Genomic DNA, 72,089 nt, shown 5'->3' with positions numbered 1-72,089 from the left:
GATACCAGTACCCCCTTTATCACATGGGGACTTGTCAGTATCGGACTTATGGAAATATGTTATGAGGTGTGACTCATTTAAATATACTTTGCATATCTCATTAGCATATATCCCAGGTGTGTTCTATAATATATATATATATATATATATATATTATATATATACAATAATACACATACACATAACTTGAGACTCTACTACATTTCCCTTGCAATTAATATTTTCCCCCATCTTCAAAAAGATAACTTCAGGAGGTCAGACATTATTATTTTTTTTTGTTTCCATCTTTGTTATTGTTTTTTTCTTGTATAACATAACACATTGCATGTACACTTTTATCGTAGGTGCCGTCGCTATACACCTGTGTGTTCATTGCCTGGCTTTTGGTGAATTACATTACATCAGACTCTTTACTTATATGCTTATGTTCCACAGTCAGATTCATTTACTTTTCACAGTTTAGCTCTTCTTGGAACCGTACTAGGCTTTCCTTTGTAGCAAAGAATAGATAGAGATTAGGGATAGAAAAGGGGGGACCCAGAGTGGGGGAGAATGGGAGGGTAGAGGGTACGGCTGGGGGGAGGAGGGAAGGGAGGAGGGGATGATGGCGGGGGCCGGAACGAGAGTGGGATGGGGGGGAGGGGGATGGGAAAGCCCGCTTCCGACCAGAGCCAAGACCTGGGCCGGATGATATTGCTAATCTGTAGGGTTGTTCTCCTTTTCTCTTTTTAAGCATTTCTTTTCTTTTATTTGTTTGGGCAGAGTAAGTTGGACTCGTGCAACCTTTCTTCCTAAGGACCATTTAACCTAAGTTCATTATATTTGGTACATCATTTGTTACAATATAGCTATTGCTACAGAGATGAATACAAAACAAATATAGAATATGTTTCCAGAGATCAGAGGACTTGGTGGTGCTTTCTGGGTATTATGGACGACAAGTGCTTGAGTTTCTGTAGAATACAGATAAATCAATGATTTGCAGGAACATTGAACATCAAAGAGAACATGAAAAACTACTTACAGTCACCTCTTCCCTGCAAGGAGAGAATAAAAAACATGATTAATATTCACTGTGCCGCACGCAATGAAAACATTACATTTATATTTGGTTCGTGTTTTTCAATTGCGTGTGTGTGCTGTTAACTCTTTCCTAGCCAAAGAGAACAACACCAGACCACTGAGGAGCACATTACGACCAGGTTCAAATATTTGATGTAACAATTACTGGTAACACCATCACACACACACACATTGGTACTTTGTTGGGGTGGCAGGTTACGTATGACATGTTCCTTAGTAATGATTATACGGTTATAAAGGTTAGAGTAGTTTGTAGGTTGGGATGATACCTTGTAAAGGGCAGAAATAAGAGCCCGTGATATATGTAGTCTGTACATACTGTAAATCGAGATCTCTCGCGTCTCCTCTTCAGCTGCACTAATGGTTTGTGAGCGATCAAAAAAATCAGGTTGCATCTATTAAGAACCCTTATGTTAATCCCCTAATCTCTTAACACAAAAGAATCTATGTACATGTAATAGATGTACGTAATGTAACTATGTAAATCTAGTTTTATCCAGGACTGTAATGGCTTTTACAAAGCTAATTATGAAATTAATAGTGAAATGAGTGGAAGCCCAAGCATAAATGCTCATGGTTAAAGTCTTACATATCTAACCTAACTAGTGTGCTGATTTTTACGGAGGTTGTGCAGTATTTAAAGCTACTATATGCATTACATATCCGTGTCTTTGCCCGGTGTATAGATGGTTACTTTCTAACGTCTTCCAGCTTTAAAACCAGAGCAGAATAATTGCACCAAATTTATTCAAAACAAAAATACTATTGGTTTCAATGGCATCGCTTTTTTTAAAATAAATAAATATAGTGGTCTTTTGGCACTGGGTTTGTCCCAATTTTGCAGTTTGGGGGGCCGTAGTAAATAGAGACCATTGTCTCTCCATCTCTGTGCCTGTTACATGGCAGAGGCAGTTAGTGACAGTTGCCAGCCTCAGGGCACAGTTCAGTACAGTAAGCAGCATATGACTTAGATAAGATAACACTTGACATATCTTACTACACACAAGAAAAAATTACATTGCAGCAAATACTCACTCGTCGGCCATTTTGTCTAACGAAGCTGAGGAAACAAATAAAAACAAAATGGATTATTTACTGGTTCACTGGGCTTCCACTTTTATTGAGGCTTTTAAATTAGTATCCCATTAAAATGAAAGTAGTACTTGACGCAGATCACCCCGTTATCACTTATTTGGGCCTTTGGACCTTGACAGTTGTAGGGTACCATATAATGAATTTACTGTCATTATTGACAATATGGTATATGGAAAAATGAGCGATGTGGCAGGAATAGTGAACGTCTCGCAAAGTATTCCTGTTTGGGGCTCTCAAAAACTAGAACCACACAAGGATTTTAACAAAACCCTTGTGACTTTCCTCTGGTACTTTGATCACATATATGATTATAATTATATAATGTCTGTATGTCTACAACAGGGGTTGAAGTGTCTGAAAAAAGTAGGTGATTTTTACACCAATTTGCAAAAATGATCTACTCCATTAATTAAATATTAAGAAAAAAATACTCCATTAATTAAATATTAAGGCTAATTTGTAGCTGTGACCCCTGATTCACCCCGAGAAATGAGAGGTTGCGCTTGCAAGGAGTAGTTGCAAAAGCCCGCGAATGAGGAGGATACATATTGGCGGGAAAGGAGCAGTCCCTTGACCCAGCAGCCCCCACGGGGAGGGTCAGGTGAGCGCGTTTAGCCTATGGGCGGAGGAGTTGCCAGGGATATAGGCATTGGTTGCGCGCACGTGAAGGTTAGATTGTGCGGAGAGATGAGGAGACGGAGATACTGCGCTGGGAGGTTGTACCCCCAGGCGCAGGCAAGGTGCCCCCGGCCCAGTTAGCCCTGTGTCACCGTAGAGAGAAGCTGAGCTAGGGACACTCTTAGTAAGGGCTTTTACCCCCTAAACTATTGCTGTGTTCGGGACTACCCTATCGAGGAGAAGCGCACCATATCGTAGCGTGGGACCCTCAGAGACTCTTTTTGAAGAAACCGTAGCAGTTCCGAGCACCGGAGTGCTCGGCAGGTATTTCATCAAGTGCACCAACTTTACCCTTTCAATCACCTAAGACATAGTTGCTGCGCAGCCACCCCTACACATACACACGGCCGTTGGGAGCGGGAGAACTGATAAACGTATTTGGACACGGGGTGGGAACACCCGGTGGCGGGGTTGGGGAGAAAGTACTGTTGGCGTCCGCCGAGGCGCAAGTTATTGTTGGCGTCCGCCGAGGCGCATAGATGTGGACGTCCTCCGTGGCGTGTTAAATGTTGTGTACCAGCGTACTGGAATGTCATGGCATGTAATGTATCGTAAGGTTGATTTATCAGTAAACGAGATTGGTTTTATAACATGGTCGTGTGAGAGAAATTCTTGTATAGAGGTCCTGCGAAGACTAACTCCCCCTTTGGCGGGGTCTGTCACAGGTGGAGGCGCTGCACCGAACATATATATATATATATATATATATATATATATATATATTGTGACAAACGCCCCTCTTTTGTAGTGCTGACGTCTGTCTGGGTTCTTCCCGACACAGTCTTCTAGGGTTAATTATACAACAAACAGGATCATGCAAAGTATTATGCTGCTTAACTCAGGCTTCTGCCTGCTTTATTTTCATCCAAGTAAGGTACTGCAGCTTTAACATGTGTAGGTTAGAGGTACTCAGATACTTTCATTCAGCAGTTCACACATTTCAGTGTTACAATATTTCCCACACTGTTATTTCAAGAAATAAAACCAAAATCATATAAGCAAATCCTATCCCTTTCAGGGATCTAACTACACATCAGAATCAGTCTCTCTAACAGCTGCTGGCCAACTAAACTGGTTCCCCAGCTTAAAACAATGCTCTCTCATTTAGGGACACAAGATACAGCACAGTCTTTTAGCAACAGCAGTAATCATTTGTTTTGTCTTATCTGTTCGTGGAGTCCAGGCAAATCCTCTGGTACTGTGATACGTGGAGGGGCCGTCAACCCCGATACTGGATGCAGGGGAGCAGCGATACCCCCAGCCTCCAGGCTCCAAGGAGAGAGAGTGAAATGCAAAACCTCTCTGCTCTAAGTACCTGTGCATGTGATTAGAAGAGCAGGTGAGGGAGAACTAGAGCCATTGTAATCTGTGGTCTGGATTTTCCATCCAACTGCCTGAGGTAATGGGAAGCTGTGGAACGGATCATTAACTATTCCTGCACTTTCTGCTCTAAAACGGGGCAGAAAGCTGCCTAACATCTTTGGACTATGTCACATATCCCCCTCCCCAGCTCACACCTACTGGGGTGAGCGGCCATGGACCTCACTGGGGTGAGCGTCCTACCTGAAATACTTGAGCTAACTCCTCAGTACAATATTAAACATTCACATGACACGAATATGAACTTTTTCCACGGCAATTATGGACAATAGGTTTCGTCATAAGAGACTATACTTGGCAAACATATTTTTTTTTGCTCTCTATTAGGGAACTATTTTGAAAAATAAATGTCTAGCACACATTCTTACAACCCAGGATCTGCTAAATATATTCACAAAACCAGACAATTTCTATTACCTCCCTGGGTTTTTCTACTCTAGAATATGAACCTCATTATAAATTTACCAACCGAAAAGGGCATTTTTTTTTTTTTTTCATATTGTAAGCAACCAATATTTTTTTTCCTTATACTACAGCCTTGTAATCTTAAGGGCCATCAACCCTGTATATTAATTTGTAGTTTAGCTACATTTTCAACACAGAGAACCAATATAACATTGTAATATTGACAAAATGCTTATTTGCATAGTTAAGTGTCCGTGACATAGTCCACACGTGTAATAAAAAAAATAAAATCGGTCAGTTCCCCCAAACATATTTTTTTTTTTTTTTTTTTTTTTTTTTGACTTCCAGTCCTTTGACTTTATTTCATAGCCCGCTGCAACCTGCAAATGACTGGACTGTTTCTTTAGCTTCTGATGAGACCCTTGGACCGGATTCTCCTTGGCTCCACAGTGTGGTCCAGATTGGTGAGATATGGAACTATTCAGGCGCCGTGTTAACCTTCGTTGTTTTTTCTTTTCAATCTTTGATTTCCCTTTTGTGGCCATTACCAGGCCTTTGGGTTTTGGAGACCTAGTTGCCTCTGTACAAACGTAGTCCATATTAACCACGTCATCAGGATCTGTCAACAAGTTTGTGTTTTCAGGAACTGCCACCCACTTGGCTAAAACATCTTCTGTGGTGTCCTGGGTGTGTCCACTAGTTTGATAATCTTCTGGACAACGTAAATGAAATTGAGGATCTGGATTTTTGAATCCCAGATCAGGGAGAATATTCTCAGGAGGGTGCCTATCTGTTTCTGGAATAACAGCAGCACAATCAAAGTCAATTCTTTCTCCTTCCTCTTTGTCATCAGTGAGGGCATTGAGTTTACGTTCCCTGGTCTCCTTTTGTGACCGTGTCTCTTTTAGCCTTGGAATCTCTTTCTCCAACTTCATCTTTATAGCAAATCGTAATATTGCAACAGCATTGAAGATACACGTATAGGAACGTACAGCTTGCTTGGTTAGGAGGTAGGATTGATAGCCCGACTGAACCACTTTAGCCGCTTCTCCCATGTCCGTCATCTGTTTCAGAGCGAGGTTTAACTCTGTTTCATTTTCTCTATTCTTGACCTGCAGCTGCAGGTGCTCCTTCTGGGTCTTGTCCAGCTCCAGCTGCAGCCGGGCCCCCTCATTTGCCGTGTGGTCCAGCTGCTTGTAGATATCGGCCATCTCGCTTTCATAGCGCAATGTCAGGCAAACCACCTGACGGACGGAGATCTCCTCTCTCTTGGCGCACTGTATCTCGCGCTCAGCCATCTGCTTCTGCAGCTCTTCAACCTGATCGTGCCAGACCTCCCTCAGGGTCTTCACCTCTATCTGGTGCTTGCTCTGGGTTTGCATCAGCGCCTCCATTTTTTTGGAGCTCTGCAGTTTGTGTCGCCTGGATCGCCGCTGATTCTGTATTCTGCAGTGCTTCCTGCATTTCTAACTTTTCCTGGATCAATTGCTTCTCCACTTTTTCTGCTTGGTGAAGCTTCTCATCATCTTCACTGATCTGGTCAGTCAAGTCTGAATTTTTCTGTGTCAGACTTACATTCTCTCTTTTTACAGTCTCTAAATTACTCAGGGTATTCTCATAGGTTTCCTTCAATGTACACAGCTCTGTGCTGCGAGCGTAGACCTCATGGCGTGAGAGTTCCAGCTCTGCTTTAAGCGCGCTAGCCTCTTGCCGAGAAACCCCCAACTCTGTGATGAAGTTTTGCACATCTTTCTGGGACATCTCATAGCATAGTTTCCAGTCAGTTCTTGTTTTCTTTGATTCGCTTGGCTCTCTGCCTATGATGGTAGCAGTAGCCTTTGTCATCTCTAGGCGTGTCGTCATTCCTGGGACGATTGCGCCAGGCCCTATGGGCTGTTGCTCATCTCGGCGCCTTTCTGACGCATGTCCTGACAGTGCAGGTTCAAGTGGCTCGGTCACTTCCCCTGTGACTTGAGGAACAGTTTTCTTTCTTTTTGCTTTATTAGCTCCAGAGATATCAGTGGTACTGGGCACACACTCACTGTTATCTGCTTCCACATCTTGCTTGCACTCACAGGGCGTTGCTTGCTTTTGCAGCTGTTTGTCTTTGAAAATTTTGGGGCACACATCTTCCATGTGACCTACTTCACGACAGGCCCCGCATACTAAATTCATCTGCGGGTACGGCTCTCCTCCAGGGTCGTGATCATAGTATGGCCTGAAGGGACACTGTTTTGTATGGTTACGTACATTACACAACAAACATTTCACGTCGGCCATTTTAGAAACCCGGCAGGGACAATTTGCTAGCTGCAAATTCACTCACTTCAGCAAAAGGCATTAGCTTTACAAACAGCACTTGCATTAGCTTTACAAACAGCACTTGCTAGATGCAAATTTTTTTTTTTTCAGCAAAACATTTTGGTTTTCTGTTTGGGTTCAGGGTGCTATTGCATCCACACTTCGCACATTCTCTGTGTATGCTAGAAGCACAACTGATATACACAGTGGGACAGACTTCACTCATAGCATCTGTACTTTAGTTCAGCTCGGCGGCCATTTTAAACCCCCGCATTTATTTGCAAACCCACAGACTTTTTAGTGTCTGCCCGCATTCTCCACCATATGTGACAAACGCCCCTCTTTTGTAGTGCTGACGTCTGTCTGGGTTCTTCCCGACACAGTCTTCTAGGGTTAATTATACAACAAACAGGATCATGCAAAGTATTATGCTGCTTAACTCAGGCTTCTGCCTGCTTTATTTTCATCCAAGTAAGGTACTGCAGCTTTAACATGTGTAGGTTAGAGGTACTCAGATACTTTCATTCAGCAGTTCACACATTTCAGTGTTACAATATTTCCCACACTGTTATTTCAAGAAATAAAACCAAAATCATATAAGCAAATCCTATCCCTTTCAGGGATCTAACTACACATCAGAATCAGTCTCTCTAACAGCTGCTGGCCAACTAAACTGGTTCCCCAGCTTAAAACAATGCTCTCTCATTTAGGGACACAAGATACAGCACAGTCTTTTAGCAACAGCAGTAATCATTTGTTTTGTCTTATCTGTTCGTGGAGTCCAGGCAAATCCTCTGGTACTGTGATACGTGGAGGGGCCGTCAACCCCGATACTGGATGCAGGGGAGCAGCGATACCCCCAGCCTCCAGGCTCCAAGGAGAGAGAGTGAAATGCAAAACCTCTCTGCTCTAAGTACCTGTGCATGTGATTAGAAGAGCAGGTGAGGGAGAACTAGAGCCATTGTAATCTGTGGTCTGGATTTTCCATCCAGCTGCCTGAGGTAATGGGAAGCTGTGGAACGGATCATTAACTATTCCTGCACTTTCTGCTCTAAAACAGGGCAGAAAGCTGCCTAACATCTTTGGACTATGTCACAATATATATACAAATTGTATGCACCCCAGGCTCTCCGTGGCAGAGGCTCAGGCCCTGTGAGTCAGCAGGTAACACAGCACAGAGTAATAGCTTGCCAAGTGATAGGAAGCAGGGTTACACCTTTATAACTGTGAGCTACAGTCATCTATGCCAGGGGTGTGCAAACCGGTGGGGGCAGGGGGGCGCGGCACTTACAAAAGCCCCGCGCTCTTCCCCACAACATTGAAATAAAATGCCAGGGGAGCGCGCGAGGCCTCTGTATGTCTCTTACCTGCTCTCCGGCAGTTACTGGCGACGCGTCGTCATGACAACGCGGAGTCAAATGGCAATATAATTAAAAATTATAAGGTGCACAGGAAAAATAAAATAAAAAGTATTTTATTTTTATTTTTCCTGGGCACTATATATTTTAAATTATATTAGCGTTTGATATATTATTATATATACATATATAGGAGATTTAAAGAATAATCCAATGGTCTGTTCTCCTTATATACCTATCTGATCTTTCATAATTTCACATTCAATTTTTGATTAATATTTTCAAATGATTATCTATGTATTTAAATCTAATTTCCAAAATGTATTGACATTATTTATTATTGATATATGTGGATTTTGACTTTTGGATCAGTTATATTGCTCATTTGCTATATTCTATAGTATTTCTCATTACTCAGTACTCATTATTTAGTATTCATCATATATTATATTTACATTGAATATATTTAGTACTAGCTGAGAGACCCGGGATGTAAATGCGTAATAGGTAGTATTATTTATAAATGGTGGAACAATAGGTGAGTATTTGTTGTAAAGGTTGGATAATAATGTTGAAAAGAAAGATGGAAGAAAATGTAATACGATGTTGTATAAAAATGGTTTATTGTAAACACACCACAGTACAATGTATATTTTGGTGACATAAGTGATGTGAAAATGTGAGGCGTGTGTCCTGCTAGGGTGTGAGCGTGTGTGAGGCGGCGGGTGGGTGTTCAGTACGGGTGGCGCGTGGGTAGTGAGTGCTGGCTGTGGGTCGGGGTCCTGCTAGGGTGTGAGGCGGCGGGTGTGTGGCGAGTGCAGGTGACAGCTGGTCAGTGATATTGTTGCGTAGGGGCAGGAGGCGGCAGGTGTGTGTCGAGTGTGTGGGGTGGGTGAGAGGCGGCGGGTGTGTGTCGAGTGTGGCAGGTCTGTTTAGTGCGTGCGGCGGCTGTGTGGCGCGGGGATGTGAGCGGTGGGCGGGTGAAAGGCAGAAGTGCGGGTGGGCGAAAGGCAGAGGCGGGAGGGCGGACGAAAGGCGTTGAAGGAGGGGAGGTGAGGTCGGAGGGGTGGTGGGGGGTGGTGAGGGGAGGTGAAGGGGGGCGGAGGGGAGGTGAGGATGGGTGGTGAGGGGGGGGTGGTGGGGGATGGTGAGGGGAGGTGAAGGGGGGGCGGAGGGGAGGTGAAGGGGGGGCGGAGGGGAGGTGAAGGGGGGGCGGAGGGGAGGTGAAGGGGGGGTGAAGGAGGGGTGAGGAGAGGTGAAGGGGGAGAGGTGAAGGGGGGGTGACCGGATTTGGAGGGGGTTGCCGGGAGGTGAAGGGAGGGGGGGGGGTGACAGGAGGTGAAGGGAGGGGGGGGTGACAGGAGGGGGGTGACAGGAGGCAAAGGGGGGGGGTGGTGACAGGAGGTGAAGGGGGGGTGAAGGGAGGAAGGGAAGGGGGAGGTGGAGGAGAGGAAGGGGGAAGAGGGAGGTGGGGGAGGAGGGGAAGGGGGGGAGGAGGGGAAGGGGGGAGGGGGGGAGGTGGGGGGAAGGGTAAACGGGGGAGGTAAGGGTGAAGGGGGGAAAGGGGGAAAGGTGGGGGAGGGGGAAAGGGGGGAAAGAGGGGGGAAGGGGGGAAAGAGGGGTGGAGGGGGGAAGGGGGTGGAGGGGGGAAAGAGGGGTGGAGGGGGGAAAGGGGGTGGAGGGGGGGAAGAGGGGAGATGGGGAAAGGGGGAGGTGGAGGAGGGGAAGTGGGGAGGTGAGGAGGGTAAGGGGGGAGGTGAGGAGGGTAAGGGGGGAGGTGAGGAGGGGAAGGGGGAGGTGGAGGAGGGGAAGGGGGGAGGTGGAGGAAGGGAAGGGGGGAGGTGGAGGAGGGGAAGGGGGCAGGTGGAGGAGGGGGGAGGTGGAGGAGGGGAACGGGGGAGATGGAGGAGGGGAAGGGGGGAGATGGAGGAGGGGAAGGGGGGAGGTGGTGGGAAGAGGGGGGAGGTGGTGGGAAGGGGGGAAGATGGGGGAGGTGGTGGGAAGGGGGGGAGGAGGGAGGAGGTGGTGGGAAGGGGGGAGGAGGGGGGAGGTGGGAAGGGGGGGGAGGTGGTGGGAAGGGGGGGAGGTGGTGGGAAGGGGGGGGGGGAGGTGGTGGGAAGGGGGGGGAGGTGGTGGGAAGGGGGGGGGAGGGTGGTGGGAAGGGGGGGGGAGGTGGTGGGAAGGGGGGGGAGGTGGTGGGAAGGGGGGGAGGTGGTGGGAAGGGGGTGGGAAGGTGGGAAGGTGGTGGGGAGGTGGAGGGGATGTGGAAGGGAGGGGAAGTGTAGTGAGGGGTGGGTGAGGGGAGGGGGAGGTGGAGGGAGGGGGGAGGTGGAGGGGAGGTGGAGGGGATGTGGAAGGGAGGGGAAGTGTAGTGAGGGGTGGGTGAGGGGAGGGGGAGGGGGAGGTGGAGGGGATGTGGAAGGGAGGGGAAGTGTAGTGAGGGGTGGGTGAGGGAAGGTGAAGGCCGCTCACTCACCCGTCCGGCAGCTCCCACGTGGATCTGAGGCGGGAGGCAGCGTGTTGTGGCCGCTCCCCCGCTGACTGTAGCGGCGCCGGGGGGGGGTGGAGGGGAAGTGAGTGAGGGGAGGTGATCACTCCGCTCCCCCGCTGAGTGTAGCGGCGCCGGGGGGGGGGTGGATGGGAAGTGAGTGAGGGGAGGTGATCACTCCGCTCCCCCGCTGACCGTAGCGGCGCCGGGGGGGGGGGGGGGGTGGAGGGGAAGTGAGTGAGGGGAGGTGATCACTCCGCTTCCCCGCTGACCGTTAGCGGCGCCGGGGGGGGGTGGAGGGGAAGTGAGTGAGGGGAGGTGATCACTCCGCTCCCCCGCTGAGTGTAGCGGCGCCGGGGGGGGGTGGAGGGGAAGTGAGTGAGGGGAGGTGATCACTCCGCTCCCCCGCTGAGTGTAGCGGCGCGGTGGGGGGGTGGAGGGGAAGTGAGTGAGGGGAGGTGATCACGCCGCTCCCCCGCTGACTGTAGCGGCGCCGGGGGGTGGGGGGTGGAGGGGAAGTGAGTGAGGGGAGGTGAAGGGGGGTGAGGGGACGTGAAGACCGCTCACTCACATGTCCGGCCGCTCACTCACATGTCCGGCCGCTCTCTCACCCGTCCGGCAGCTCCCACGTGGAGGGGGGGGGGGTGAAAGCGCGGGAAACAGGGAGAGGCGGAGCTTCGGGACCGGTGGGGAAGAGAGCGGGAGATGTGCTGCTAACACTGTGAGCCCCGCTAATGTATGTAACACTGTGTGTGTGTGTGTGTGTGTGTGTGTGTGTGTGTGTGTGTGTGTGTGTGTGTGTGTGTGTGTGTGTGTGTGTGTGACAGTGTATGTGTGTGTGTGTGTGTGTGTGTGTGTGACAGTGTGTGTGTCAGTGTGTGTGTGTGTTTTTTTTTGTGGACCTTTGGCCCGTCGCTCCGCCTCAGGCCAATGCGAGGTGTGGGGGGCGGGCCAAGGGGGTGGTGTGAGTGTGTGAGGCCAATGAGAGGTGTGCGGGGGCGGGCGGCCCAAGGGACCAATGAGATTGCCGCTAGGGACACCGGACATCCAGGCAGGCAGGCAAACATACAGTGCTTTCACTAATATAGTATAAGATAGTGGTTAGTGCTCGATACACATTGTCTAGTTCATTTGTTATTAATGACTGTGTGTTCACTATGTTGCTATTTAGGGATTAGTGGTCACATTATTTATATTATGTTTATACATGTATTGTTTTAGTTACCCTTTTATTTTTATGTCTGTTAGCTTTTCTATCCACCACAGATCTCCATTTGCCCTCCTCCAGTGTTTATATTAGATTCAGCTTACACCTTTACCCACAGGTGTGTTTATTGCAACCTATTGGCTGCTTCATTGTCCTATTGGGGAACAGAGGAGGGTACTTAAAAGATCATTAGGTGTATGGCTGATTTACTCTTTGACAAAGTACCCCGTCGGGTACGAAACGCGTCAGAGTTGCCATAGACATGTGTCTATCTGTTTTTGATCAATACAGTTCGTTTTTCATTGATGGCGGTTTGGTTCCTTTACCGGTGAGCTGTGCATCACCTTCCTTCACCTGACTACTACATTTTGGCTGGAGCACGCCCTCTGTACAGACCGGGATCCTGGCTGTTCTCCTTTAACCTCGGTGTCTGAGCAGCTAAGTATTTTGCTGATGTGTGTTAGCGGGGGTTGTGGCGCTTACAGGCTGAATGCTTCCCGGTCTGTCACTACATTTGTGGGGGTTACGATTAGTCATTTCTCCCTTCCTCAGCTATATTCACCCCAAACCTGTGTTAATTTTCCACACCTTTCAAGTAATGGCTTTGAAGGGATTATAGTACAGCCTACTGTATTTTTTATTATGGACTTTATTACTAATCTTTATCCTATACTCAGGAGTGCCAGTCATGGGGGGATAACCCCTTCATGCACCTTTTGCCTGCTTCAGCACAGGTGTCTCAACTAGTGGCTCGCTCATTATGACTTATCTTGACATGCTTGTAAATTGCACTTTCTGAGCACTGACAAATATTTACAGCTAAGAAAGAGCTTACAGTAGTTTTGTTTTTATTATCAATGTGTCAATAGTTTTGTCGCTCACTCTGACAGAGCCACTGATTGACTCACCTGTGCTGAAGCAGGGATATCCTAAACACCTGACCTGTTGGTGGCCAGTGAGGGCTGGATTGGCCATTCCTGCACTAAGGGTTGCAGATTAAATAAGGCAAGACACTTGCATAAAGACAAAACTACTGTGAGTTCTTTCTTAGCGCTACATATTTCTCAGAACTCAGAAAGTGCTCCTTACAAGCATGGCAAGATACCCGTGATAAATACGGAATGTTCCTGTTTGTTCAATGATATAAAATACATAGATATAGTACCACTCTGCCTAATAATACTTCCTCACAGTCATCACTACCTCCCAGGCCTCTCTCTTGATATCCCCATATTTGGTGTGGCTGCAAGGTTCCACGAACCAAGAGATAAGATGCATCAAGTAGCTGCTGTGTTTCCATCTGCTAAATATACAGGCTTGTGTCACTCGCTGACTTGTAGAGCCTGTGGGGCGCTGATGCCCTTCAAATGACAGATAACGTAGCCGACTGCTGCCCGCAGACATCCACTTCATTTACGCTCATGACTTTTCAAAGAGTTTGTCCTGTGAAAACCTGTCTGCATACAAACCCTTTGGGTTTTTTTTTTTTTTGTAATTTGCCTATTTCATGGGGTACTGATTATTTGAGCATTCCAGTGTTTTTAGGACAACAGCGACAAGTGTTATAAAAGGACAAGTTCATCGGGAACAGTCAGATTTAAATCATGTTGCATCTTTTAGGAATGCTTGATAGGTCGTTGATGTTGAGCAGGGTCACTGTAACAGGGGGAGGAAGACTGTCACCAATAGTTAGGGCTGTTGGATGTCAACCAGCAAGAGGTTAATCCCTGCCTGGAGGAGGCAGGAGGATTGACGAACCTAGCAGAATTAGAAGAGCTTTAAAAGGTAGGAGGCGTACAGCCCAGGGGGAGTTGTCCCGGACTGCAGAGGGACGCCGGGTATGACGTATGTTATGCTATGTATATGTGGACCTTTACATTCTGGTGCTGAGAAAAAAGCTGTACTTTGCGTTGCTGAACTTTAGCCGAATAAAAGCCTACGTTGACTTTTCCAAATGCAAGTCTCCTGTCGGTACCTCAGCGTGCATCAACTACAGTCACTTTAAGCCTGTGCTTTTATCTGAAATAATGGGGCAATATATTCTCAGCATGTTTGTAGCCACACTCATTTTCCTTCATTGTTTTGATAAGAAAATTCTACAACTGGATTCCAGTCAGATATGAAACACAATTGACACTTTGATTTGAGAACCTAAGCAACTGCAAATAGGAGAAGGATACACAGTAAAGGTCAGTTATTCTGAACCTTGGTATAGCCGCACCATGTTCAGGAGGATAATTATTAATTAAACCTTGTCTGCTTGGAGTACCCAGGAGATAGAGATGAGAAACGGTGTCATAGGCTGTGGCAATATGCTCAGATCTCCAATCTCTCCAAGACGAAGCGCTGTTCTATAGCGTGAAACGCGTTGAGGGGGAGATCGTGGTGTAGCCTTGTGTGTGTGTGATGTCCCAATAAAGTTTTTTCAATCAACCCGGAAGTAGTCTGGATACTTGTCACTCGCAGTGGCGCCGGATCTTTTTTCTTTCCATTCGACTTTTCTGAAGGCTGCACGCTGGACAACGGAGGACAGAGGTGAGCAGGACCCAGATCGGAAGCATCTCTAGAGATAAGGGATTTCCCACCCAGCCCTGATCAATTTAGAGGTCTACATCTGCACCCTCAATTCCGTTCCCAAGTGACCACATTGACACCCACGGGTGCTGGGACTATTTACCGGAACGCAGGACAGCTCCCCTGTTTATCAGATCTCCAATCTCACTGATTTCAGAAAAACAAATGCTGCTTCCAAAAATCTAATGTTCTGGAAAAATTCACCATGACTTTACTTTGTTAAAGTTGCTTATCATGGTTCCCATGCTGCAAACGGAGCAAAGAGCAATGGTAACATTTAGTCTATGGCCCTTCATCTATAAACTGCGACAGCGCCAGTTGAAGACAATAGGGCTTTCCGTGGGATCGGCACTATCGCAGTTTCTAGACTAAGGACCAATGTCTTAAATTTTGATCAATGATTACATGTGCTTAATAGACAAAATATTGGGGTTATTTAAAGATCGCTCTACAGTTGCAGCATAAAATAAGCCTCGTTTTGTGTACATGTGCGCAGCATGCACAAGAGACACACAGAAATGATACAGTAAATGTGCATCTACCGGTAGAAGCATAAACCATTCAAGAATGATGATCTTTACTAAAATAATTTCATGGTTTGTCCTTAACAGATGCCAGGGCCGGCTTGATGGCGATTCCATTAGTGCGAATACACCTGGCCCCGCACTTACAGAGGCCCCACGCTCTCCCCCGGCCCAACATTATCACAAATTAATCAATCACCACAACCTTTAAACTGTGATGACTGGAGTTGGGCCAGGGAAAGAGAGCGGGGCCGGGAAAAGAGAGCGGGGCCGGGAAAAGAGAGCGGGGCCGGGGAAAGAGAGCGGGGCCGGGGAAAGAGAGCGGGGCCGGGAAAAGAGAGCGGGGCCGGGGAAAGAGAGCGGGGCCGGGGAAAGAGAGCGGGGCCGGGGAAAGAGAGCGGGGAAAGAGAGCGGGGAAAGAGAGCGGGGCCGGGGAAAGAGAGCGGGGCCGGGGAAAGAGAGCGGGGCCGGGGAAAGAGAGCGGGGCCGGGGAAAGAGAGCGGGGCCGGGGAAAGAGAGCGGGGCCGGGGAAAGAGAGCGGGGCCGGGGAAAGAGAGCGGGGCCGGGGAAAGAGAGCGAGGCCGGGGAAAGAGAGCGAGGCCTCTGTAAGTGCTGGCATCTCCTCCCGTTACTCCAGAAGTGTCGCCTTGACGACACATCACGTGATATCGTCACGTGATGCGAGGACGGGCAAGAGGTCCCATGCATCACGTGATGTCATCGCTGGCACACACACAGTGCACCAGATGCCGGAATACTCCCATCCGGCCCCGATCTACTCCATAATGTAGTATTTAATAAATACATGAAAGAGCAAGCTGAAGAGCTGCACAGAGAGATTACGGGGGAGAGATAGTTATGGAGTCATGGTTATGAAGTTTGTTACATCAAGATAATGAAGGAAAATAAAAGTAACTGAACAGATGTTACACTCTTCCTTGCATTTTGGGCCCCTCTGGTAGCAAAAGGGTTAATAAAAAAAAAAATCATTTTGGATTTAAATTCTGACATAGAGCTGGAATGTGCTGCTTTGTTAGCTTTACCCATTCAGAAAAAATCAGATAAAAAATAAGAAAAGGGAAGTACTGTAAGTGTTCCTTTTGAAGGAGCAATCCAAGCGGCCCTTTTTTTTTTTTTTTTTACTTAGGTTTGAAGCACTGGACCCCAATCATTTCAGCTCCGGGACCCCCTGCTTCCGGAGATACCTCCAAAGGAGATGCTGGTATCTCTCTGCAGTCTAAAGCTCTTGCGTGACGCAGGCAAGTAGGAAGCTGAACCAGATGACATCACGGCTTCCTATTGGCCCGCAGGGCGCGTGAGCTTTGAAACCCCACCATTACATGAACTCCAGCTAGCGAGCCAACACCCCCTATGGAGGTAATTTTCTCCGGAAGCAGGAGGTCCCGGGCGGAAAATAATCGAGTTCAGCTCCAGAGACCCCCTGCTTCAAACCAATGTACAAAGAGAAAATAAAATGGCTGCTTAGATTGCTGCTTTAAATTCCTACTCAAGTACTAGTAAAACCCTAAGTCAAGTAGTTATAGGAAGATGCTCCAAAAGTAAAAAACTAAATAACTTACCCAATAAAACGATATACTTGCCGAACAGTAATGTTGGCTGATTACTGTAAAATATCAGCCAAAATGATTACAATTTTGCTTAACAATGAAGAGTTTCTGGTGAAAGAATCCCTATTTTTCAGGGACACAAAGTGTTACAGTAAAACTAATTCATGGGCGATTACATGTATCAGAAGATAGATCTGATATTTCCAATGCACAATATGCTACCAACATGAAACTTACATGCAGCAGGAAAGCCCGCGTGTACATGTTCATACTCACAAGGGGTGACCTTAAATTAACTAGAGGTGCTAGTGCCAACCTAAACTGTTTGTAATGCCTCCCCAGATCTGATTCCACCTACTCAGGCTGTTAACCTTTACACAGCCGCCGGTAAAGAGCCATATTTGGCAAGAGTCGCAACCGAACCATTGCGCCTACATCCTAAACTGATGCAATTTGCAGCATGTTTACAATGCATCACTGTGCAACAATGTACTTGTTTCACTTTGCATCACTGTATCCAGGCGCCCTTCCTCTGGTTGCGCCAATGAGTGATTTAGGAAGCGGTTATTATAATAAGTAGGGAACCAGATAGTCAAGGCAGTAATGACGTCTATCAATAAGTGCTCCTATAAGTAGCTGTTTTCCTTTTCTATGCACATCGACTGTAAGAAACACGATTAACACGTTTAATACATACGCTGCCGACACATATTACCGTAAATCAAAAATGTTGCTGCAAATTGCATCGTTGTGATACCGTACATACAGTATGCCCCAGTTACATGGCACTGCATCATTAAGACACTAGGTGGAGTGTCAAGACCATAGGATTTCTTGCAAGTTGTTTTTTCCCCATCTCTTTATGTTACGGTTTAATGGTTTCAATATAATAATAATAACTTTATTTCAGATAGCATTTTTCTCCCAATGGGACTAAAAACGCTTCACACTTACAGTATTAGTGCATGGCAAGCAGCACATAGGAATCTTTACAGACAGAGACCCTGCCAAGGTGAACTTACAATCTATGATTTTGATGCCTGAGGCACAGGGCGATAAAGTGACTTGCCCAAGGTCACAAGGAGCAGACACTGGGATTTTAACCACGTTCCCCTGCTTCAAACTCAGTGTCCATACTGACTGAGCCTCTCCTTCTCTCTTCCTAACATAAACATTATTTGATGATGTTCTAAATACCTGTTTTGAGCATGTGTTTTCAGGACTACATAGCTCTGAAAAAGTACCCTGTAAGGTTATTGAAATCTCATGTACAATATCTGCACAATGTCCATGTTGGTTCAATAAAAGGGTTTCACAACTGGCTAGGAATACAATCTTTGGAACTAATGTAGCTGCCAGAACTCTACTACTGGAAGATTGAGTGAGAGATGAAAAGTTATAGAGAAAAAGATCAGAATAACCAGAAGAAAAATGAATGACAAAGGGCTTCACAGAGAGGGGACACTTGTGAGCATGCAGTGCAGTTCTGTAGGGCATGCAATGTTTAATAAATGTTACAAGGACCACCTGTGTTTTATATGTTACTGGCCACTTAAACAGCAAAAGGGTTAAAACATTGCAGCGTAATAGAGAATATGTTAATTATTACAACCATCACAAATTACCTTTGTTCTAGATTATTTTTCTGTTTTATCATATAATAGCGTTAAAATAAAAAAGGTATTTTTACCATTTACATGCTAAATAGAAATAGCATGAAAGGCACTATTCTTACTTTCGATGCCCACAGTATTTAGCAGAAATAGCATGTTTGCTAACATTTATTTGTCCCACATACATCTATGATATCTACATGTATGTCATAGAAAGAAGTGGAAATGTCACCTTCATATTGTCATTACTTTGGCAAGCACATGCTATGTATGTAAAAATTTAATTTAGTGCATAAGTCACACAATCACTGGAAACAGCATGAGCAATGGTTTACCTTTTGCGTATGTAACTGGTGCCAAATTAATGCCGCCTAATGAATATAATCCTGAATAAGTTAGCCCTATTCACCTCTGCATTGTCAATTGGCTATATCGCATTACACTACAATACAATACACTGCAAATCTGGAGTACAGAGACATTTGAGGCAAGACAATACAGTGTAAAATGTGGACATATAGTATTGATAGCAAAGGTAGAAGCTGATAAAGTGCTTTATACAGGACACATATTCACAGCAAAAGTTAAAGAGACCGGTTGAAAATAAATAAATACAAAAACACATAATTTAACTCTACAAAGATGACGATCTAAAGAAACAGAAATGAAAGGAGAACCAAAGTCTACGGTTCCTCTTTATAGATATTTCCTCTTTGGAATGATCCTTGATTAATTAAGTAGTTACAATACCTGGAGTAGGTGCCTAAGCCTGAAGATGGCAATAGGTTTATCTTTAGTTGTAGTCACCTAAAGAAATAGAGTTCAGGCGGAGACACAGCAGTTCTATCAAGACTTGGAAGTAATGGCACCTCAATTTAACACATCACTGAATATCATGAAGGGGCTGATAAAATAACCTATCCTTGTAAGGTATAGCAGAGAGGGAGGGAGTTGCCATTCTCCAACTTGCTATCTCCCTGTCACTTTAATCATCATGGATGTTCATGGTGCCAGACATTCCTCTTCCCATCTTAGTATTCACTGCCTAATTCTTGCAAATAGCATGCATGGTTTGCAAGCCTGTTTTTTTTGCATGAGATGTACAGAATCATAAATGGCATTCCTCCAGCTGCCCAGTATGTACATCCCCTATGGTGACGTGTGCACGCGTCTAAAGAATAAAAAAATGGAACATATCACCCATCAGTGCAATGGACACAGCACAGCACACAGGAAACAGTAGGTTGTAGCAAATATGTGGGAAAAGCAAGAAGAGCGCACAACCACTCATAGTGAAATCTGTATTACAAAAAAAATGTTGCATACAAAAGGTGAGTGCTGGGCGTACAAAGTATAAATAGAATTTGGGCTTATCACATGGGGCTCAGGGCTTCCATGTTCCCTCTAGACCTCCACAATGGCACAGGTGCACAAATAGTTGTCGATAGGGTCGCAGACAGCTTTTCCGGGGCCCAGGACTATAGTTTCCACCGGGGCCAACCCCCCCTACACCCATGTCAGTGGCCTTGCGAGACCCGTCCCCTCTGTTGTTACACACCTCTTCACTCTCACCCCCCCCTCACACTCTCCCCCCCTCTGTCTCTCATTCTCCCCCTCCCTCTCTTACACTCCCACATTTCCCCTCCCTCTCTTACACCCCCAACTCTCAAACTACCCCCTCATCGTTTCTCCCCAATGTTTTTATCCCCCCACCCCACACTCAATAAACACCCCTACAACAATACATATCCACACAATAACCTCCCCTCCCCAAATCTATATACACACACACAATAACCCCCCTCCCCAAATCTACATACGCACACACACAATAACCTCCCTCCACCGATATACATACACACCCAATAACCCCCCTCCATCGATATACATACAGACACTATAACCCCTCAACACTATAATTCCCCCTCCCAAAATATACATATACACACTATAACCTCCCCTCCCAAAATACACACACACACACACACACACACACACACACACACACACACACACACACTATAACCTTCCCTCCCCAAATATATATACACACAAATTAATCCCCCACCCCCAATACACACACTATAACCCACCCTCCCCAAATATAAACACACCCACCCACACGCCAAATACACACACCTTGAGGGGGGAATGGTATACGGTGGTAAGGGGCCTGGGAGTGGGATGTAAGTGGGTCATGGGCCTGTGGTATGTGGACTTACCTGGGGCCCTTGGTTGGGCCTGCTGGAGCAATGATGGCCGGTGCACAGGAGAGCCGTGCAGGTCCACGAAGGCCCACCAAAGAGCCTGGAAAAGGGAGGGACAGATGGGTGGTGACCACCAAAGAGGAGGTCCCTTCAGTCCTACAGTAGGGCACAGGGAAGGGAGGAACAGATGGGCAGCGATCAGCAAAGGGGATGGTTCTTCTTGCCTGCCGATAAACTATAGGGTTGCCGGAAGGGGGGACAGGCCCCTTTTACTGACCAGGCCCGGTCCCACCCTGTAGTGGCCCTGGTTGCTGTGAGAAACTGTACATAATACCGCACTCCTCCTTATAGAAGTTTGCTGCAGGTAAAAAGATAAGCCTTACATAGAGAAAAACAAAAAGAACGATTCCTAGGGTAAAATAAAATAATAATCTTGTGAAAAAGGATTATTTTGTTAAACCCTTTGGCCAAAGCATTTGTAAGCCTGCATGCCACGTCAAGGCATACCCGTAATGCAGGCACCTACACTATATATATGTAATAGTTGTCCCATGGACTGGTGAAAAAAGTGTGAAACCCCTGAAGGGGTTAAATAAAGCATGAGCTTATGTGAGTAGTGCAATTAAAATCTGACTAAAGCCAGTATCATAGTTACCTTTACTATAGAGGCAAACTGGGTGCACAAATTCCCTGGTGTGAATATAATACAACACATATTTCTCTCTGTCAGCCTTATACATTCACCTACCATTCAATGGAGGGTGATGTCCAGACTGACACTGGGGTGTATTATACCTGCACTAATTGGAAAATTGATAGGGGCTCAGTAACTGCTATGTAAAGCAGATGAGCCAATAAACCTACCCCTATGACGTTTCAGAGATACTATATTTAAAATGCCCTTTGGGAGTATGCAGCGAGGAAAAGGATTGCCTAATATTAGTGAGAAACTGTGCATAATACCGCGCTCCTCCCTATAGAAGTTTGCTGCAGGTAAAAAGATAAGCTTTACATATAGAAAAACAAAAAGAACGATTCCTGCACTCCTACCAGTTTGATACAGACGTCAGTTCTCCCTTCAACCAATTGTGCCAAAGACCCGGATGGGGACGTCAGTCAGATACACGGAGAACATGAAAGCGCTCCAAGCATTCAACTGAATGCACAAAAGTCCCAATGCTGATTATAGTAGAGATACTTGATATTGCTCTGCTCACACCTCCCGGAGCTCGTGGGATACCCTCAGCTCGTGCTCATCTAGCCAATCAGTACCTCAATAAACACACAATCCCAGCAAGCTCTAACCTCAGAACCCACCACATTATATCATTATATATATATATATATATATATATATATATATATATTTGTGTCAAAAGCAGTGCTGCTGAGCGTGCCCAATGCTACATCCAATGTGACAAAATACATAGTTAAATACTTCAATGTTAGTATTCTCATGAGTAAGGGTCATTTAGTTAAACCCTTTAGCCAAAGCTTTATAAACCTGCAGCCACGTCACGGCATGACCAGTATACAGGTCCTAAGACTACCTGTGAAAATTCTCATTTACCTCAGCTGGAGGGAGAATGGCCTCAGTGGACCTGTCCTGCACAGGAACATGAAAAAACCTGCATAATTGAAACCTTAGTCTGAATACACAGAGGCCCCATCGGAAAGGTCACCACCATACCAACGAAACCTAGTCTGGAATGGTACCGCCTTCCCCAAATTCCATCCGGAAAATCAGCACCATTCTGGCCGCCAAGCCTGGAATGATACCGCCTCCCCCAATTAAAATACTTCTGAGGTCTGAGACCTCCCTCCAGGAGCCAATACTGACTGTCCACATCCCAGAGTAACATTAGTCCTGCCACTAGCAAGGTCATTTAACAGGCCTTAAACTGGCCTTGTGAGCCGCAACTAGCATCACTGATTTTTCCAGCACGCCTTGCCATTCCAAAATCAGGATACCATTCCCGATGTCTGATAAATGGTCCTCATCCTCCCTAGAGAGGCCTTTAAGCCCCCCATCAAGGTCCTCATGCCTCACTGCAATCCCCCTAAATACAGCACGAATGTTACCATCGCCTTATTTACCTTCCTCCTAGATCTTCCTACTGCCGTGTCATTCACCCCAGCGCAACCTAGGAGATACCTCTGACCACACTATCATGATATGCCTAAATCTTGCCCTTAACTGCGCTATGTCCCTCATTACATTTAATGATGGAACCGATACCAAACAGTTTCCCACCACATGCAGAAAATGATATCAGGAGGGGCTGCACCCCTTTCTATACATAATAACTCGGACAGTAGTTGATCCCAACACATCCCCCGACTGCCAAACCATGGCAACCTGGCCAAGTTTGCACTTACCCCAACTGCCTCCCCCCTGGCCCGCGCTCAGCTCACTTTCCTGCCCAGTGAACATACTGTAGGAATCCCCGCACAGCCAGCCATCCAGAGGGGCTTGACCTGGACAAAAACAAATAACAAAATCAAGCACTGAACTCTTATCAGTTTTTTCAGGGTCTAACATAACCTTTAAAATGCCCGGCTGACCAGCTGCCCAACTTTTTAAAATCGGTCTCACCTAGGCCCATCCATGCAGCTTCAGATGCCACCCCAATTCTAAAAGAATGGGACCTAATTATAAAGTCCCCAAAACCTTCTATCCCTGCAGACTTCTTCAGAATTCTTCTAAACTGGAAACAGGACACACTGTCCCATCCTCATTTAGAAGCACGGAAGAGTATGGAATTCATTACCCATGGAGACTGTGATGGCAGATATAATGAATATCTTTTTAAAAAAAGTTGGACATCTTTTTAGAAAGGAACGGTATACAGGGATATAACAAATAAGTAAACTTGGGAAGGATGTTGATCCAGGGAGAAATCTGATTGCCGTTATTGGAGTCAGAAAGGAATTAATTTTTCCACATATGAGACAGCATTGGATAATGTTTCGCTTGGGTTTTTTATTTGTCTTCCTCTGGATTAAAATACTATAATTACAAATCTAGGAAAAGTCCCTGTCGTGTGGGTTGAACTTGATGGACATATGTATTTTTTCAACTTCATCTACTACAGCAGTGCGCAAACTGGGGGGCGCGAGACTGCCTGCGGGGGGCTCGTGGTTTACAGAGGCCGCGCGCGCTTCCCGAAGGCACTTAAATTAAGTGCCGGGGGAGCTGCAGGGCCTCTGTAAACCTTTATTTACCTTGGCTCCACACACGTCACCATGGCAACGCGGCGAGGTCATGTGACGTCACGTTACTATGGCAATGTGACGTCATGACGCCGGAGCCGAGGTAAGTGGGGGTGAGGGGGGACGCGGGGGTGAGGTGACCAACGGCAGGGGGCGCAGGGAAAAAAGTTTGCGCCCCCCTGATCTACTATGTAATCTTCAATTAATTATAGTCTATTTGTATGTTTAAAAACAATGCTACACTGAATGCTCACACGGTCTAATAGGCTACAAATAAACATGTATTTCAAACTGAGCATACATCACTGATCAGCTCTAAAACCATCAATAGAAATATCAGCTATTCTTTTTACACCATTTGATACTAGAGGCACTGAGACTATTATTTTAAAATGCATTGTATAAATGTAGGAGTAAGTTGTAAATAGTATGCAATGTGTTATTTGTGCTCTAGCATAATTCGATTGTCTCATGTTTCAGAAATAAACTACAGGGAGTTTGTTCTCATGGCAAGCAGGGGTTCACCAAGGTTCACTGTGGGTTTCTTGCAGCACTAATGAGCCTTTAGTGACTAATAAAAGGCTGTCTTTTGCATTCTCGTTTAGAAAAGGTGGTAGGGAGCTTTTTGTTGTCCTGGCTACAGAACAGTGTACAAGCATGAGAGGAATAAAATCACAATATACAGTACATCAGGGGCGCTCAAGTCTAGTCCTCAAGACCCCCCAACAGGTCAGGTTTTCAGGATATCCCAGCTTCAGCACATGTAGCTCAGTCTGATTGAGCCACATTTGCTGAAGCAGGGATATCCTGAAAACCTAACCTGTTGGGGGGTGGGGTCTTGGGGGCTGGAGTTGAGCCCCCCTGATATACATCATGCTACAGCTCTGTCTCAACTCAACCCCAGTAAGAAGATATAAAAGCCTAACGGCTAATTAGTACGGAGTTGTGATGTTCACCAAGAACCTTGCATGCAATTAGATACATTATAATAATTAAGACATGCAAAAAAATATTTCTGGAAAATAAGTTGTCACACTCCTTCTGTTGAAAAAACACTTCAATTAACTGTTACGTGTTGAAGTATCGGATGTTCAATTAAAACCAAAGTATCTCCACAAATCCTATGCATGTGCTAATGGTAAATCACCAGTGCAGAGCAAAGTAAAGATGTCATTGTAGTTATTTATTTTAGGTGCACCAGTGTGCATGTTTATCATCATACATGTACAGAGAAAGATTTCCCGGGGGCCCAGGACAAGAGTTCGTCCGCCCCCCCCCCCCCCCCACCACGTGTCAGCGGTATTGTGAGCCCTCTCTCATTTCAGACCTTACGTGCCCCCTCTTCCCATTTATTTCTCTGCCCTCCATCTCACTCCCTCCCCGTTACTCTCCCACACTCATCTCCCCCCTCCCGCATTGCGTTCATTTCTCTCCCCTGCGTCTCACTCTTACTCCCTCTTTTCCTCACTCGCTCCCTCCCCCCTCTCTCCTCTCAATCGCCCCCACCTTCTGTCAATTACCCCACTCTCACTCAATCCCCCCTACCCTCACACAATCTTTGCCCACAAAATACATACCAAAAAAAACATCCCCCTAAATACATACAACCCCCACACTCTAAATACATAACAAAAAACCCCAAATACATATAACCCTCCAATCCATGTAAAAATACACTCCTGAATACATACAGTATTAACAATACACCCATCCCTCCAATACATATTAAATACACCTACCACCCAATACATGTAAAAAGGCCCATCGCGTGCCAGTAGCTCGGCGTGGGACAGAATGAGGGAGTCCTGCAGCTGTGGGAGTGCCGGGGCCCGGCAGCAAGAGGACCGGATTCCGGGCCCAGCCAGAGGTTGGGCCCAAATTGCAGCACCAGCCGGCCGGGCCCCGGACACCTGTCTCGACTCTCCCCCTTGGTCGACGGCCCTGTACATGCCTGTTGTTAATAGTAGCACTGAACCTTTTGATAATTGTAGCAGCTGTGGTATTGATATAATTATTAAATGCACACACTATGATGTCATTTACTGCAGGTATAACATGAATTACATACTGTACGTATATCAGGCAAGAAGATGTATTTAAGCAGAAGAAATGTAAGATCAACTCTGTCTTGTGATATCAGTCTCTGATCCATAATTGTGCCCCCTTTGAGTTACTAATTAAATTACCCCACATATCACGGTTAGGGAATATTTTGATGGATATTTCATTACTTTAAGCTTATAAAAACATGCACGGTGTCAAATGCAACAAATGTGGAGATCTGAAGATTACATTTTGGAAACGGCTTACATTTATGTACAGTATACACAATTAGACTGCAAGCTTTTAGGGATAAGGGCTCCTTTTTCCTAATGTTACTTTTATGTCTCAAGCGCTTATTACCATTATATCTTATATTATTATGTCACGTGTATACTGCTGTGAAGCTCTATTTACATAGATGGCGCTATATAAAGATATACATATGTAACAGTGTTTCCCCCATCCGGTGGGAGATGTGGCCATTACGAATCGTGTGGTGCATGATACCTGCTGGTAACAGGAGGGCTGAGTCGTCCGCCGGTGGTAGTGGGGACACAGGACTAGGCTTCTGGGGTTCATACCCTACATAACTCTTTAGCAGTGCAGCGCCTCCATCTGCCGTAGGCTCCAGGAAACTGAAGGTGATCTCCCACGGTAGAACTATTACCTCTCCCCCCCAGTAAGGTCACACACCAGGCAGGAGGTATATGCAAACAGGAACGGTTTATTGTCTTCTGTACAACATAGTCAACGGGTTCTGCCCAAATGCAGTAGCACAGCTAACACTGAAGGATGGTCCCTGGGCCATCACTACAGGCCAAGGGCACCCACAGCCGTCCTAGCTCTTCCCTGCCTCCCTAGCAGAGGCATGGTCCACACTCACTCTCCCCCCGGAGTGAAGAGGACTAGAGAAGGTTCAATAATCAGCCTCTCTAATGTATGACCTGCCTTCCTCAAGTGGGGAAAGGCACTCTAAATTTGGGCGGTGCCTGCCCTGAAGTACAGCCAGGAGGAGGGCAACAGGTTCGGCTCATGATTGGTCCTGACGAAGCGGATGACGCAAAACGCGTAGAGTCGTTACCTGAAGCCTACAGCCACACTCCTTACCTGCTCAGATGTCCAGGAAATTCTCCCACATCCATTTGTGAGATACAACGTGAAGCGGAAGTGATGCGACGGACGAGGGTCCCGGGCAGAGGAGGGGGTGAGAGCCTAGCAAGCTTCACACATTTTAAATGCTGAAATTTTATTGTTATATTGGATATATATTGGATATCCCTATCTGAAGGAAGATCTCCTATCTGAAGGAAGATCTCCTGAGAGGCCACATCTGTACCACAGAGTCTGAAAGGCTTATGTTTATTGGGAAGAATGTGAGTTCAATACCCAAAGACCCCTCCAATTCACTTATATTGAATTGGTTTAAACGTTATTACACTATATTTCCATTTTGTTAATTTTCACATATTATCCACGTGATTTTGCGCTCCCCACTGTTCATCCACATGGTCATGCACAGGCCTGATGTAAACGCCACCCGCAGTCACTCAAGTGCAGCTCCTCATTGGGGGAAAACCCCATATCAACGACTGGCAACCTGATTGTACCAGGGATTACTGCCAGCCCAAAGGGGAAAGTTTAGTAGCCATCAGGTAACCTGGCTATACATACACTTACATGGGGTTTCATGTGAAACCATATAACTAAACAGTTATTACTAAAGCTCAATTAATCCAGTCAGTTACTACCGAATAGGAACTGACCACAAACAAATGCTCAAAAAACTGTGTTTTATTTTGTAATGAGTATGATCATTTTACATGAAAAAGGTTACATTTTAAGAAATCAATTTTACAAAATAGAATAGTATAAAGAATACCTTGCAGGGGTGCGCAAACTTTCCCCCCTGCATGCTGCCCCCCCCCTGCTCGCGCCACCCCACCCCCCCTTGCTTTGGCTCCAGCATCCAGTGACACAGCGGGTCATGTGATGTCACGTTGCCATGGACACGTGACCCCCCCCTGTTGCTATGATAATGTATCGCTGGAAGCCAAGGTAAGGCTGAGGCTCCAGTACCTCCGCTGCACGCGCGTCCGCGAGACTGGCGGCGCGTGCAGCCGATTCCCCGGTCTGCAGTGAGCTGCAGGAAGAGACCGGGGGGGGGGGGGGGGGCGTGGCGGGGGAGTGACGGGGGCACGGCCATGACGTCACCCGGCAGGTTCGCCCTCATTGGCTGTACTGCTGGGGAGCGTGGCTTAGCGCTCCGTTGCGAGTCCTGCTCTCAATTCTATTGAGAGCAGGAGCAACTCTCGCCACAGCGCTGCGGCCCCTCCTCGCAGCGGGCCCGGCACAATTGAGGGGAGGGCTCTCGTCCCTGCAGCATCCGCCACAGCGGGGTTAGATTTCAAATGAAAATGGAAGACGAAAGTAAATGGACATGTTGAGGAAGGATTGGTTTTGATCAATTCTTTGGTCCAAATAAGTGAGTTTTGTTGAATTCATAATGAAAAACTGATTAAAGGATTTGATAAAAGTGTAAGTGTTAGCGTGTAAAGGAGACTTTAACATCACAGCAGAACAATTGTACCAATTGTAGATTCTATGATATCTAGTTGAACGCTTTATTTGATGTACCCTTTGTGCTTCAAGTGCATAAGTCTGAAACTAAAATAATTACACATTTCAGCTTGCTGACAGATGAAGCCAATCCATGCATTCATATTGAGATCTGATGAATGAAAGTGAAAGACAGATTCACAACTTGACTTATATAATCAGTTTGGTATAATACACAAGGTACAATAAGTCAATGTGAATGGCATAGAAAAACGTATCCAGCATTCCAAGTTATCATCTCCACTAAAAAAAATAAGTCCAGGTGTGTGGATATTGTAGCCTTTTTCGTTGTCCATACTATTGTTCTCCAAAAGTTACTGATTGTCCACAAGTTCAAATTTAGCACAATCATCTTTCTCCCCATCCATAATGCCAAAGCTCACAAAACCGGCCTCCCTGGACAATGCTGTTACTCTGGCAGCAAAGCTCCTTATCTGTTCCTTTTGGAGATCCACCATGAACCTAGAGGGATTAGCAACAAAATCCTGTATTATTTGCAATTGTAAAAAAATAAATAAATGAAATACTGTAGGAACCTCTACGAGAACACACCATCATTAACCGTTTAAGCGCCGACTGTGTTTGTACCCCTGAGTGTGCTGAAGACATTTCAACATTTTTGGTGCTAGCAATGTTAAAACCACAATATCAATAACATCCGTAATACAAACCTACCCAAATCATGTATGCTTTTATTTCTTTCCCAGTAGAACCTGTAGAATATAAACTTGCTTATCGTTTAATGGGGAGCTTTCTCACATACTAAGGAAATTGCAGTTCAACAGCTAAAACCATGCATTTAAAAAATAAATAAATAAAATTGTCGGGAATGGCAACTTGCATGAATAACCCATTCAATGTCATAATTACACATTCGATATATTATTATGCTCCCCACCTACATGAACACACGATCTTTATATAGGGTGGGGCTTCGCAAACTCTCACCTGAAGATCTACCTATTTATTTAAACACCCGATTCTAAAATATCCCCTTTAATTTAGCTGATAAAACCAGGGTTTCACTTACTTTTGCACAGACTCTTAATTACTCATTATTTGTTTAATTCATACATCATTTTGTTTAAAAAAAAAAAAAAAAAAAAAAAATACATGGAATTTGTTAATCTTAATATATAAAATTGAAATTTGTGAGGTTGGTGCTTGATGTGGTGAATCTGATTGGTCCTAAGCCTCTGGCCAATCAGATTGGTGGCTCTATGACATCACCCAACTGCCACTCTCTTATTCTCCTCACCCGCATATCACCTTCCCCCTCGGCCTCACCCAACGGACGCCGGACTGACTCTCTGACTCTCTGACTCTCTGACTCTCTGACTCTCTGACTCTCTGACTCTCTGACTCTCTGACTCTCTGACTCTCTCCTCTTCACCCAGCTCACCTCCCCCCAGGGAATCCACCAGGCTCACCCGAGCCCCGGCCAGCAGCAGCATGCGGGTAGTGTCGCCGCCGACACAGCTCCGCGCGGGGTGTGGGGGAACCGCCGCCGCCTCTCCCCCACCACACCGTTTCTCAGCAGCGCCTCACCTCCCCACCCACAGCCGACACAGCTCCGCGCGTGGGAGGGGGAACCACCGCCGACGACGACACCCGCCTCTCCCCCACCACCCCCCACCCTCTCTCAGCAGCGCCTCACCTCCTCCCCATTCGCTGCCGACACAGATGCGCGCGGGGGGGAGGGGGAAGGACAACACCACTGCAGCCACCTCTGAGCCCACCACCACCACCCCCCCACCCTCCCTCTCAGCAGCGCCTCACCTGTCCACTCGCCGCTGACACTAGCGCGCCACCGCCAGTCAGCAGGGGGGGGGGGAGTCAGGAGGGGAGAGAGGGAGTCAGGAGAGAGGGGGGGGAGAGGGAGTCCAGAAAAGGGGGTTGGGGAGGGAGTCAGGAGAGAAGGGGGGGGAAGCCCACACATAAATACATACTGACTGACACACACTGACTGACTGACACACACTAACTGACTGACACACACTGACTGACTGACACACACACACACACACACTGACTGACACACACAATGACTGAGACACACACACTCACTGACTGACACACACACTCACTGACTGACTGACACACACACTCACTGACTGACTGACACACACACTCACTGACTGACTGACACACACACTCACTGACTGACACACACACTCACTGACTGACACACACACTCACTGACTGACACACACACTCACTGACTGACACACACACTCACTGACTGACACACACACTGACTGACACACACACTGACTGACACACACACTGACTGACACACACACTGACTGACACACACACTGACTGACACACACACTGACTGACACACACACTGACTGACACACACACACACTGACTGACACACACACTGACTGACTGACACACACACTGACTGACTGACACACACACTGACTGACTGACACACACACTGACTGACTGACACACACACTGACTGACTGACACACACACTGACTGACTGACACACACACTGACTGACTGACACACACACTGACTGACTGACACACACACTGACTGACTGACACACACTTCCCCCCCTCAGTCAGCTCAGCTGCCAAACACACGGGGGGCACGGAGCTGTGAACAGGGGGGGGGGGGGAATGGAGCTGTGAACATGGGGGGAGGGGGGCGCAGCTCTGAACAGCTGTGAAGAGGAGGGGGGAGGGAGTTGAGAGGGAGGATGGGGGAGCCAGAACATTACATCACGGGCAACGCCGGGTATATCAGCTAGTACTATATAAACCCTATTGGATATTTAAGAAAAGGTTGGTTTTGATTCAAGAAGGTTATCATGGAAAAACGATGGTATTTCCGTAATAATCATTGGTGTCACAAACCTTTTCTCATCACTGTAGATCGCTTTCTGTGTTCCACAGGAGAGAAGAATACAATCTCCAATAAAAAATGAGCAGGAAGTTAATGACGTAGCTACAACATCATTGGGCCCCTCGAGTGCCAGACCCCATGATTTAGTAGCTTTGTCTAAAGGGCACCCAGAAGGTTTTAAAAGGGGACCATCCTCATTGCAAGTCCATGTGAAGATAACTACAGAACATCGCAGGACCTGGAGAACCACCCCAATGTCAGTGGCACTTCCCACAGTTGCTGCCATAAATAGAGATTTGTAACCCACAGGAAAAACAAACAGACACCAGGGAATTCCCTGACTCAATAGGTAAATGCTGTTGTACCCCCTTTAAGTTTCAAAAGGAGGCACTCCTCTGTAACCTTTCAATATTTTGTGAGTCTCTGCTAAAGAGCTGGACTTCCGATAACATAACTGTTGTGTTATGCAGCACCACAGCATGACTTTTAGGTCAGTAACTGCACAAAGCATTCCAAATGTGTGCAACATTTAGGGATGGAAAAGGTCAAATAGAAGATTGATTTGTAAGGTACTTACTTTGCGAGTTCCACAACTAGGGTCGCTTTTCTGGCCGAGACCAGCGTCAAATCTGGCTTCAGATAATGTACCATACTGGAAGAAAAAGCAAACATCAATCTGCAATCTGAGTAACATTGCATATTATGCCAGTCTGACAGTCACAAAAAAGTTCCCTGCACTTAAACGATGAGAAACAATGGTTCCATTTTACTGGTAATTCTGAAATGTGATTTTTTTCCTAGCGCCATGTTACCCTGACAAAGCATCTACCCCAACCTTCAGCAACGGAGCTATGTAACACTAAACCGAATAAGGAAACACACTCATTAAAACAGATTTTAAGACAGCAAGTCAGTTTCACTTGTATGATGTACAGCAGCGTTTCCCAAATGGTGGGTCGCGACCCGGCACCGGGCCACGTCACCAAAATTGCCGGGTCGCAGCGAGGCTGGCCGCGCGGTGTCTCCCGCCCCCCCTGCTCAATTTTTAAAAAATGGCGGTGATTCCCCCCGCGGTCCCGCGCGCTTGCGCAGGGCCCGCTCCCTTCCTCCCCCCCCCGCTCCCAACGTGGGACGTAGGAGGAAGTACCAGCTCCTCTGCGGGCCGCACGTTACGTGGGACGGAGGGGGAAGTACAAGCTCCTTATGCAGCCCGCTCCCCCCCGCGGCCTGCTTCCCGAGCTCACCTCCCGTGGCACCCCCTCCCGAGCCCACCTCCCGTGCCCCCAAGCCCACCTCCCGTCCCGGGCAGCAGGGGATATCGGGGGCAGCAGGGGAAAGCGTCCGGCGGCAAGGTAAGTCACCCCACCCAGTCACTGCCTCCCACCCAAGTGCCCCTGGCCCCTACCAACCACCCACCCAAGTGCCCCTGGCTCCCAAATGTGCCCCTGGCTCCCTCCCACCCACCCACGTGCCCCTGGCTCCCTCCCACCCACCCACGTGCCCCTGGCTCCCTCCCTCCCACCCACCCACGTGCCCCTGGCTCCCTCCCTCCCACCCACCCACGTGCCCCTGGCTCCCTAACCCTCCATCCCACCCACGTGCCCCTGGCTCCCTCCCTCCCTCCCACCCACCCACGTGCCCCTGGCTCCCTCCCTCCCACCCACCCACGTGCCCCTGGCTCCCTCCTTCCCACCCACCCACGTGCCCCTGGCTCCCTCCCTCCCACGTGCCCCTGGCTCCCTCCCTCCCACCCACCCACGTGCCCCTGGCTCCCTCCCTCCCTCCCACCCACGTGCCCCATGCTCCCTCCCTCCCACCCACCCACGTGCCCCTGGCTCCCTCCCACCCACCCACGTGCCCCTGGCTCCCTCCCTCCCACGTGCCCCTGGCTCCCTCCCACCCACCCACGTGCCCCTGGCTCCCAACGTGCCCCTGGCTCCCTCCCTCCCACCCACCCACGTGCCCCTGGCTCCCTCCCTCCCACCCACCCACGTGCCCCTGGCTCCCTCCCACCCACCCACGTGCCCCTGGCTCCCTCCCACCCACCCACCCACGTGCCCCTGGCTCCCTCCCTCCCTCCCACCCACGTGCCCCTGGCTCCCTCCCTCCCACCCACGTGCCCCTGGCTCCCTCCCTCCCTCCCACCCACCCACGTGCCCCTGGCTCCCTCCCTCCCACCCACCCACGTGCCCCTGGCTCCCTCCCTCCCACCCACGTGCCCCTGGCTCCCTCCCACCCACCCACGTGCCCCTGGCAAAACCCACGTGCCCCTGGCTCCCTAACTCCCACCCACCCAAGTGCCCCTGGCCCCCTCCCTCCCTCCCTCCCACCCACCCAAGTGCCCCTGGCCCCCTCCCTCCCTCCCACCCACCCAAGTGCCCCTGGCCCCCTCCCTAAAAATGCCCCAGGCCCCCTCCCACCCAACCCACTCACCCAAGTGCCCCTGGCCCCCTCCCACCCACTCACACAAGTGCCCCATGCCCCCTCCCTCCCACCCACCCAACCACCCAAGTGCCCCTGTCCCCCACGCACCCAAAGTGCCCCTGGCCCCCTCCCTCCCAGTGCCCCAGGCCCCCTCCCACCCACTCACCCAAGTGCCCCTGGCCCCCTCCCTCCCACCCACCTAAATGCCCGTGGCCCCCTCCCACCCACGTGCCCCTGACCCCCTCCCACCCACCCAAATGCCCCTGACCCCTCCCTCCCAGAGCCCCTGGCCCCCTCCGTCCCACGCACCCACCCACCCAAGTGCCCCTGGGCCCCTCCCTCCCTCCCACCCAAGTGCCCCTGGCCCCCTCCCTCCCACCCAAGTGCCCCTGGCCCCCTCCCTCCCACCCAAGTGCCCCTGGCCCCCTCCCACCCAAGTGCCCCTGGCCCCCTCCCTCCCTCCCAAACCCAAGTGCCCCTGGCCCCCTCCCTCCCAAACCCAAGTGCCCCTGGCCCCCTCCCACCCACCCAAACCCAAGTGCCCCTGGCCCCCTCCCACCCACCCAAACCCAAGTGCCCCTGGCCCCCTCCCTCCCACCCAAGTGCCCCTGGCCCCCTCCCTCCCACCCAAGTGCCCCTGGCCCCCTCCCACCCAAGTGCCCCTGGCCCCCTCCCTCCCACCCAAGTGCCCCTGGCCCCCTCCCTCCCACCCAAGTGCCCCTGGCCCCCTCTCCAGTCACTCACATCCGTCATTGCCTGTAATTCACTGTTTGTGTCTGTGTGCGTATAGGGGAGAGCGAGTGTGTGTGTGTGTATCAGAGGCTGTGTGTATGTATCAGTGTGTGTGTCAGTGGCTGCGTGTGTCAGTGGCTGCGTGTCTGTCAGTGGCTGCGTGTCTGTCAGTGGCTGCGTGTGTGTGTGTGTATCAGTGGCTGTGTGTGTGTGTATCAGTGGCTGTGTGTGTGTGTGTGTGTATCAGTGGCTGTGTGTGTGTCTGTGCAGGCCCTATAGGCGATAAAAATTTTAGTGGGTCACGAAGGAGAAGTTCAAAAATAACCGGGTCACGGAAAAAAAAGTTTGGGAAACCCTGATGTACAGTATTGAAAACTGGCATACAATGCAGCAGACAGTGAATATTTGGTGTTATTTGTTACCTGCAGGAGAAATAGATAAGATTGAAGAGATTGAGGTATTTGTTCTTATGATGCAGCTCAGATATGCAGTTGAGTGGCAAGAAATGCACCTTCACATCATTCAGGGGAATGAAATCTGAAAAACAAAAACAAATTGTGAACAATGAACAAACTAATCTACGTTAGGACATCAAGTTGCTTCGCACATCGCAATATGTCCAAAATTTTTCTCTCGGAACACGCACAAAAAAAAAATCGACAAAAAAAAACCTCACCATCTTCCTCCACTTGGCTCTGACTTTCCTTCTTGGTACTTTCAGCCTCTTCATCTTCTTTGTCCTTTTCTTCCTCCTCGTCTCCTTCTACCTCCAATATCTCACAAAGCCTCACTGCTTCTGACTCGGTCTTGGATATTGTGGGAGGAGAGTAGCTCTTCCCAGTGACCAACTCATGGAACAAGGCTGTGATGTTGTATTCAGAGACATCTTGAGCGGTCTGAGAGCAGAAAGGAAAATGTGATTTATTATCCAAGTTTATAGTAGTTGGCTTGTCTTTTCAACCGATGAGCACGTAAACAAAGACTTAAACAAAGATGCCAAAACAATTATAATTACACAATACATTCCTGCCATTTTTTTTATTTTACTTAATATTCCATTCTCAGTTTAACATTTTTCAAACTTAGCGTATCTATTCTACATTTTTTAAATCTTTAAGAAAAAATATTAATCTTATCTTGTAGATTTGGTTATCTATGCATTTAATAATGAATAAGTAAACCCATCATAGCGAAAGTGCAGTAGAATGAAAAATATCGGTCAGAAAAATACTGTGCTAGGTCAAGGGTGGCCAACTTTATCTTGAAAACCTGGCCAGTTGGTGGCCCTTGAGGACTGGAGTTGACCACCCCTGGTCTACTGTAGGTGGAGCAACTTCAAAATGTATCATATCAGAAGCTCCCAAATGTTACAGATCTTGTAGCATGGTAATCATGTGATCGGTAGTTTAGTGATCACCAATTTGTGACCTGCCTTATGAATGGAAGAGGAAGACTTTACAGCTCCCTAGAAACAAGCAAACAAGTAATGATATAGTCTGCCGGCCCTTGTGAGCTCCAGTAGAGGTCATAAGGGCATTCTAAGGCTGCATCCATAGTGCATGAGACGGCGCGAGCGACGAAAAAAAACACTAGGAAGCCAATGTTCTTGTGTATAGTGCGCACTCGCGAGCGTGTGCACAAGCGCGACGGGGTGACCGGTTCTTCGCGCGACAACCTTGATTGAATTTGCTGTGCGACCCGATACGCCTCACTGTTGCCTCTGCCTGCCGGACAGAAATTTCTCCTGCTTGAGGTAAGCGTGGCGCCGCGCCAATGCGCACGCTTCCTCTATGGCCGAGGCCTAAGGGAGAGTTTTGCAGTTAACATCCATTCAGTCAGTTTTAAGAGTTGTCACAGCTTTGGAGGTTTGGGGTCATGTTCTTTTTTCCCCAGAAACACAGATGACAATACTGTACCTTCACATGAATACCGTTTGCTGTTTTTAGCAAGCTCTCCTCTTCACTTTCAATTCCAAAGGCCATGAAAGGGCCAGTAGCGATGTCTCCCCAGTAACCTCTGGCAGGCACCTTCTCACCTTTCTAGGACCAACAAGCATTACAAAAACATTTAAAGCAGCAAGTAGTAATTAGACACTTTAACTAGTTAAAAATAATTAATTACAGAATTAATATTTACAGAAAAGTAATTATTTAATATTTGCACTAACAACAACAAAATGTCTACAACAAAAGACTGGGGTGCCCAATGCTACATCCAATTGACAAAACATATAAAGTAATAAGTATAAAGTTTAAATAATTCAATAATAATAATAATATTTACAGTGGTTATTTAGTTAAACCCTTTGGCCAAAGCGTCATAAGCCTGCATACCACGTCAAGGTATAACCAAAATTAATGCAGGTCCTGCCCTACACTGTGAACCCGTCCCTTTACCTCTGTATAATGGGAAAGAGCCATAGTAGATTCTGTTCTTTGCAGCAAAGTGAAAAGACCTGCATTAATTTTGGTTATACCTTGACGTGGTATGCAGGCTTATGACGCTTTGGCCAAAGTGTTTAACTAAATAACGAAGTAAATATTATTATTACAGTATTGAAGTATTTAAACTTTATACGTTTTGTCAATTGGATGTAGCATTGGGCACCCCTGTCTTTTGTTGTATACATTTGCCACGCCCAGTAGCACTCTTTTTGACATAAATATATATTCGTGATGTGGTGGGTGTAGGAGTTTGAGCTAGCTGGGAATGTGTGTTAAACAACCAAATGTCCCCTCAAAAAGTATTCCATGACAGTCTGTTTATTTTGTTCATTACATATGTACAGATGTAGCCAACGTTATTGTATCTGTTTACGCAGGGGTGCTCAACTCCAGTCCTCAAGCCTCCCCGACAGGTCAGGTTTTCAGGATATCCCTGCTTCAGCACAGGTGGCTCAATGAGTCTCTGATTGAACCACGTGTGCTGAAGCTGGGGGAGGGGGGTTCAGTTTGAGAACTAGAGTTGACCACCCCTGCGTTAACTCATGCATTACAGATGGCATGAGCTTTAATGTGTTATCATGCAATTTTATTCGATGGGGCTGCGAGTTGCAAAATAGAGCAATTTAGTGCATTACCATACAATAAGGAGTAGCAATAAAATAATAATAATAATAATAGTTATTACTGGTATGTCTTAGAAATTGTGCTTAAGTATGCCCTTGTAAATTCATTGAAGAGCCCTGCTAATCAAGGATATGTTTCAAATGACTGGAAGGTAATTCAGTCTCTGAAAAGATCGAGAGATTCTACCAAATGGTATTTGATAAGAAAGTAGATTAGACATTTATGAATACAAGAGGTACCTTGAGTAAATATGTGCTATATTAAAATTAACAGATTGCTCTTTAAATAGCAACACACTATCAATAGCTTCATGCCACTTTATGGAGCAGTAATTTTCAACTTAGGTTCCTCTTCCCCTTGCACTCTTCCTCCTTCTCTCTTCCCCATTTGCACGCTTCCCCCTTCTCTCTTCTTCCCTTGCGCGCACACACACACCTTTGTGGTCCGTAGCTCCCTCCTCCTGTCAGCCGGAAGTTGAACACAACTTCTAGCTCTGACAGGAGCAGAGAGAGAAAGGGTCGCAGTGACCGGGCGGCTGCTGAGCTAGGAAGCCGCCGGCAGGGCAGCAGACAGATTTCCCGGGCCCAGGACTAGAGTTACGTCCGCCCCCCCCCCCCCACCCCGGCGGTATTGCGCCCCCCCCCCCATTTCACACCTTATGAGTCGCCTCTATTTCCCACCCTCTTCCTATCTATTTCTCCCCCTCCGGCTCACTCCGTCTTACTCAATCACCTCCCCTCCCGCCTTGCATGTACCTCTCCCCTGCATCTCATTCTTACTCATTTTTACTCCCTCTTTTCCTCACACTCCCTCACCCCCTCTCTCCCCATCCCGCCACTAAATACATATAAACCCACTCCCCCTCAATATATTTAGAAAAAAAACCCACTTGCCCAATACAATTTAAAAAGCCCCAGACTCAAATACATTTTAAAAAGCCCCCCACTCCCCCAATATATTTTAAAAAGCCCACCTTTTAAAAAGCCTCCCACTAGCCTAATACATTTTAAAAAGCCCCCCACTCCCAATACACCTTAAAAAGACCCCCCCAATACTTTTTAAAGACCCCCCACACCCCCAATACATAAAAACAAAACTCCCATCCCCCAAATACATATTAAAAAGACTCCCCCACTCTCCAATACATATAAACAAGACCCCCCACCCTATAATACATATATATTTTAAAACACTTACCTTGTGGATGGTCTGCGGGGGGCCCGTTCGTCCGGCACTGCAAGTTGGGCCCGACCTCTGGCCAGGCCTGGCTGCCGATCCTCTCGCGGCTGGGCCCAGGCTCTCACTCACTGTAGGTCTCTATCACTGTCCCACGCCGAGCTAGCGTGCGTCGGGTCTCCCTGCATGTCATTGCGCGCTAAGCCTACATCCGGCGCGCTGACGTCACAAAGGCCCATCGCCGTGGGACAGTGATAGAGGCCAGCGTCTGAGAGAGAGCCGGGGCCCGACCGGGAGAGGACTGGCAGCTGGGCCTGGCCAGAGGTCGGTCCCAAGTTGCAGTGCCAGATGAACGGGCTCCCCGCAGACCATCCACAAGGTAAGTCTGTTTAAAAAAATATATGTATTGGGGGAGTGGGGGTGTTCTTTATATGGCCGGGCCCCCACCGCCACCAGGCCCGGGACACCTCTACCTTCTGTCAGAGGCCCTAGGTTACTGCTGCGTGGGTTGTCGCCGTGCCTCCAGGCCAGGAACAGCTGGGAAAGTTGTCCCAGCTATCTCCCTTGAATGGTTCTCATGGAACCCCTGGGGGATATCTGGGGGGGATAGCTTGGACAACTCTCCCAGCTCTCCCGGGCCTGGCAGCGCGGCGACACCTCATGCAGCAGTGGCCCTGCGGTACCCTAGCTCAGTAGCAACCACCCGGTCCCTGCGATTCTTCTTCTTCCTGCTCCTATCGGCGCCGGAAGTCGCGTTCAACTTCCAGCTAACAGGAGAGAACTGTGGGCCGTAAAGGTGTGTGTGTGTGTGTGTGTGTGTGTGTGTGTGTGTGTGTGTGTGTGTGTGTGTGAGTGTCTGCACGCGCTTGTGCAGAGTGCAAGGGGAAAAGAGAGAAGGGGGAAAAATGCAAGGGGGGAAGAGCGGGATGGGCTGGGGGAGGGGTAAGTGTTGGAGTTCCCCAGAATTTCACAATCTAATTATAGGGTTCCTTAAAGCTGCAGTTCAAGCTGCTGTTTAACAAAATATATATATTTTTTCCCCCATTCAATATGTGCATCAATACAATCTGCACACTGACAAGTGATTAGCTAAGCTGCAGATCGATCCGTTCTCCTGTAATTGACTAATCAATCGCTTGCTCCGGATTATTTAATTCAGCATTTTGGGCAATGTAGTCCTGAAATATGATTGACTGGGCAGTTACTAGCTACAATTGGTGCACTGCTAGAGAGAGGGCGGAGCTCAAGAGCCAGAGCCTATCAGAAGGGGGAGGGGGCTGTCACTTTGAAAATGCTTCCTACATTAGAAACATTAAAAAATGTCTTTAAAACATTTTTTTTAAATGCTACAAGTATTTTCTCATAGTATAGAACTGATTTATTAAAAAAAAACAAAACAAAAAAAACAAAACAAAAAACAAACAAAAAACAAAAACAAACCACACGTAGGATATTGCCTGAACGGCTGCTTAAACCAAAAAATAGGTTGAAAATGTGCGCAAACTGGGGGGTGCGCGTTTACAAAGGCCCCGCACTGAGAATGCGAGGCCTCTGTAAAATTACTTACCAGGCTCTGGTAACGCGTCTCTATCACAACGCGGCATCAAATGACGCCCTTTGTCATGGAGACGTGACGCCAAATTACGCAGCGGGTCACATGACCCAGCAGCATCATTTGACGCATCAATAGACGCGAGGGCGGTCGCGACTGAGGGAGCTGGTTGGGGGGCGCAGGCGCGGGGAGTTTGCGCACCGCTGCTAGAGTTTCAGCAGATTGGTAGCTGAGAACAATAGTTGCAACATAAACATGTACCACTACAACTGGTATTTCTGGCATGTGGTTTATCCGCACGGTGATAGCTTTTAGATATTACTTTTCTAATTAAGGGGAGGAATAGAAGAGGCTGGTGATTGGTTTGTCAGTGCTCTGGAAGCAACAAGCTTTATTTTATTTAAAAAAAAAAAAAAACCCATTAAGAGCACAGGTGGTTGGTTTAAGGGATCCCTTCTGTGTATTCCCTTACCATCTGCTTAAGAGATTTAGACATTTATATGAAGTCCTTCTGCCCAATTAGTAGGCATACATTTGCATAAAGAACATCTTGTTACTGAAGCTCTGGGAAAGTGCTTCTGGAATTGGAACATATACAGTATGTCCAAAGTGCTGGAACAAGCCACATTATTTTGCATCGAATTTTTATTATGCCTGGTACTTAAACTCAGTTTTGGGCAGCAGAGTCATTGATTCACTGATTGTGTCATTCACCTACAGTAGCCTGAATATGAAGCACATATTTTTAGGTGGAGAAAGAGAGCCAATTTTTTTTTTTTTTGCTTTCAAATTTGTATTTTTAGATGAATAACATTAGTTGCTTTGAATCAAAACGTGACAGACAGATAGATACACTCTAATTACTTGCTTCCCTATGCCTCAGGTACTTTCAAAGTTCTAACAGCCATACCCATCCTGTAGAAGTATAGATTTGTTGTAGGTTAGGATACCTCTTAAATAGTCAATACAATAGTTCTTTATCAATGAAATAGTAATATACAGATCTTCCAAAACCTCAAAGATCACTTAAGCGAATGTTTAAAGTAGTGTATCCGACATCAAACTTGCTGGGCCTGAAATAATAACATCTCCTTTTTTAATATCATCTGCATTACGTGTGGAGTTGTTTAATTTAGGGGAAATGTTATCTGATGTTCTGTCTTGTCTTAACCATGGTCCATTTGGGTGGGGGATAAAGCAGGAAATAGCCATATTGGGAGAAGGAGTGGCTCAGTGAGTAAAGACACTGGCACCGAGTTTGAAGCAGGGGAACCTGATTCAATTCCAGGTGTCGGCTCCTTGTGACCTTGGGCAAGTCACTTTATCTCCCTGTGCCTCAGACACCAAACACATAGATTGTAAGATCCACAGTGCAGGGACCTGTGCCTGCAAAATGTCTCTGAAAAGCGCTACGTAAAACTAGTAGCGCTATACAAGAACATGCTATTATTATTATATACTACAAATACTCACATGTCTCATAATCAGACCAGATGCAAGACATTTGTTGGGAACATCATAGATTCCTTCACGTATCTCAAATGCTACCCCTTTTTCTCTCCAGCGGGAATATTCTCGGTTGTTAATCACGCCAGCCTAAAAAAAGAAGGATAAAGAGAATGCAGTATGCCATGTCAGAAATAATTCAAAACGAAGAGCTCACAAATCACACAATCTGCTGTTAAGACTCGAGTTAATATCCCAGAACATGATAGGTATCACCTTTCCATCACACTACCTCCCGGGCTTCGTTAAAGATGTAGCCAACGTTGTTGCACTCACTGACTCCACACTCACATTTAACGTGGGACTTGACACAGCACTTTTGAAACAAATGTTGACGAGCTGTCGGGTGTCATTTAACATGTTGTTTTTTTACAACTGACGTGTTAATGGGTGTAATATCGTTGGCTACATATACTCAATTGGAGTGACACACACTCCTTAGTAAAATATTATACATTTTAGGAACCTCGAGTCCATTTTCCTCAGGTTCTTAAAAATATTTTGCAATGTTTTACTTGAGAAGTTTGCTGACAGAATAAATCAGTAAATGCTGACTGTTTATTAGAGTGACCGTCTCTCCAAATGAGAAATACAAATAATTTTTGTCATCAAAAACTATGCCTTGAAGCCATCTTTCCTAAGATAGAAAAATGTTAGCTCCATTTATTTGTTTATGGCTGAACCAATTCCCAGCAAGAGAAAGGCATCTTCATAGCATGTGACAAGGGCCCACATGTACATAACAGTAAACAAGGCCATTTATTGGTGTCACATGGAAGGATGAAGGAACATGAAACCATGCAACCCTGTAAAGAAAAAGCATGATTTGATTGTTGGAATCGATAACTTTAAATGTTGGCCTATGTAACTGCTTCCACCTGTGTAATGAATATGGCAGAAATGATTACGTTTTTTAATCAGTCTGGCCCACGAGAGGTTACTGTTGGTTACAAATCGTCTCAAAATTACAAGAATTGTTGTTATGGCCTGTCAAACTACATAAGGCCTGTGTTTTATAGGTTCTTTAGGACTGACGGCATCCAGAGATAAGGGCATCTGTTTAAACAGGACCCTTTTAAATATACCTTGAAATGCATTCTTAAGGGTATCTGCAAATACCAGAGTGCGTGGCTACGAAGGTATTCCAGAAAGAGTACATTTAATAAATATGAAGATATCCTGGGTCTGACAGCAATATACAAGAACAACGAATAGATATTTGTAACCATTACGATTGTAAGAATCAAATTATACATAAAAAAAACCCAGGAGTTTCGATGTATAATTTTTTACTTTCCTCCTGAAAAAAATAGAAGTCTTATGGTCATATTTGATATGCCGGCATGTATGCTAAGTACACAGATGCAACAGTGATGATGGCGTGTATCTAAGTATTCTAAAAACAAAGTTATGAAATATTTTATATATTGAGGCAAACTTTAAAGTGCAAAGACGTGTTTTGTCTTTGAAGTCGTAAAACTGTCATTAGCTGATTAATGAAAGGGGTGGGTTGAAAACACAGAAAGGTGGGCTTCTGTTTTCAATGGAAGGCTTTTGGTATAAAAACTTGCATGTGTCAATAGAAAAAGTAGATTTCAACTACGGAAGTATCCATGATGGAGCATGTGAAATTTCAATTTCCACTCAAGAACCTTTGGGAAAAGATCTGATCAATGTTAGATGATAATATAAGTTAGATTCTTTGTATGTCTTTTATTTTGATGCACCGATCTGCGTTTATTATAACAGTATGTTCTTGTAATAATCCTTTTCTGTAACTTAAGCACTGTATTTTTGTATATTAAAGCTGAACTTTAATAAGTAATACTTTGGGCTCTGATTGAACTGTTGCACGCTTTGTAGTGATTCAATTACATTTTTCAGACACATTTTGCTACAACAGATTGTGTTACGTACATAGTTTTTCTTAATAAACAAGGACCGGAAACGCTGCAAATAATTTATTTGATATTTCTTTGGTGGTGGCAGCAGCGGATAAATATATATTGTAACGGATTAAGGGTAAATATTAACTAATAAAACACAGAGAGAGAGAGGAGAGAGAAGAGATAGAAGAGAGAGAAGAGAGAGAGACACAACTCAACCCCGTTATAGCGCAATACGCGGATCCGCTTAAAACGCGGTGTGAGCGTGGCGCCCGTTTTTTTAAAAGCAAAATTTAAAAAAAAACTCCCCTGCACATCACATCCCATCCCCCCTGCCCATCACATCCCCCCCCCTCCCTGCACATCACCCCCCCTGCACATCCCCCCTTCCTGCACATCACATCCCATGTAGGTAAGTGCTGCGTGGGGGGGGGGAGGGGGTGCTGCTGCTGCGATGCCAGGTTCAGGGAGAGCTACCCCAGCTCTCCCCCTCCAGCAGACGTGGAACTCGTGATTGCGGCTGCCATTTTTTTTGCACAATCCCGGTTATAATGCGGTCGTATCGGGTGGACCCCAAGGCCGCGTTATAATGGGGTTCAGCTGTATCTATTGAAAAAGGGGTCATTTCGTTTAACCCTTTGGCCAAAGCATTATAAGCCTGCGAGCCACTTCAAGGCATGACCAGAAATCGCAAGCTTATAATGCTTTGGCCAAAGGGTTAAACTAAATTACCCTTTTTTCCAAGAGATATAGATATATATAGATATATATAGATAGAGAGATATGAACAAAAAACAATCAGAAGCGCAAGCTCCATAGCATGTAACTGTTTAAACAAAAGAGTACATGATGACCATCATTCCCTGACGAAGTTGCCTTTGTGTGACGTCATCGCGTAGGGTTGGTGACGTCATCGCGCTGTGGGTGTGTCTACACTGAGTCCTGGGCGTCCCTGCGATCTTACTAGCTGCATTTTCAAGTGCTGGCAACTATCTTATGCAGGAGCAGAGGACGTGGAGGCACTGATTGACTCAGTCTCCTGGCGCCGACTTGTGACAGGAGTTGGTGGTGGCTACAAGCTGTGCAGATATACCTTGCCTACCTAGTATCCTCTCACCCCTGCAGATGACTACACAGAGACTTCTCTCCCACATGGTTGCTTTTTTTTAATCCTGTAAGTGCATTTCCTTTGGGCTGCAGTTTTTTAATAAATGTATTCTTTTGTTTAAACAGTTACATGCTATGGAGATTGCGCTTCTGTTTGTTTTTTGTTCTTAGATTCATAGTGGTTGGCTATACCACTTTTATCTGAAGCTGCAAAGACGCTCCCTGGATCATCAATTGGGACCTTTATCTCTCTGGATTTTTCAAGTGGAACATTTATTTTGGACTTTGTTTTTTTCACTATCACTTTATGGTTTGAAGTTATATGTAGTTAATAGTGTGTTGATTTTTATTGATTCATATAATTTATTATCATTATTCTATATATATTCACTATTATCCACCTGAGCGCTACTTAATTTTGTGTTGGTCAGATATATATATATATATATATTTATTAATTGAAAGATTCAACAGCGCCTGGGTGTGTACTAGCCCCACAGTAGACTCCTGACAACAAACAAACCACAACAAATGTTAGAACAGATGACCCGTATAAAACAATTGTAAAAATGTATTATTATAAAATATATATAGGAACTCAGATGGTAGTCATAAGTATTGGTGAAATCCGTCAATCGGAAGAAACGCGTACACGTAGGGCACGTGGTTTCAAGGAGCTACGTTTGGTGGAATAGCTTGTGCGTCTGCTGCCAGGAGAGGGAGGACGTTCCCTGAGCCACACACAGCATCTAATGCTGGAACAACAGACTGTATACCTGAATTTCTGGAGGGACATCTGACTGTGATGCACCGGTAGCAGTGAGGTCTGATGTACTGAAGTAAACATTCGGCGAGCAGCTACTTGTTGGCGCATGGGTTTACCCATACAATACTTAATTTGCATTGACAAATTGTGAGTGTGCATTTGTCTTGTGATTTTTTATTAAAATTTTGTTAACAGATTTTACACATGGATCGGGCGCTTTTTCTCTTGTTTCTCCAAAATATATATATATATATATATATATATGCAAATATAACTGTATGCTCATCTGCATGTCTTAGGCAGGTCTGCAACCCCGCCTTTCCCCATTATCACCCAGCATACAGCACTTCCACTGCAGCAAGGGATTCTGGGAAATGACATGCAAATGAGCACACAGTGTCACTTTTTGCCTCAATAACCATTTTTAACATGGTTCCCTATAGGCTTAAGCTTGCTGCATGGTCACAGCTTTGAGCACAGCCAGGGTTAAGGTGCATACCCAGAAAACCACCCACAGACAGCTGTTTCGACCTTGATGGGTCTCATCAGTGTGGGGTTGATTTTACTGGGAATGCAAGAGATGCTATGGGATAGGCTAAACCATAATACTGAGTTAAGTTATGGTGAGTAAAAAAAGTGACAAAAACCCTCCACAGGAAAGCAAATATGCAAATATAACTGTATGCTCATCTGCATGTCTTAGGCAGGTCTGCAACCCCGCCTTTCCCCATTATCACCCAGCATACAGCACTTCCACTGCAGCAAGGGATTCTGGGAAATGACATGCAAATGAGCACACAGTGTCACTTTTTGCCTCAATAACCATTTTTAACATGGTTCCCTATAGGCTTAAGCTTGCTGCATGGTCACAGCTTTGAGCACAGCCAGGGTTAAGGTGCATACCCAGAAAACCACCCACAGACAGCTGTTTCGACCTTGATGGGTCTCATCAGTGTGGGGTTGATTTTACTGGGAATGCAAGAGAGGCTATGGGATAGGCTAAACCATAATACTGAGTTAAGTTATGGTGAGTAAAAAAAGTGACAAAAACCCTCCACAGGAAAGCAAATATGCAAATATAACTGTATGCTCATCTGCATGTCTTAGGCAGGTCTGCAACCCCGCCTTTCCCCATTATCACCCAGCATACAGCACTTCCACTGCAGCAAGGGATTCTGGGAAATGACATGCAAATATATATATATATATATACAGTGCTCGACAAACCCGGTCGCCAACTCGCCAGCTGCGATCGGATATTGGCTCGTGGCCAGTAGCTTTTCCCCTGCTCTGCAAAAACAAAATCCCCTGCTCGAAAAAAAAAAAAAACCCTCTGGCTGTGACGCGGCTTGGAGTTGCCAGGACTTCAAACCGCCCTTCCTTCTCTGCACGGGTAAGTAATGGGGGGGGGGGGGTTGGGGGTGCGCGCGCGCGTGCATCTGCTGCTCCTCCTCCTATATATCCTCCTGTATAATTGTGTCACCTCCTGCTTACAAGACCTGCACTGATCCGGTCATGGAGAGGATTGTGGACAGATGCTTGAGGTGGGGGGGAATTTAATGCACTGTAATAAATATTTATATATACTGTACTGTTCTGGTGTTTCTCCCCCCTTCCTCCGGTACTCCCGCTGCCCGCGCGGCTCGGGTGCTTCACCCCCCTCCCTCCGGTGCTGCCCGCGTGGGTCGGGTTTTTCACCCCCCTCCCTCCGTTGCTCCCGCTGCCCGCGAGGCTCGGGTTTCACTCCCCCCTCCCTCCGGTGCTCCCGCTGCCCACGCGGCTCGGGTGTCACTCCCCCCTCCCTCCGGTGCTCCCGCTGCCCGTGCGTCTCGGGTGTCACTCCCCCCTCCCTCCGGTGCTCCCTCTGCCCACGCGGCTCGGGTGTCACTCCCCCCTCCCTCCGGTGCTCCCGCTGCCCGTGCGTCTCGGGTGTCACTCCCCCCTCCCTCCGGTGCTCCCGCTGCCCACGCGGCTCGGGTGTCTCTCCCCCCCATCCCTCCGGTGACCGCGCGGCTCGTGTCTCTCCCCCCTTCCTCCGGTGCCCGCGCGGCTTGTGTCTCTCCCCCCTCCCTCCGGTGCCCGCGCGGCTCGTGTCTTTCCCCCCTCCCTCCGGTGCCCGCGCGGCTTGTGTCTCTCCTCCCTCCGGTGCCCGCGTGGCTTGTGTCTCTCCTCCCTCCGGTGCCCGCGCGGCTTGTGTCTCTCCTCCCTCCGGTGCCCGCCCGGCTCGGGTGTCTCTCTCCCCTCCCTCCGGTGCTCCCGCTGCCCACGCGGGGCGGGAGGTAGTAGCAGGGTGTTTCTCTCTCTCTGTGTGTGTGTGTGTGTGTGTGTGTGTGTGTGTGTGTGTGTGTGTGTGTGTGAGGTATGGGAGAGAGAGAGGGTATGGGACAGAGAGAGAGAGAGAGAGAGAGGGGTATGGGAGAGAGAGAGAGAGAGAGAGAGAGAGAGGGGTATGGGAGAGAGAGAGGGTATGGGACAGAGAGAGAGAGAGAGGGGTATGGGAGAGAGAGAGAGAGAGAGAGGGGTATGGGAGAGAGAGAGAGGGGGGGGTATGGTAGAGAGAGAGAGGGGGGGGTATGGTAGAGAGAGAGAGAGAGAGAGAGAGGGGTATGGGAGAAAGAGAGAGGGGTATACGAGAGAGAGGGAGAGAGTGTATGGGAATGAGAGAGTGTGTGTATGGGTATGAGAGAGTGTGTGTATGGGTATGAGAGAGTGTGTGTATGGGTATGAGAGAGTGTGTATGTGTGTGTGTGTGTATGAGAGAGAGAGAACGTGTAGGACACCAGAGGTACCCAGTCACCCCCCACCCAGTCAGTCAGTCATCCCCCCCACCCAGTCAGTCAAAAGTCAGTCACCCCACCCCCACCCAGTCAGTCAAAAGTCAGTCACCCCCCCACCCAGTCAGTCAAAAGTCAGTCATAGTCTGTCATCCCACCCCCTGCCCAGTCATCCCACCCAGTCAGACAGTCAGTAATCCCCACCAAGTCAGACATCCCATCACCCCCCCCCCAATCACCCCACCCCCACAATAACCCCACCCCCCCAATCACCCCACCCCCCAATCAATCACCCCACCCAGTCACCCCTCCGTCTCTCTCACCCTCTCTCTCCGTCTCTCTCACCCTCTCTCTTCGTCTCTCTCTCTCCGTCTCTCTCACCCTCTCTCTCCGTCTCTCTCACCCTCTCTCTCCATCTCTCTCACCCTCTCTCTCCATCTCTCTCACCCTCTCTCTCCATCTCTCTCACCCTCTCTCTCTGTCTCTCTGTCTCACAATCTGGATCTGGATATCTTATTTACCCTGTATATCTTAACTGCCCTACACTACACCGAAATAACCTATACTGCTTTCTTCCAGATCTGACTCAAGCTTCACACGGGAGACATCGGAACCCCCCTAACCCAGAAGACAGGTAGGGAACACATCCCCTCCAATGTATAACATTGCGGGAATGAGGGTACCTGGACATTGATGGACTGCAGATCAGGTAAGATCCCAGGCGGGATTGCTGCTTTAAATATTGTGAAGTGGGGACGTCCAGACACTGGTTAAGGGGTTCAGGAAACTAGTCATTCACATCTGGCTTTTTTTCTAGATTTGACATTTATACACAAGGACTAATTGTAGTATAATGTAATACAATAAATAAACTTATGTCAAAAACGAATGTTCTTACTAGGAATTTATTCAATTTATTTCATTTATGGTTTTTTTAAATGCGAGGCTGGGGGCGGGATTAGAGGCGGGGTTGGGGGCGGGACTAGGGGCGGGACTAAAGGCGGGGTTGGGCGGGACTAGGTGGCGAGTAGATTTTTTGGTTCGGCGAGTAGATTTGTGGGTGATTTGTCAAGCACTATATATATATATATATATATATATATATATATATATATATATATATATATATATATATATATTTCACTGTGTATTTTTGTCATATTGGAAGCAGCTCTGGGCTCCCTTTTTGCTTTGTTTATACAGTGCCACGCTCAGTAGCACTCCATGTGACACTTATATACGTATACATATATAGTAAGTCCTCGTTTTACGACGAATGGCTTATCCGACGCTGTCCAATGCATCCCTATGGGCGGTTTTACGACGCCAAAATGGCTTATCCGACGCTCTTACGACGCTTTGCAAAGTTGTAACATTATGTCAATCAGAAGGCTGCAGCCAGGGAAATCATCCAGATCAGTCTGTGTGAAGGTTTAGTGGTGTATTTAGGCCTTTAAACATGTCTAACAGTTTTATTATACAGTTCTGGATTTAATAAATAGAATCTTTACATCATACTTTGTGTGTGTGCTGCATAATCTTATTGCTTGAGTAAAATATTTGTGTATTTTAGCATTAAAAATGCCTTCAGCAACGGAACGTTTAATTTAAACAGTGTTCCTATGGGAAAATGTGATTCGCTTTACAACGCTTCGCTATCCGACGCCATTTTGAGTAACGCTTTGTGTCGGATAACCGATATATATATTTTTTTTGTGTGGTAATTTTTGGGGTTTATATGAGCTTACTGGGTATCTGTGTAAATATTAGCTTATTTTAAGTACCTTGAGAAGGAGAAAGGTAAGGCAGCGAGTTGGCTGTGTGTATTAACCCTAGTTGCATATATAAGTCACGTGCTCACAAGTGTGCAGCTCATGACAGATAGCGTATTGGGATGGTTTGAGGGGAGATATTATTCATTTGAGGGTCCATGCGTGGAGAAAAGTAAATCAGATGGATACTGTAGCGTGTGTATTAACCCTTGTCCCATATACAGGTCACGTACTCACAGGTGTGCCGTACATGACAAACCTCTATGACAACATATTTCCCAATTTGATGTATGCCTATTGGCATTAACAGATGCATGAAAAGTGTCCTTCAAGATTACGAGAGAATGGAAGCAACTCACCCCTCTGTCATGCAGCTTCATGGATAGGTCCCAGTCATAACTTCCCTTCCTGGAGTCATACCTGCTGCCAAGATACTGCCTGTTCCTTATATCCCATAATTTGTCAACCTGGAAAATCTGGGGGTCTGCGTTTCGCCAGAACTTAAAAATGGCTTCAAGTCGATCTCTTTCTTTGAACTGCAGAGATAAGAGGATGTGTTACAGAAAATGCTCCTTTGTAAGTATCATCTGTGCACAGTGTGTGCACCACATGGTACTTTTTAATTGTTAGAAGGTGCAGTTTTGACTGATGAGTTTTGTAATAATTAGTGCATCAATTAAAATGTACGTACATAGTTTAAATTGTTTCAATCAGGAGCGAAAATGGGCTGGTTAACATTTGATATTCTAATATTGATGAAAATGTGTGATTTATTTATATAGGAAAATAAAATTTACAGCCACTCTAGGGTCTTGTGCAAAGGTGTTAGATGTTTGTCATAATATCAATGTTTAGTTGTTGATATTATAATAAACTTGTTACACTTTTGCACACGACCCGGGAGTTCTTATGAACTTTATTTTTGTATCCAGTTTACTACAGCAGCACCTGGGCAGGTTAAAAACAGATAATCAGCGCTAAAAGCTACACAAACAATAGTATTCTTAAAGCAGTAGGAGATACTGATCAGTACAAAGTCCAGGTCAGTTGAAAAAAGGATATAGGGTAGAGGCCAAAATAATTCCTGGGGTCTGAGCAGCTTCTGTGGAATAAACCAAGTTCCATGTGATCTAAAAAAACAAAAAGCAGAATCGCATGCCCCATAGTGTATTACCATTTAATACATGTATTACATTGATGAAAACCTTAAAAGTGCACACTCACAAACTAAGGTGTTAAAATTGCATAGTAGAAAAACCTGATAACAGGTAGGAATCTCTGCTCTGTTGTGTCTGTAGGAAAACACTGGAACCATAATGAATCATCTCCCTGCTGCAGCCTCCAGTCTGAGCTCAGTTGTGATGTTATTCAGTGTCCCCGGGGAGCAGGGGAAGGGCTCCTGTGTGGTGCACTCTGTGTTCAGCAGCTGATGTGTACATCGACAGACAGCTGGGCAGGGGATCACCAGGTTATCTGCGATCGGGGGGCGGGGCTAGATGCAGCACGTCAAATGACGTCACTACTGGAACCACCAATCAGAACAGCTCTACGCGTTTCATTGCTGGCAAGCAACTTCCTCAGGGGCATAGCCCAGACTGGAGGCTGCAGCAGGGAGGTGATTAATTCTGGTGCGTTCCTGCAGCCACAGTAGAGCAGAGATTCCTAACTGTTATCAGTTTTTCTACTATGCGATTTTAACACCTTTGTTTGTGAGTGTGCATTGTTAAGGGTTTCATCAACCTAATACATGTATTAAATGGTAATACACTATGGGGCATGTGCTTCTGCTTTTTGATATAGTTCAGTATTAGGTGATACCTTTTTTATTCAGACTAACAATTTATGTTATAGGACAAGCTTTCGGGAGTTCTCCTCTCTTCCTCAAGTCGGCAATACTGATTAACAAAGGAATATGGCTAAAATAGTGTAAGGGAGAGCAGGAAGAAAAGAAAAAAAAACCCCAAAGAGAGACAACAGATATGTACTGTAGATAAGGTAGTGTGATAAAGTGTTTGAAGCCATGGAAGGGTGAGACAGCATGGCATGGAGGGGGAGGGCGATGCTGGGGGGGGGGGGGGAGGGAAGGGAAGAAGGTGTGGATAAGAAGATAGGCAGGCAGGATGATTACAAACAATTCTGATAGTGTGTGAGAAACCCTATATCCACATTAAGTCCCTTTGTTTTGGTGTCAAAGAGTTGGGATCTTGTACATGCATCCCAAAATTCACAAACCAGGAAACACCGGCAGACCTATTATAACAGGTATGGATACACTCACTGAAAAAATATCAGGCTTAGTGGAGAATATCCTCAAACCTTTAGTCAGAAGCACCAACAGCTACATACAAGATACCACAGATTTTCTCAATAATCTTAACAACATCAACCAATGACCAACCAACACACTACTAGTTACCATGGATGTAGAATCCCTTTACAGCAACATCACCCACAAGGATGGTATTGAGGCATGCATGCAATTCCTTACAACAGCTCCCCTGGTATACAACAAAAGACAAACAAAGATGCCCAAAGGTACTTCCAATGTGACAAAAATACACAGTGCCTATATATTCTCTTGAAAAGGGGTCATTTAGTTTAACCCTTTGACCAAAGCGTCTTAAGCCTGCTGCCACTTTCAAGACATGACCGTTAGCAGGTCCTAACACTCCATGAGTGAAAATTCTTATTTACCTGTATAATTACAGGAAGAATGATCAGCATTGGATCTGTCGTAACCCAGCAAAATGAAACTGACCTGCCAAATGGGAAGGTGGGGAGGGGCAATCTTAAACCTTGGGGGGGGGGGAGGGGCCACTACCCTTCCAAAAGAAGCCGAGACCAGCTGCACATAGTTAATAAACACACAGATTCCCAACAAGCTCTGAGAAACCCCAAACTGTGACGGATCAGGGGACTCGCGCTTCCCAGCGTGTCCCCGTCACCTCTGTTTCCACTGCCTCTAGCCCTCCCTCTTCCCTGTGTCCTCACATGCTCCCTCGTGGCCGTTCCCCTGCGGCGCGGTTGGCATACCCTGACGCGCGTTCAGGTCACGTGCGCGTCCTCCGCAATGTGCGCGCGCGTTCGCGATCACTGGTTCCCCTCCGCGGCACCCGGCGTGTCTCTATTCCCCCAGCCTCCACATTACCTTGCTCCTCCGCCTCTCCGTCCCTCTTGCCCCCTTTGCCGAGCGCCCCCGCGGTGCTGCGTCCCTCACGCTCTGTGACACACGCACAGTACCCTTACAGAGGGCGCGCGCACACACACCAGTTATCTGACGTCCAGCTCCGCCCCCGTGACTTACAAGCCATATCCCTTAATTATTCCCATGTCTCCTCCTCTGCTCTCTCAGACCTATCCCTGCAAACGTCCACTCAACCCTCTGCTCCTCCTCTCTCCCCTATTGGGTTCCCCTTCCTTTATAACCCCACTCTGTCCACTTACTCATTGCTCTGCATAGCTTTCCTGTGACTCCTGTGTGTGCAGTGTCTATGCCTTGCTCCCTTGTTTGTTTCAGCCCTGGTTCCTGTCCCTGCCCCTGTTTGGATTCCCCTGGCTTGAACTCGTGTACTGCTTTGGATTTGACTACTCTGCTTTCTACTGCCCTTGAACCTTGGTTTACGGACTTCACTACGCTGCTCTCTCCAATCCTTGAACTCTGGCACACAGACATTACTATCCGATCTCTGGCACCCCGGACTCTGCAAGTATACGTTAACCCTTTCTTACCAGGCCCGGCAACGCATTACCACACTCCTGGCACGCCCTCACTGCTGTGGGTGCGTGTTATACCCTTACCCACCTCAGTACTGGGGACTGGCCAGGTCTGCGGGCATACAGGCATTACACAAACATTACCACATAATGTGTGTGTGTGTGTGTGTCCAAAGGAGTGGCAGGTCAGTTTACACATACACACACACACACACACACACCTATCTACATACATATATACACACACAAATACAAAGGAGTAGGATGACATACTGTAAATGCATCAGAATGTGTAGGATTAAAGCATCTTTCTGACAGGATCACGTCTTAAAAAAATAGGGGTTTTAAAATGGCTGTTACTTGCTCAATGTCATTTTGTTAAAAGGTGTATTCACTGTTACAGATATAAGTGCAATCTTAGTTTTGGACAGTTTCTTCCATTTTAAAATCACTCAATTATCTACTTATTTCCCCCTGAATGTCTATGCTTAAGAAAATTATGATAATACACTAATTATGCTTTTAAGTCCATGCTTTACCACAGGCTGTTCTGTTCTCTCTTTCCCTCTCTCATGATTCATGAGCATCCATTTACACAATTGGAGTAACAAGTCCTGCAGCTGAGAATGAAAGAACATCATTATGTGTTTTTCTCTGCAAATCTTATTTTACTCAAAATTAAAGGGATTTAGCTGCTACAAGTGATAGGTATTTGTGGTTTATTTGAATGGATAACGGGTACATGGAAAATCATTCCAGTAGAGAGAAAGCAATTAATATTCTTATGCTTTGCAAGTTCTACCATGAGCTAGGGTACATTGATCTTTAAAATGAATCCTTGGGTCCAACAGATAAGCAAAATACAGAACTACAGATATTGCAACCCATCGCGCACTCCCGCGGGTGAAATGGCGTGATAGACCCAACCCCTTATTTGCACGCGGCCAACTGAAAACATTGGCCGCTTCTCCAACTGGCATGCTGTGTATATCCCGCAACAGCGAGCCACGATTTCCAATAATGTTGGCTACATCTGTATGTACAGACAGAACAGCATTAGAATTAAGACAAAAAAGGAAAGAAAGTTAGGGAAACATATGAGTTTATGCACCCAAAGTGCAATATCCATTATTGATAAACTGAAGAGGGACATCTTTCTAGATCTAATAAGGTTCCTGACACTAGAAACAAAGTGACTATGTATCAAGCTGCCAATATTAATGCCTTGATGTGATGCATGAATTGTCTCTAGCACCAACTGGCTCTGCTGCTAAATGTAAGAAGGTTGTTTCCAATATTCAATGTCAATCTCTAAGAGACAGAGGACAACAGTTCTTCAGGCTTGGAGGATTTAATCGATACCAAAAAAGAGAAAAAAAAGTGTTGATTACAGGAGCAAAGTTTGATGCGTTTCATTATTATGTGCTCCCTGAAATAACCACTTCATTGAAGAGGTGACATGACGGACATACTCAGCATCAACAGAATGGCACACAGCCTTTTTTATTTATTTTTTAGTTGCCTACATACATACAGCCAATAAAGAATATCACTCGTGAGCACATTCACATGTCTTAGACAGGTCTGCAACCCTGCCTTTCACCATTATCACCTAGCATACAGTGCTCCCACTGCAGCAAGGGATTCTGGGAAATGACATGCAAATGAGCACAAAATGTGTCGCCTTTTGCCTGGAAAATTCATTCAAATGGAGCCCATTTAAGCTAATGCATCGCTTTTAAGCACAGCATGGGACTAGCAAAGCAAGTAAAACCACTCACAGACATGTTTCAACCTTGATGGGTACCATCAGTGTGAGGTTGGTTTATACTTGCTCTGCAATATTTCTAGGCTGGGTAGGTTTACCATACATTTTAATTTATGGTAGGTGAAAAAGGCAACAAAAAACCTCCACCGTTAGCGTATAGCCAATAAACAATATCACTAGTGCTCACAAGTAATATTCTTTATTGGCTATATGCTAACGGTTGAGGTTTTTTGTTGCCTTTTTCACCTGCCATAACTTAAAATGTATACATACATACATACATACATACATACATACATACATACATACAATCATACTGTAGTGTAATGCATTTTGGGTATAGTTACGATCTTGCTTCCTGGGAACCAACTTCTGTAAAAATATATCAAAGGGTTTCAACTACTACTAATTCAAATGGTACATTACCACTAAATTAACAGCTATAATGGCATAGGTGGGTGCTATAGTACCATGCTAACCCTAATAATTCAACACAGGCAGATGAAATGCTTTCAAATATTTTCCCTCTAATTTCCATCAAAGGCAAGAAAAGCAGATCCATTTTGACAGTGAAACAGCAACATGGAAGACATCAATAAATGATATATTCAGCTTTGATGACAGCCTTTTTATTTACTCCATTTATGCAACATGCTCAGGAAGATGAAAGGACCGTAACAGGTACTTTAATGTGTAAAAGAAAAGCTGAAGAGAGAGACAAAGTGATCACAAAGTAAGGGGAAAAGACAGAAACATTGACATTAGTGAAAAAGCAAATTTGTGCAAGTCATTAGCACACACACTGCGCAGAACTACTCACAGGGTTACCCAGGGTCCTTGTGGGAGAGCCTGGGGAGGTCATTTAAACACAGCTCCACCAGTTAATTAATACATGAAAAAGGAATGAAGGAATGAAACATAGGAGAGGAAAATAGCACCGAATAATAATACAGAAGGAGGAAAAAGTTATGAATCAGTAGGCAATGTGAACAAGAACAAAAAAAATAGACAGCATGATACTTTTTATTGAACGAACAATAAATACAGTGCACAAGATTTCAAACCTAACAGGGGTTTTCCTCATGTATGGCAGTTGTTCAGAAAGTGTTTGTGTACAGGATTTTATTTCATAGTGAAAACTGAAAGAGAGCGTACAGCTGAGCCACACTTGTTGCGAGCAGTTGTGTGGGAAAAGTGGCTAAGAATTGGTATGTAAATAAGACTTCAAAAATAAATACCGCAAATGTTCAAATAATAGCCCAGGCTACTATTTCCCATTTCTGTTTTTGTACCCGGCTACAATTCGAGCACAGGTTGCTATTTTAAAAATAATGTTAAAATAATGTTAAAATATATAAAAGTGAAGACAAATAAAACATGGATTTTTAACTGTTGTGAAATATACAAGATTTCAGCTGTATGGGTTATAATACAACTTTAATACAATACTACTGTAATTTAGGTAGGTAAATAAAAATATCTGCTTCAATTAATAAGGACAATTTTTTTTAACTGGTTTGTTATAATTGTTTTGTCAAATTCTGGTATCCTCAGATGAACAGTCACAAACATCTTCTTGATCACTTGAACTTACAAGCTGTTCATTTAAATCCAGTTGGCCAACGTCCTCCTCCTCCTCCTCCGCTGATGGAGTGTTTATTCCAGCCATATTCTCCCTAGTAACCTTTAACAGAGCTCTGCCATCGGCACAAGGTTGATCTCTGTGGAAGAAGTGTATTCAGTCATCTTCAGCGTCGTTTGGTTTGATCGTGTGCGCAGGACTTGAAGGAACTTTTTACGTTGTCAGTATCAATCTGCCTTACATTTAAGATCTTCTATCATGTGTTGGTTAGAGGGTATGGCAAGCAAGGCATCTTGTCTTTTACCCTCGCAGACAGGGAATGGCCTGCACATGGGGAATAAAAATGGCGGGGACAGGGCAACAACAGTAATGCATGGCAAATCAGGTATTAACCCTTTCCTCCCCGTCACACCTCCCCCACTCAAGACGCAGGGACTGCCCTGACCACCCCGTCCGGTGGCTGTGCTGAACTGCCAGCTCTTGAAGTTAGTAAGTCCTGACGGCTGTCCTGGCGAGAAAGGCCATCAGCATTACCATGCTCACTTCCCTTCTTGTGCTGGATGGTGAAGTTCCACTCCTGTAAGGCAAGACTCCAGCGCAAAAGTTTAGCATTTCCCCCCGACACCCTCTGTAACCAACTGAAAGGATTGTGGTCAGTTATTACTGTGAAATGTCTGCCATACAAATAAGGCTGTAACTTCTTTAGAGCCCACACTATGGCCAGACACTCCTTCTCAATGGTGGCATATGCCACCTCTCTGGGCAGCAGTTTGCGGCTTAGATATACTACCGGGTGCTCATCGTCCTCCTCCCCCACTTGGCTGAGTACAGCACCAATGCCAAAGTCTGAGGCATCAGTCTGCACCAGGAACTTTTTTGCATAGTCTGGAGCAGCAAGTATAGGAGTGCTGGCTAGTGCTGTCTTTAATGCCTGAAATGAGACCTCACAGGCAGGAGACCAGACTACCAGCACAGACTGTCGCTTCTGGGTCAAGTCAGTCAGGGGTTTGGCAATGGCGCTATACTGAGGGACAAACTTCCTGTAGTAGCCTGCGGTGCCTAGGAAAGCCATGACTTGCTTCTTGGTTTTGGGAACGGGCCACTTCACTATAGCTTCCACCTTAGCTGGTTCTGGCTTAAGATGTCCGCCACCCACCCTATGCCCTAGGTACAATACCTCTGCCATCCCTACTGAGCACTTGGTGGGTTTCAATGTGAGTCCCGCTTCCCTAATCCTGGCTAGCACCGCAGCTACATGCACTAAGTGTGAGTCCCACGAATTACTAAAGACAGCAATGTCGTCCAGGTATGCCCTTGCAAACCCTTGCATACCTTCCAGCAAGCGATTGACCAGGCGTTGAAAGGTAGCCGGTGCATTTTTCATCCTGAATGGCATCACTTGAAATTCATAGAGGCCACTTGGGGTAATAAATGCAGACTTCTCTCTAGCCTACTGGGTCAAAGGGATCTGCCAGTACCCTTTACTGAGATCCATAGTCGTCAGATACCTTGCCCCCACGAGTTCATATAACAACTCATCCATGCGGGGCATGGGGTAGGCATCTGACACCGTGCCCGCATTGAGCTGCCGGTAGTCCACACAGAACCGGGTGGTTCCGTCCTTCTTAGGCACCAGGACTACCGGACAAGTCCAAGGGCTCTGGGACGGCACAATTACCCCTAGGGCTAGCATCTCTTCTACCTCCCTCTCTATACTGCCCTTCACCTCTGCTGACACTCTATAAGCGTGCTTATGCAGAGGTCTCAGATCCCCTGTCAGCACTAGGTGTTCTGCAATGTGTGTCTTCCCTGGCTTGTCTGAAAACAGAGCCCTATACTTCTCTAGCATAGCCCTGGCTTCTGCTCTCTGCCTGATACTCAGCTGAGCCCCTATCTCCACCTGCTCTATGGTACCTCCCTGCCTAGCCTCCCCCAGGAGATCAGGCAGAGCATTGCTCGCTGGACCCCCCATCGGTGGGCTGCAAATGGCCAGCACCGACGCCACACTCGGTGCTATGTACTCCTTCAGCATGTTGATGTGATAAGTCTTATTTCTCCCTGTCTCAGGATCTACCTGTACAACATAGTTGCACTCATTCATCTTTCGTAGTACCGAATCGGATACGGTCCTGACCAGGCAGCCATTAATTTGTTCTCGCGAATGGGCTTGAGAACAAGTACCTGCTGTCCTGGGATGAACTCTCTGCTACGGGCATATCTGATCATACCAAGTCTTCTGCTTGTTCTGAGCAGCCCTAAGGTTGTCCTGTGCCAACCCCATGAGCATCTCTAACCGGTCTCTGAGATCTATCACATACTGAAGCACAGACGCATCAGTAGTGGTAGTCTCCCCTTCCCATCCCTCACGGAATAGGTCCAGAGGTCCCCGTACCCTGCGACCATATAGCAGCTCAAAGGGAGAGAAGCCTGTGGATTCTTGCGGCACCTCTCGGTACGCAAACAGCAAATGCTGCAGGTGAATCTCCCAGTCTTTTCCCTCTGCTTCTATAAATGTTTGCAGCATCTGCTTCAGGGTACCATTGAACCTCTCACATAGTCCGTTGGTTTGGGGGTGGTAAGGGGTCGTGCGCTGGTACTTCACCCCGCACGCCTCCCAGAGACACTGGAGCAATTCACTCATGAACTGCGACCCCTGATCGGTTAGGATCTCACTAGGGAAACCTACCCTAGAAAAAATGGCTAACAGAGCTTTAGCTACTGACCTAGCATCAATACTGGCAAGCGCTACCTCCTCAGGGTACCGGGTGGCAACATCCACCACCGTGAGAATGTAGCGCTTTCCTGACCAGCTGGGAACCATGAGGTGTCCCACGAGGTCCATAGCTACCCGCTGAAAGGGTTCCCCTATTACCGATAACGGGTTCAGGGGTGCCTTCACACGGTCACCCGCCTTACCTACTCGCTGGCAGGCATCACAGGATCGGCAGAACTCTGCCGCCTCACTGGATGCCCCCGGCCAGTAGTAACGCTGCAACAGCCGGGCTCGCGTCCTAGCGACCCCCTGATGCCCCGCTAGTGGAATGGAGTGAGCTACCCGCAACAACTGCTGACTATATTCCCGGGGTACCACTAGCTGTCTCTTCCCCGTCCATACCTCATCTAACCCGCTGGTCCCTTGCTTTCTATATAGGAGCCCGCGGTGCCACAAGAAGAAATCAGACCCCCTTGCTTGGCTTAGACTCGGACGCCCGCAGTCTCATGCCCTCCAAGCTGGGATCAGATCGCACCGCATCCCTAAACTGGGCACCTAACTCTGGCAACCCCCCGGTCACATCTGAGTCAGGAGGACAGGGAACAGGTACAGGGAACAGTAAGTCAGTGTCAGAAAGCGACTGAGTCTGGCTTACCTGTCTGGTCTCTGCAGAGACTACTGGAACTGTAGGTCCCAAATGCAGGGGGACAGGGGCTGGTTCTGCTGCGATCCTTGCTTACAGGCTCCTGGTGATCGCTGCAACAGGTGCCAGCTCAGTGGTAAAAACACAGGTAACGTGTCCTAGGTCGTTACCTAGCAAGACCTCAGCATCTAACCCAGGCAAAACTCCCACCTCCCTCATGCCACGTCCGCACCACAGTCCAAAAAGACCCGGGCAACCTGGAGTGACCGCGGTCCTCCGTCTGGCATGGTCACTTGCATCCCGGTGCCCGGGAGCAAATCCTCTGGCCGCACCATATCAGGGCGAACCAGAGTCACGGTAGCACCGGAGTCTAGCAAGCCGTCCGCCTGCCGGTCTCCGATGGTCACCTTCCGCAGATGCTTCTGCCGGACATCGTTGGGCTGCATCCCAACTGGAGCAACCTGATATCCCCCGCTCTCAGCTGCTGGTCCTGAGGTGGCAAGTGCAGTCTCTCCGCTGGGCATTCCTCTGTGGGCTGGTTCCATGGCTGTACTTGGCTCCTCTGTGTGTGCCAGTCGCACACGGGCGACCGGCCTTGCAGCTGGTGAGCGTTGCCCCTGATGGGGTCCCTTGGACCGGTCCCGGTCCGGACAGTCTGGCCTGAGATGCCCGACCTTGTTGCAAGTGTAACACCGCCTCTCATGCTTGAACTCTGCAGCCTTGGGTGCGTTGTTTGCTGCCGCAGGCTGGTGTGTCCATGGAGGGGTGGTCTTAGCGCCCTGGGCCGCACGGCCCGCTCCTTTGGGTGCTACAGGGTCCTGCAACTCGGCTGGCCACATACTCATCTGGCATTCTCGCTGCATCCTCATAGGTCTGAGGTTTATGGTCATAGACCCATCCCCTCACATCTGTTGGAAGCTGCTGCAGCAGCTGCTCTTGAAAGAATAAGTCCAGCAGGGTATGGAATGTTGTAACCCCATTCCCCTCCACCCACTGAGTCCCGTGCAAAGCCATCCTACTGGCATAGGTGCTGTATGACTCTCCGGGGAGTACTACCCCCGTCCGGAACTTGCCCCTGTAAGATTCTGGGGTCAGGGCATACTGGGTTAGCAGCTTGCTTTTCACATGACCATAGTCAGTCATTGGCATCCACGCGTGGAACACCCATCACAGTCTGTTTGGCTTTGCCATATAAAAGTGGTCGCAGTCTGACCACCCAGTCCCTTCTTGGAATTCGGAACCGGGAACACTGCGTCTCGACGTCATTCAGGAACGCATCGAGGTCATCTGTGCCATCCACGAACTTGCTGAAGCTGTGATCCGCGCGGGAAATACCTTGTTCCCCGTTTGTAAGGTAGGAGTTGTGGGTTCTTCCGAGCACAGCTGTCAGGAGCTGTACCCGCTCCGCAGTGCTAACACCCGTTCCCCATGTAGCCAGAAGTGCAGTGAGCCCGGGGACGGCACGCTCGGCAGCCGCAGCTGCTACCTCGTCCGCCACCCCTGGCGCCAAGCCACCCACGGCGCCAAGCCACCCACGACCGAGGGGTCACTAGCACTCTCCTCATGTCCTTGCAGCCCCGGAGTTGGAGGGACCCTCCTGCACTCCGGGCTAAATAGCGTCAGCCAACACAGCAGTTACGGGGACTTGCCCCTCTGGTAGGACCCTACGGTCCTCATGATGCTCCAAATCCTCCTCCAGTTGTGCCTTCGACCGCTCATCTGTCGGTAAGCCATACCCCGCACATCTCTCCACGACTTTCTCTCTGGTCCATGACCTGAACCTTCCTGAGCGATCACTCGTGGTGCCTTCGGAGTATGGGTGAAGGGAACAGTGAAGTCTCTCGTGCTCTTTAGAAGTGTGTGTCAGTTGCTACTTGTCTGAGGAGCTCGCAGGCTACAAGGTCCTCACTATATTACAGAGCCCGCAGGAAACTGCAATATAGGTTCAATCAGTATCCCACCAGCTGCCACCAGTTTTTTAAAAGCTTGTCACGATGACATCAACTTTTATCAACACATTTATATTTCTGGGTACTTGATTGAACAGAACAAGTTGCAAAATAAATTGTGATTTATTTCCTTAATAGACAAACACACGACATCTGCAGAATACACTTAAAACCACACTCACTGGGATAAGGAAATGAAAGAAATTGTCCTTGGAACGAAAGAAATTGTCCTTTGCTTGCCAGTGCAAGAAATGCAGCCTTGGTTTTAAAAGTCCTGTGGGTATGTGGTTGTTAACCCCTTCACTCCTGGACTGGTTGCTGCTGTACTGGAACAAAGTCTTGCATCTTTACATCATGGATTAAAATGCAAGAATCACACTGGGAATAATTGGGAAAACACATTTATAGACTGCCCAAAGCTATCTTTAACATGTAGATCCAATCCCCTCGTGGGAACATTAAAAACCACAAATAGCCAAGTGACCCACAATTCATAAGACCGGTCAAAAGGGCTGTCCGGTGGGCAGGGCGCATGGGTCAGGTTGACTCCCATGCCACTTAGCATACCTGGGCTACACCCATTTCTTGGGGCCACTGTGTCTGGGCTCTGTCTTAAAGGTGTCACTAGCCTGACATCTGCTGTGCATCAGTATGCCAGTATTGTATACATTATGGGCCTCTGGGTCTTGTCATAATTGACACTCTTTTAGACAGGGGGACTCTAAATCTGTGGGAGCCTTTTGAGGCTCCATCATAAAAATAATTACAACCCTTTAAGGCTTTGTCATAAAAATACCGAAGCTCATTCACCCATATCACAGCTGGAGGTCCAAGTAATTCCTGCTTGGACTTACAAAAAAATACATCCTGCCTTACATTTAGGATCTTCTATCATGTGTTGGTTAGAGGGTATGGCAAGCAAGGCATCTTGTCTTTTACCCTCGCAGACAGGGAATGGCCTGCACATGGGGAATAAAAATGGCGGGGACAGGGCAACAACAGTAATGCATGGCAAATCAGGTATTAACCCTTTCCTCCCCGTCACAGTCACCCTTTAATTTAAACTGATGATGCTACTATTATGCCATTTAAGTTCTGCATCGCCTGAACCTCCATCTTTGCTCCACAGAATACAATGTATGGTTTCAATTGAGCACCCTTTCCCCTAGCTGGCAGCACCATTGTAACATTGCATTTATAATACACAGCACTTTTCACAGACACGGATTTTGTACCAGAAACATCAACAGTAGTTTTACTAACCAAACAGACGTTTCAGGCATAGATAAAAACAAGAAAAAAGCGCAAAACGCAAATAGTTTAGTATGTCAATTTCTATATTTAGTAAAAAATGGTGAGTATTCTGCGTACATTTAAAACAGATAATTCGCATTTATGTGTATCAATACACGAAAGTTACCACACAGCAAAACTTCAGAGTGGATGATTGGAGGGCGTAGCTCTGGTGGATCATCTCCTGCTGGCTCTGGCAGTCATCTGCGTCTGTGATGGTGTCCGCAACCAGCGTCTGGATGTCCCAAGCAGTGATGAAGGGGACGGTACTGGAATGTCTGTCCTGAGTCCCGCACTCAATGTGTGCTAAAGATATAGTCCATGCATTTGCTACACAGGTAATAGCATACGAGGAAATGCTCCCAAACACAGTCAGCCTGACCGGCACTCAGCGTGGGGAATCAGCCTTGATACATAGCAAATGCATGGACAATATCTTTAGCACACATTGAGTGCGGGACTCAGGACAGACATTCCAGTACCGTCCCCTTCATCACTGCTTGGGACATCCAGACGCTGGTTGCGGACACCATCACAGATGCAGATGATCAGAGCCAGCAGGAGATGATCCACCAGAGCTACGCCCTCCAATCATCCACACTGAAGTTTTGCTGTGTGGTAACTTTCGTGTATTGATACACGTAAATGCGAATTATCTATGTTTTAAATGTACGCAGAATACTCACCATTTTTTACTAAATATAGAAATTGACATACTTCACTATTTGCGTTCTGCGCTTTTTTCTTGTTTTTATCTTTAGTTCTTGAAAGTGCTGAGTCACTCTCTGTTTAGAGCAGCATACACATATAACCAACGGTTTTTTATGGTTTTTTCACTTTTATCACTTCCACAGTAAGGTTGTGCTAGATAGCATTCACCAATTACTCACCTAGTGTTTTTTAAACACAAATTACTAGTTTTGTATGTCTCACTATTAGACATTGTCTTTTACACGATTAAGTTGTGTTCTGGGTTGCGCACTTTTATTTTTGTTTATATTTGTTTCAGCCATAGCTATTATGTTAAATTCATGTATTTTCTGTTCTTCTACTTTATTATTGACGTACATAATAAATGACATTAGTTTGTCAATCAACTGTTCCGGGTCTTTTTGTGCCACTGTAGTTTTCATTCTCAGTGATAATTGATTCCTTTTCATGTAGCCACCCTGTACTTGCAGCAAAACGTTTTTATTTCTTGTTGTGTGCAGCATCCAACCACTAAACAGACGTTCTTTGAATCCTTTTCCTTGACACACTAAGCCGACGTTCCCTATGTGCTGCTATCCAATCCATCAGTTGTTCCCCTATTTCCTCACTTACTGACTTTCTGCCTGTGCCCTCAAAATGTTTTATTTTCTTGGTTCGATCAGTTTTTTCCAATTTTTCCTTCATCTTGTTCCATTCATGAATACGTTTAGGATCAACTTCAAATTTACGAGCTGCAGCTTCTCCGCTTTTTTCCTCTGCGTATTTTACTGCTTTCAGTTTCAATTCTATTTAAAAATTACGCTTAGTAGCCATAATTATAACAAACCACATTAATAAACAGCACTTCTAAAACGCATGCCGACAACACTGGTAAACAAGTTTACTGTATTCCACTGTGATGATTTTGACATGGGCAGTTTTTACCTAGGCTGGCCCGGCCACTATTTTAGACTCGCCTACTATTTACAATTTCTGTGCTTGTACCTGGCTAAAATTCAAGAACAGGCTACTACAGTATTTAAGCCCTGGCTTTTAATCGGCCATTTACGGTAGCATTTGAACAGTACAGCTACAGCTTTTGTTAACAATGAATCACAAGCAAGTGAGTTAGGAAGCAGCTAACTTTAGAAGAGGTTAACTTGTTAACATAAAGTGCGTTGGGATTGTGTAAAATTGTTTAGTTAATAGTATGGTACAGACCTTAATTTCCAATCTTTTCCACTGATTAACACGTATGTCTTAATGTATATACATGCTTTGTGAAGGTGAAAAAAACGGCGCTAGCTCTATTAGTGTTTCACTAAAAAACTATATAGTGAATGTTGTTAACAAAATCAATTGATTATAGCAGGTATTCAAAACGTGCTCAAATAACGTGCAAATAGTGATATTTAAAAGGTTCAAACCCCCTGCTCAAACCCAGCTGGTAGGGACTGGTTTCGCTAGTCCCGCAAATCGTCACTCCTGTTGTATTCCAGGGGGAGCATGGAGGAAAATAGAACAGAAAAAAACAATCTAAATGTAAACAGTATTTAAAGTGCAAAATTCAATATCTTGTCTTGGCTCGTATGTTGTGCCTACTTACAAGATGTAAGTTGTTTTCAAGCGTTTTAGACACACCATGGTCTCTGCTATGGATGTTGTTCTCCACTCCTGAGGAAGCCACACACCCTTTTCTGGCGAAACGCGTAGAGTGGGAGCCGTCCAGACGGGAGAGAGGAGAGAGGCGTGATTGCCATTTAGAAATTCTACCAGCCGCACCCGGAAGTGACGCGACGGAACTAAGCTGAAGTGACGCTCCGGCGGTGAGAGAGGCGGGATCACCCACCCGAGAGCCAGCTCCAGGCTTGAATAGCTGAAGGGGAGTTCAAACAGCCCACGGGAGAATACAGCCCAAATCACACAGTCCACTGCCAAAGACGCGGAGTCGCGGAAAGAGGCTAACTGTACCGGGTCCCATTGGAAGAGGCGGGTGAGCCGGAAGCTAACACACTCTTCTCTCCTCACTAATATTGTGAACAATGCTTAATATATTCATTTTTATTGTAAGTGTTCAATTTTAAATATATAAAGTTTAGTTTTATCATTATACTGGTCTGCACTATGGTATCATTTTTCTTTACATGCACTGGGTTGCTGAGCTGACTATTGGAGACCGCTTCATTAAGTGGAGAACAACATCCATAGCAGAGACCATTGTGTGTCTAAAACGCTTGAAAACAACTTACATCTTGTAAGTAGGCACAACATACGAGCCAAGACAAGATATTGAATTTTGCACTTTAAATACTGTTTACATTTAGATTGTTTTTTTCTGTTCTATTTTCCTCCATGCTCCCCCTGGAATACAACAGGATTAATGTATATACACTCACTTACCTTGAGAGCAGTCAGATTCAACAATGGCATCTTACTGTGCTGGAAATCAGTGTCAGTGACATAACGAATGAAAAGATCGGACTTCTCGCGCAGGTATGTGGCTGTATGACTACGGATCAGGCTGTTTCCATAAAGCTCCAGGAAGACTTCACTCTTCTCTACAAGCAGAAGAAGAAAAAAGACGTTTGAAGAGGTAGAAGGATATTCACATATTAAATAAAAATGTTCAGGTATTTTCATGGACATGGTTGGGAATTGGAAGCAACCACCGTTAATTAAAATGCAAACGTGGTGCCAGTCTTCGCCCTGTCACTTTCCGATACGCATTTCCATACATGGATGCCTGCTGCTTCTAGCAGGATAAACATGGAATTCTTGGAAACAAGGTTTTGCAACATTCTACCTATTTCACCTACAAATGCAAAATTTGCCAGGAAGTATCATGTATATTTTTTTCCGAGAAGGGTAGTTCAACATATTTGTTAAAAGCCGGATGGCAATCACTGGCAATGATATAAATCTATTACTGCAAATGTATAACAGGAAACGCAGTGGCCCTCTCACTTGCCCCCCGTCACCTACCTCCTTCTCCCGTCTCCTCTACCTTCCCCTCACACAAAACCTGCTCTTCTCCCCCTCACTCTCCACCCCCCTCCCTCACACACAACCCCCCCTGCTTTCCTCCCCCTTGCTATCACACACAAACCCATCTCTTTCACACCTCTCACTAAACCCACCTATCTCAATCTTACCCCCCCCCCCCCTCTCACACCGTTCAGGAGGCCCTACCTGTGGAGCAAGGGCCCACGGTCCACTGGGCCCTATCAGGCAGCAGGGGGGGGCCCACCCGGGGGGGGCCCACCCAGGCAGCCAAGAGTGGAAATTGGGCTCAACTTCCGGCGGGGCCTAACGTCCAGATTCGGCAGGGTAGGTTCTCCTCCGCACCCAGTGGGGCCTGAATGGACCCTATGGCCATGCTATAATTTGTAATTGTAGACACGTGAATGTGCTCACAAAAATACTACTTATTTGCTGTAATAGAGAGAGAGATATGGAGAGAGAGAGAGAGAGAGACTAGCTTAGTCTGCTCCTTCCTCCTGTAGTCCAGACTAGCTCAATCTATCCCCTTCCACCAGCTATCCTTATCCCTCTGGTGCTAAATGGTGGAAAGTTGAGTGCATGTATCCTTAAGGAGAGAAAAATGTTTCTTGTGCATGAAGTGGAAATGAGAATTTGCCTTGCTTCCTCCTTGGGCACATCAGGCTAAACTGCAGGATTTCAGAGGGGGGGGGGGAGATTTTACATCCACAAACGCTCCTATATTTACCTGTATCTCATTTAGAATGAGGCTATAAACAACCTTAATTGGAAATATGCAACTTCAGACTGATTTTTTTTACCTTGTAAACCCATTTGTTCTGGATTTTCAAGTGCCAGTGTTAAAAACAGCATGTGTCGTCCCACCACCTCCAGGTTGTTCTCTACCACGTAGAACTAGATTATTCAAAGATGGAATAAGAACAGTGTACTATTAGGGCACTTACTGATAAATATAGAAATGTACCAAGACAATTTTAGAACATATGCCTTAGACCAGGGGTGGCCAACTCCAGTTCTCAAGGTCAATGACTGAGCCAACTGTGCTGAAGCAGGGATATCCTGAAAACCTGACCTGTTGGTGGCCCTTGACTGGAATTGGCCACCCCTGCCTTAGACAGATCCTTCATCCTTTCAGCAGGGTTGGATACATGATGCAGATATTATGTGCTGTATCAAACTCTGCATCTTGGTGCCTTACATTTTCTCCCTTTCTAATGCATCAAAACATTTAACAAGGTCTGAGTTGGTGTAAACCACATTTGTTAATAATTTGAACCTGATATACAAAACTTCATTAGAGCAGAAAATGTCAAAACTAATTTCCCAGAGCACTGATATATAAAGAAACTGTTTTCAAGACTACACAACTATGATTTAGTAGGTTGGAGGATAAGATGACTACAGTAAATCAATGACCCTCAAGTTTGACATACTGTACATCGCGCTGATAAAAATTCAAACAATATTTAGTCTTAAAACACCATTCTTTATTACCTCAGTGGAATACGTAAAATAAGAAATAATCACTCAATTCCATTGACAACTCACGTTCAACTTTCTCCGTGGCCAGCGATGGGCCTGGCATATGGTTTTGAGGAGATGACGACTGTCACCACATCCCACCAACAGGATATTCAACTCTGGGATGTCTTCAGAAAAGCGCAAATGTTCCATTGAGCTCTGAAGACCTGAAGAGAATATAATGAATAAACAAAGACTTGTGTGCTGGTTTTAAATGACATTGTGAAACAGCTTCCTTTCACAAACTAATGGAGTGAGTGCGGGCTAAATCTCAATGTGTTTACCAGTGAATCAAAATAGGTAATTGTTAGTACATCCTAATAAAAGCTCCTACTGTTCCCCACATTAGGCCCCGTTTATAGTAGAGCCAGCAGTGCGTGCGCGACCACATAATCTCACCCACGCGTTAAACCTGCACTACCGGCTGTAGCCATCAGGAGGCGACAAGGAAGTGTGGCGTAGGCGTGGTCGAGACATCACGTGAGCGGTTTGTCCCCATTGGCTGAACCGCTCACATGATGCGGCCGTCGGGCAGGGAAAACAATTTGGGAAATCTTTTTAAAATGTGCGCATCTGGGCACGGCGGTCGCGTGCACCTTCATTGCTCTGCATGTTTGTTCCGGTGGTGCAGGGCGTCGCACACAAGCACGTGCAGCCATTATAAGGATGGCCTTAGGCTACGGCCCCAGTCAGTGCGTGCGCGCTGGTTGGAGCGACTGGCGGTGCATCCACCCGTTACTGCAGCGATCAGTGAACTTCTGACAGGGAGGTGGGGTGGCGGGGGCACGGCCATGACATCACGCGGCTGGTTCACCCTCATTGGCGGAACCGCTGTCGTGACGTAGCCATCGCACCAAAATGCACATTTCTTGTCTTTTGGAAATGTGGTTGCGCCATTGTGCTGTGAGCATGCCCCGCACACTGACCTGAGGAGGCAAACACAGGAGGGAATCCCTTTGGTTTCTGGAGCTTGATACATAGCAGCCAGAGTGTGTGTTCCCAATATAAACCCCCAAATTGCTGCTTTGGGGCTATATAAAATACATACATATATATATATATATATTTTTTATATATATATATATATATTTTATATATATATATATATATATATATTTTATATATATATATATATATATATATATATATATATATATATATATATATATATATATATATATATATATATATATATTTTATATAGCCCCAAAGCAGCAATTTGGGGGTATATATATATATATATATATATATATACAAATATAGCTGTATGCTCATCTGCATGTCTTAGGCAGGTCTGCAACCCCGCCTTTCCCCATTATCACCCAGCATACAGCACTTCCACTGCAGCAAGGGATTCTGGGAAATGACATGCAAATGAGCACACAGTGTCACTTTTTGCCTCAATAACCATTTTTAACATGGTTCCTATATATATATATATATATATATATATATATATATATATATATATATATATATATATATATATATGTTCATATATATATATATATATATATACACACACACACACACACACACACAGGCATTAGTTAAGATTTTTTTTTTTTTAAATTAACACATAATTGTTTTGCCAATCCACTGAACAATATGGAGCTATTTGTCAAACTCTACTGACAACAAAACTGGTCCAAACAATAGGACACGATTGATCAGTGAAAAGACTCCAGAAATCCATTGTTTTCTTTTATAAAGCTGTAGCTATTTTCCCCTCAGTTTTGCAGCCAGGCCCAGGAGACTTTGATGCACTACCCTCTTAATTTCTGTGTTACATATCTATAGTGCTATCCAATCTCTTTACTGTCCCCCCGACAACCTAAGTTAACTATGTATCAAGAACACATTTTTTTGTTAAAATATACATCTAACAAATACAAACAATGGCGCGCTGGCAGATAAGAGGTTAATAAAAAGGCAGCACAATCCTGGGGCAAGAAAATACTATACAACAAACATATCCACTGCATCACAGCACTGAAGGGGTTATTCATATCATCAACTGTATCTCCAGTGTGTCCCCTCTCTCCCCCTAAAACATTGTGAGCATTGTGTTTATAGTGAAACACAAAAATAAGGACTCGGGTTGTGTTTTATTTTCTTTATTGAGCTGTCTTACATTGCATCTGCAGATCTAACGCAGGAGAGAATCCCCACCAGGTCTGAGCTCCGAAGCCCTCTCCTGTACCTGCAGCAGTCATGGTTCCTTTCCGAGGCTGAAAATGAGCATATATCAATATATATTTATATATAATACTGGACTCCCATTCCTCATGTAACATAATATGTGGAACTGGCACCCCCAGAATATGATATTTATAAATATCAGTTACCTAATAACAATATATGGAACTGGCACCCCCAGAATATGATATTTATAAATATCAGTTACCTAATAACAATATATGGAACTGGCACCCCCAGAATATGCCATTTATAAATATCAGTTACCTAATCACACAATATTATGCTTTTACCTGAAAATGCAGAAGCTCAAACTCTCTTTCCACCTGTAACTGCGGTTTATGCCTCACATAGAAACGCCCACCTCTCACTCTGTTTCCTCTGACAGACAGAGGAGCCGTCCAATCGAACACTAGCACGTGATGATTGACGCTGATGGTGAACAATAAAAACGTCCAGGGGGCGGGCAGAGGCAGTTGATTCCTTTCAAGATCGGTTGCAGGACAGTGAAGCATTGCTGTTTCCATGGAAACACATTGCTGAGCCTGTTGAATGAGTAGCCCATGTTGTTGGTTTTGTAGCAATACCAAAGCCCTGGGGCCTTTCACTTCTTTAGCAGCTTTCTTCATTTTCTTTGTTGCTCCCAAGTTTTGTAAATGATTCTGCCATGAAATACAGCACATCAGAATATTTTAACGGAAGGTTAGCTGAATCCACAGAGCTGCCACTAAACACAGATGATTGCTGATCACTATACCTCAGTTGCCTTGTTAGAATCATCTTGAATTCTCGGCGGCCTCCTTTAGCAAAACTGAGACTTAACTTTTACTTTTCCTGCCAGCTCTGTGCTACCTCAAAATATGTGGAAAAGCTTTGCAATTTGTTGCGTCCTCATATGGCAGAGCCAAGGGGTTAATGAGTTAACTGTGATTGTGTTGCATGTAAAAATGAAAACAGGTTAAATGTAAATGCATGTCAGTAATAGCAGTCTGATGACACAAGGGCATACAGAGTACCACAGCTATTGTATTGACAAACC

General features: G+C 46.3%; 2 protein-coding genes across 4 annotated transcripts in view; both read right to left on the bottom strand.

Annotated features, from left to right (window-relative positions):
- TNNI3 (troponin I3, cardiac type) overlaps positions 1–19,172 on the bottom strand; it is a 37,331-nt gene extending 18,159 nt beyond the window's left edge. Inside the window, exons 1-3 of one of the 2 annotated variants that reach the window (XM_075605456.1) lie at positions 19,025–19,172; positions 2,119–2,143; positions 1,025–1,037 (exon numbers count right to left, since the gene is read on the bottom strand). In XM_075605456.1, coding sequence (XP_075461571.1) covers positions 1,025–1,037; positions 2,119–2,129 — 24 coding nt within the window. In that variant the 5' untranslated portion in view covers positions 2,130–2,143; positions 19,025–19,172. The remainder of the gene's footprint in view (positions 1–1,024; positions 1,038–2,118; positions 2,144–19,024) is intronic. The other variant, XM_075605455.1, reaches the window with a different exon arrangement.
- An 8,341-nt stretch (positions 19,173–27,513) lies between these two features.
- Positions 27,514–71,694, bottom strand: DNAAF3 (dynein axonemal assembly factor 3). 2 transcript variants are annotated; one of them, XM_075605452.1, is made up of 13 exons: positions 71,344–71,694; positions 70,986–71,082; positions 68,879–69,018; positions 68,131–68,224; positions 66,731–66,888; positions 54,232–54,312; positions 50,338–50,514; positions 41,641–41,763; positions 36,288–36,410; positions 35,048–35,267; positions 34,794–34,908; positions 31,793–31,867; positions 27,514–28,815 (listed from the first exon to the last, which is right to left on the bottom strand). In XM_075605452.1, exons 1-13 carry the CDS (start codon positions 71,677–71,679, stop codon positions 28,668–28,670), a joined length of 1,887 nt encoding a protein of 628 aa, XP_075461567.1. In that variant the 5' UTR covers positions 71,680–71,694; the 3' UTR covers positions 27,514–28,667. The 2 variants fall into 2 exon arrangements, with proteins under 2 accessions (XP_075461567.1, XP_075461568.1); XM_075605453.1 differs by lacking the exon at positions 54,232–54,312.
- Between the last annotated feature and the right edge of the window lie 395 nt (positions 71,695–72,089).

The sequence above is a fragment of the Ascaphus truei genome, chromosome 6 (genome assembly GCF_040206685.1).
Source record: "Ascaphus truei isolate aAscTru1 chromosome 6, aAscTru1.hap1, whole genome shotgun sequence".
NCBI classification, from domain to species: Eukaryota; Metazoa; Chordata; class Amphibia; order Anura; family Ascaphidae; genus Ascaphus; species Ascaphus truei.
The sequence above is the reverse complement of the archived record's forward strand: the minus strand, read 5'-3'. Positions and strand labels throughout refer to the sequence as shown.

Excerpts from the sequence above, each read along its gene's own strand:
- DNAAF3 (XM_075605452.1), bottom strand. The coding sequence starts at position 71,679 with ATGAAGAAAGCTGCTAAAGAAGTGAAAGGCCCCAGGGCTTTGGTATTG. Across the intron at positions 66,889-68,130 it reads AGAACAAATGGGTTTACAAG|AGAAGAGTGAAGTCTTCCTG; the intron begins GTAAAAAAAATC and ends TTCTGCTTGTAG. Across the intron at positions 50,515-54,231 it reads AGAGAACAGAACAGCCTGTG|TTCAAAGAAAGAGATCGACT; the intron begins GTAAAGCATGGA and ends TTATCTCTGCAG.